Below are 71,570 nucleotides of genomic sequence, written 5' to 3'. Positions count from 1 at the left end.
GAATGAGCATGTACAAGTACATCAGAACACTCTGATGTTAGATGTCTACTCCGGGTTAGATGTCTACTCCAGAGTCGTAGAAATTCAAACTTCAACCGCTTTGGGCCAAAGTAGTTGTAACCGATACCATGTGTCAGATTGGGGATTTATGACAGCGTTGATTGACAGGTTGTCATATGTCAAATGTGTGCATGGTCCAATTTATGATCTGATTTATGGCTCTATGACCCCCTCTGTCACCCTGACTGTCACGTCACCGGGGTCCTGTCACCCCTGACTGACATGACAGTAGGGTGTTTAAATCAAAGATCAAAACAGATGTTAGATTTTACTTTTGATGGATTTATGACTGGATTTATAAAGTTTTTCCTCTCACCTGTGCCATGGGTTTTTTATGGAGTTCGTTCCTGACCCACTGCTAACTTCCAGTCTGGAGGTATTGGGTTCTTTCTGATTATGGAAAAATGGCTGAGCAAAGGGGTGCGTATTGACACCTTAAGAGGATCAATGTTTCTATTATCTGTATGGTATATGTTAATGCATAGTCACCAATTTGTCTCTACCGGCCCCGTCTGCAACCACCTCTGAATAAGGAGGTTTTCTGGATGTCTACCTTTCCAGGTGTGGATAAAGAAAGGTGTCATGTCTGAGGATGTTCCTTTCTAACAACTTAGAAACATCGGTGTTGTTTAATATGTAGACTATTGTTAAAACAAGACAAAGAGAGACATTTATTCAGACCAACAGCTAACCAAACTAACGTAGAAAGACGCTAGACTCCTACTTCAGAAACAAATAATTTCATGTAATCTGAAATGAATAAAATGAATAAAATGAATCATTAATGTTAAGAAGTACTATACACAATATGTGATTTATACCCCTTAGATTGTGTGTTGTGTAAAAAAAAGAGTTGAAATCTCATTAATTTTAAACTAGCTTTTTTAAATCATTTTTTTTTCTAAACACAAAAATAAAAATAATAAAACAGATGTGACTGTTGATATTTAAAATAGATGAAACTATCTAATATCTCTATATGAATACAGTGCCCTCCAAAGGTACTGGAACAGTAAAGATAAAATTGCTCTGTTGGCTGTGGAGTCAAGACATTTACAAATATGATTAAAAGATGAATATGAGACAAAACTACAGAATGTCACATTTTATTATTGGGTGATTCAGCACAGATGTTTTACCAGCTAAGAAGCTCAGCACTTTAAGAGTTTCATCCCTCTATCTGATGTGACCTCTACAGCCCTGAACGTCAGCGGAGACCAGGACAACTAAATGAGCCCCAGAGACAGATCCCTAGTGAAGACCCTGTCACCTAGACGGCCATCGGGACAAGACCACGGGAACCAGATGAGTCCTCTGCACAATCTGACTTTGCTGCAGTTGGAATTGAACTGCTGGTTCGTCTGGCCAGAGGAGAACTGGTCCCCCGACTGAGCCTGGTTTCTCCCAAGGTTTTTTTCTCCATTCTGTCACCGATGGAGTTTTGGTTCCTTGCTGCTGTTGCCTCTGGCTTGCTCAGTTGGGGACACTTCATTTCCAGCGATATTGTCGACTTGACTGCACAGACACTATTTAAAATGAACTGAGCTGGAAGATGACATACCTGAATTAAATAATGAAATGGCTTTAACTGAAAACTGAGTGTTTGCTATTGTCCTTTTGCATTATTACACATTATTTTCCTATTTTGATATTGTGAAGTTGCTTTGACACAATATTGTTATTGTATTAACTGTATTGTTAAAAGTGCTATATAAAGAAATGTCCAGTTAAACAGAGCTAACATAATGATCAAACCTTCACTGCATTTGCTTCCTTCTTCACTGCTGATTAATTCATTTACTGCAAATAACAGACAGACTTGCATGATGCTCAATAATAATATATTTAAAAAAAAGTATACCACTCTGTCTCTCACTCTTAACAGAATCAGTTTAAACAGAGAAATAACTGGAAGTTAATGAATTTTATTGTAGGGCAAGTTATTCTCAATCTTAAATGTGAAAACAGAGTGGAAAACAGACATGGTCAAGATATCATACTTCAGTCATTTATAATATACAGAATCGTTTCAGATACTATCAGAGTAAAATCAGATGCAATTCAACATTATTAGGTTTCACTGACACATTTGATTACAGCAATACCCTATTACTTGACCAGTAAGTGACTCCTGTAAATGTTTGTGGTTATTTTAATGGCAGTCTGTCAAGGTCTGTTATTTTAACACGCCAAAGCGTCACCAACTTACAAACTCACTTCCTGTATTATATCGAAAAACCTACTGAGAAACCTTGATTAGCTTTATCTGAACATTATCTGACCCAATGTTGGGAAGGATCGAATGAACGCTGGAGGAGGAGTTTGGCTATAAACCGACAGTTGTTACTAATTTAAGAGCTATTTCTTCTTGATCTTCCCTAAGCTGTTTGAGAATCTTCAACACAACAATTAGAAACCCATGACAGTAAAGGAAATAGAAAAATATTTCCTTCCAGAAATATAGCCTAAATAATGCCAGATTAAATTCTTCTGTGCATGGTTGAAACAACATTCAAACCAGTTTTGTAGCAATGCGTTTTAAAGGAATTGAAGTAGCTTCATGCCACTCACTGCCGCCAGTTTGGTAAGTGGCATTGCAGTGTGTCAAGGAGTCAAATTATTCATTTTAATACTCCAAAGTGTTATCAAGTTACAACATCACTTCCTGCCTGAAGTTTTTGTCATTACAAACTTGCAAGAGATATCTGTATATCCCAAGGAAAGGAGAGAAGAATCATGATTTTAAGCCAAGATTTTTCAAAATGGTAGGCTAAGACGAAATAAGATTTTTCTATTAATGACACTTGAAATGAAAAAATCTGTAAATATTAGTAAAGTAGAAGGCCATCATACCACAGTAGCTGAATGAAATATCAAGAATCTTATATCTAAATATGCTAAATTTAAAAGTAAATGCACATTGTTCTTAAGGGGGCATCTTCCCCCATCCTTCCTTATATAATTGTCCTGAAAATACTCAGGTAATCTTGAGTCATTGACAAATTACTGAATATTTTTTTATTATTATTATGTTTTCACTTCAATTCAGTTACACTGCTCTGGCAGTGGTTCATACCAAGTTTTGTTTCAGTAGGTCAAAACAAATAAAAATCCATGAACATTTTACATGGCTTGGTCTGAAGATCCAATATTGATTATGATTGGACACAATTTGATTATAGAGCTAAGCATTTGCACATTAAAAGCAGATGAAAAGGTCAAATTTGAGCACTTGGTGGCACTAGAGGGTTCGAGGGGGACACCCTAATGTTGGCTGCAGGACTTTTTAGACCCGTCCCACTCCAACATTTTACTTTGGCTGTTATTTGACTTTGGCTGTTATTGAACAATCATTGTTACACACTTTCAGTGCTTGTTAATTAATTGTTAATTAGGGTTAATGCTGTATCTATAATAAGCGTTCAGTCAATGGCTTTTTACCATTCTCTGCATGATTGTGAATGGATTTATTCAGTCAGGACTCCGTATTTATTACATTTTTAATATTTTATACAAGTCTACAGTATATTACAGATATAAAACAACATGTTGACAAATGAATAATGAATGTTACATTATAATATTTCATGAAATTAATAAATAAGTAGAAAAGGGTTTAAAATGACTAGTAAAATAATGATAACCACACTCATTCGGTAAAGAGCACGCAGAAATTAAACAACACATTAATATTGTCTATTTGCAATATTTAGGCCTATTACCATCTTTATTCATTCATATAATTGTAATTTCATTGTTTCCTGGCCCATTTGTCCAAAACATCTGATGTTAACACTAAAAGGCTGTACAATACATGTTGAACAACTAAAATGGCAGTGTCTATAAAGACTTGTCCTCCTCTTCCTGATGGTCATGTTGGCTGCGGTCCAGAGAGCTCTGTGAGTCAGCCGAGGAATTTCGACCAGAGTCTGTCTGAGTCTCTGACAAGTTTGTCTGAGAGACTGTGAGATGCCTGTGAGGATCTGCAACATCCGTCTCAAAAGCTGCATTCGTCTGACCATGCGTGTGCTTCTTCTGAATCTCCTCAAAGATCTGAAGAACCTTGAGAAAATCACAACAAAACAGATTTGCCATTAACTTCAGACAGCTGCATAAGTTTTCGAAATAACAGGACATGCGTGCTGGAATGATCACTAGTTACCTTAGATTTAGGAATAAGCCCGACACAGAAAAAGCCAACCTGGCCATTCTCAATTTTGGTGCAGTCTACCACTGTGGAGGCGATGTTCTCTGGCGACGGCCCATCACACAGCACCCCATCTACCTGCAGGATAATATGACATTTAAGTCACCCAATAGGCAATACCTATGCATTTTCAAACAAATAAACCACCTCCGTACCTTGTCACCAAGTTTTGCATAAACTTGGTTATGATGGGTAGTATCTGCTTCACCGGTGGGATTAGCAGAGGTGACCGCAATGGGACCCACCTAGTCAAACAGAAACGCATGGTTTATACAGTAAAGTTCAATGATAAAGAGCATTTCTACGAGCAAACATGACAACCCATACCGCATTAATGAGGTGTGTAGCAACAGTACAGTCTGGGTTTCTTATGGCAATGCTCTGTGGTGTGCCGATGTATTTGGATGAGTCGCCCAAACCAAAGAATTCCATCCATGGAGCTACAAATAAATGGAGAAGTCTGGGTTAAATTTGACAAAATTTGCTACACATGTCAAGTACAATGTGAATATCACATTACCCACCTCTAGCTATAACTAAGCTAATGGAAGACGGCCAAGCAGCTTCCATAAAGTCCCAAAGGAGAGGGCTGATCTGGTCCCTGACTGGCTCCAACTGCCTTATAGATGAAATCCATAAGGACATGGGTCGTTCTTTTGCCTGTTTCTTTACCCTATAGAGGTGTGATTGCATGGTTAGGAGACACTGGTGGAGCAGAAACCAAATACTTTTTGGTCACACTTTTGTTTGGGGACCAAACTAGCTATTCACAATGACTTTTTCCTCTATAAACTCTTAATTACTGCTTGTTAATAGTTCGTATAGTAGTTATTAAGTTTCGGTATTATGGAGGATTAAGGGATCTAAAATATGGTCACGCAGAACAAGACATTAATATGTGCTTTATAAGTATTAATAAACAGCCAATGTATGAGTAATATGCATGTTAATAAGCAACTAGTTAATAGTGAGACTTGGTCCCTAAACTAAAGTGTTACCGATTTACTTTAAATATAAGTGAGGAAGGTAACTGACCTATATGCCTTTTCAACAGCCTGAGGGCGATTGCAAGCTGCTACAAGCACATAGACGGTGTCTGTGGGCATTCCACATATGCCCCCATTCTTCATGATCTCTGCAATAAAAGAAAGGAATGTATATTGGTATAGACACATATGCACTCATGTATACACCACTACATAGCAAATTTTTCACTTTTGCTAAAGTGACTCACCTGCAATTTGCTGAACAGATGCGGACTTCCTGGCTGGAAGGTGAGGGCAGCTGTCTTTGCCTCCTCCAAAGCCACTCAACTTGATAAAAGGATCACCGAAAGGCATTTGTGGGCTTTTAAAGGTGCAGTTGAAAATGCTGGCCAGGAACATGTAGAAGCTGACCAGCCCGAGGATAATGGTCACGCCGATATCGTAGCCATAAGGCAGTGCGCCTACTGCATCCAGTAAGAAGCTAATGAGGATGAGTTGGAAGGTGAAGGTATAGATGAACCAGGCTTTGTTGAGAAACAAGGCCCCTGCTGTCACTAACACATTGACGAGCATGAAACCGATGATCCCCACAGCCAGGTGCAGGCCTCGCACATCTCCATAGAGGCCTCCGAAGCGCGTCAGTCCCCACACTGTCCACATGATACCATAAAGGACGAAAGTTGTACTCTCTAGGGTCTTTCCTCGAGCAAAGGCAACAGAGCCACATATCAGGTGCAGCACACCACCGGAAACCACCGCCCAAGGCAGGATCAGAATGGCCAAGGGGTTTCCGCTAGAAAGCGAGGCTGTAATCGAAAATGCGGCCAGGACACTGCAGCCGTGGCCAAGCACCTCGGCATCAGCATATTTAGAGTAGCCCAGATAGGGAGCATGTAGCTCTTTGCTATTGGCTTGCAAGACAAATCTATTACTGCGGGCCAACAGGTTCTTAAGGAAACCTGCACCTGTAGGTATCTTGTTCGAGGAAGCCATGTTATAAAGGGTTATAAAGAGCACAAAAGCAGAGGCAATGAATATGGCGGCCTGTACGCCTTGTGTTCCCCTCTGAAAAAAGCTTTGGGGTTCGGATGCAATTGCAATACAGTATGTCACAAAAAACAGCTGGTAGATGGTGCTCACAAACCCTCCCTGCAAGTTAAACAAGGCTAGGATGAAAAACAACACTGAGAATACAACTGGAAACGGCACTGGGGAATAGGGCACTTGGCTTGTGAAGTGCACCACTAGCGCCGTGTAGCCTTCAGTGAACCGCAGGATGGATGTGAAGCCATAGAAAGTGGCTGCCAGGGTGTCCATAGATCTGTAGCTCTTAACACACACACCCAGCTGGAAGACGCCAGCGGTCCACAGCCACGGCACATGGCCAGAGAAGAGCTTAGGGACAACACCAAGCAGAGGACAAGCTAGCACACTAGCTGACAACAAGTTCATGATTACTCCGACTGTCACAACATCATTAGCATCGTGACTTTGCCTTGGTTTCACGCTATCTTTGTTGAATGTTCCGGGGAGCTGAATCTTTTTCTGTGTGATGTACGATAACAACCGGCCGCTTCCAAAGTAAGCGCCCACAAAACACACCATGAGGTAGCAGACGGCGGTGGCCCCCTGTCCAAAGGCTGAATCTGCCAGACCTGCGATCTGGTGGGCGCACGCTAGACATATGCACAGGGCGATGAATGAGAGGACAACCTCATGGCATAAAATAGCCACGATGCAGATAACAAGCAGTGCCAGTGTGAAAGCTGCAAGGCCTGGCACCATGGCATCTCTCAGCCCTCTGCTGTCATTTATTATGTTTTCGCCTGCAAGTATGTGCACTAAACCTGAACCGCACCATAGGGCCGACACTGTCAGACACAGACTACCAAAGAGTACATTGTGGGACTGGCTGCGTCGAACACCTGGATAAAAGGACAGTGAGATAAAGAATGAAGAACTGAAGAGAAAGTTTTACATGGTATTGTTTTTAAAATAAAGTTTATTTATATATTCAAAGTTAGACGGGATAAAAAGAGTTCAAAGGTGAAATGTGTAATTTCTGAAAAACAAAACACAAACAAAAAAACTCTTTAACACTTTATTTTAGGGTCTCTTAACTAGTTGTTTATTAGCATGCATATTACTAGAATATTAGCCATTTATTAGTACTAACTAAGCACATATAAATGACTCATTTAACAAAACCTTATTCTACATCCCTAATCCGACCCAATACCTAAACTTAACAACTACCTTAAGCCGGGCTCACACTGTGCGATTTTTAATAATCTTTTGCGATTGCTGCTTGTCACACTGTACGAACATGATCCCCATGTCAGACTGTAGGATCTCAGTTGTCTTAATGTCAGACTGTACGACAGTCAAGACGCGATAAAAACGGACGTACTCAAGAAGACTTGTCCGGAGTTTAACGTCATCAATACGTGACCCGCGTTCTCTCGCTATAATGGTAGCTAGCAAACAACAGCAACGTGTAGCGTTAGTTTTATTAATTACATGCCTTGATGTTAAAAAAAACATCAAGGCATGTAATTAGTCAAGTCATGGCTGGGCAAAAGAGGACTTTATGGACGTCCAGTTCTACAGAGCGAACTTGAGGTAATTTTGTTATTCGAGTTTAAACATCCTGCCCCTTAATAAATAAACTTTAAGTAAACTTTACTTTGTACATATATTGTTTTTACAAATAATGAATGGTTTGAAGTTGTCGCGCTAATTGCGTCATCAAGTTCAGTGCTCCTATTGGTTCTTGGTTTGACGGTCGTCGTAGGAGATGTCACACTGCAGGAAAGTGTCTGAAATCTTCTGACACTGCCAGAATTTAATCGGAGGAAAAAAATGATCGCAACGGCCATTAATCGGCTGTCGGTGAACATGTCAAACCAGCGATCTAGACAACCGATTTTAGCCTAGGATTTTCAAAACTTGTCTCAGACGACCAAATCGTGGCCAAAATCGCACAGTGTGAGCCGGGCTTTACTAACTATTAATAAGCATTACCAAAAACTTCCTTGTCTCCAATTAGTCAGACAAACAAGTAGCTCCGCCCCAAACCCAAGACATTTAAAGAGCCAACTGCTGTCATGTCAGTGTGCTCAAAAACAGCAATGTTTTGATAGTGTCACAGTGCCACACTGTTGATGCTTTTCTTAAAAATCAATCTACAATTAGTTTACTTTGAGCTTCAAGTCTACATGTACTACATTTGTAATATTTAAAACTGTATATAGTGACATTAGTTAATGAATTATTAAATGAAAACCAAAAAAGTTACTTTTTTTCCATTTCTCCATTTGACACTCCATTTGACTTTTATTAAGACAATACGACTATAACACACACACAACCTTTTGATCAAATTGTAAGTAAAAAAAAAAAAAAAAACAGTGAATGTGATTTGCATTTCCGTGTGCAATATACTATGAGTGTTTTTTATAGTCTAATAATGTGTAACACATACCTGAATAGGCCAGCAGAGCAGCGAATATGAGCAGCAGAACACCTAGAGCTGTGTTTGTGATCAGAGCTTCGTCTGGGGAGCTCGCATAGTTGTTCACCAGAAGCAACAAACAACCTATTCACAAGCCATTATTATTATTATTATTAGCCTATGAGCATACTGTCTTCTTTTAGGAGGAAAAAGATTACCAGTGATGAACAGAATCAATCAAGATTTACATCTGAACTGTTTTCACATCAGCGGTGTATAGTACACACTGGCGTTAGGCAAATAATAAATAATCCGTAAATAAGTCAAATATTAAAAATGATTAAAATCACAGGTTTTAATATTACAATTCGCCTATTAATAAACATTTACAATACAATTCGTAATGCAAAGCCTTTTTAATTTAGACATTTCTTGCTAAAAGTTTTATTATTTAGAGTTAATCACTTAATTACTCGCCAGTAAATAATTTGTAAGATCTAAAATATATATATTTTTCTTCTGTTTTCTGCCACCTACCCCCAGAAATGCCCAGAACTCCGATGGATAAATGCAGTGATTCAGACTCCGCCATCCTCAGTCAGACGCGCTCTCCTCGCGCGCGCGCTCTGCTTTATACACACCGCCGCGTGACGTCATGCACCGTGACGTCATACACGCGCTCACAAAATCCCTTTATTTCCTTTTATCCTGGAGTTTCCTCATCCTTTATACCACTGCTGGAAAATTACTACAATTCTTCTAATACAAAACAATTCAATCATATAACTTTTATTTATTCAAACCTTTGCTCCTAAGTAATTCATATAGAACCTATTTTAGCCTATTTTTGTTTAAATAAATTTAAACGTAAATTGTATATACATAAAATGTAAATTTTGTATGAATGCAGATTTTTATAATTTTTTTAATAGCAGAAACACGTTTCAAAAACATTTCTTTTTTTTTTTTTTACATTTAGTTACATTAAATTAATCACTATATATTGATTTAAAATGAATTAATGAAACAATAAATATAGAACTCAAAATTAAGATAAGTATTATGGAACTTTGTGGTTGTCAGATGATAATGGAATATCTTCATAATTAATGTGAAAAACCACACCTGTGGTGGGAACTCTACAAGGACACCTGTGTGAATCTGAGGAGAACTGATGCAGCAAAAAAAAAAAAAACACTGAAAAACTTGTGCTGCGTTTATGCATTTGCTATGCTTATCAAATAAAGATATATAGGCCACTAAAGTTTATAACCTAATATAATCACTCTAGAGTTCGTCACACTGCTCTCTTTCATACATGCAGCTTTGTTACAGCACGGTTAATATGCCACCAATATAAACACAGGTGAACTCAGAAAGAAATAAACTGTAGGTATGACTAAGCACAGTCTATCCGGGAAAACAGAGAATAGATTCATTTTCCTTCCTGGAACACACCTTCATGGGAGGGACTGCTGCACCCGGCCCAATATAAGCAGCACCCAAGTGTGTGGTGACAGAAACACTCAGGAAGAAACACACTTCACTGCTCAGCTCAGCTCAGCTCTCTTAACAAGGTAGGCTGCTGCACTGCTTTAAACGACTGCAATTCTAGATTTAATAAAAACTTTAAGATTGTTGATAATATAAACATCTTATATTTTAACAGCAGGCTATTTTCTGTTTTACAGTTCTGCTATTTCTTAAGGTTGTTGTTTAATGCTACTTCAAAATATTAATCAACATTGTATAATAAAGAAGAATTCCCTGAATTCAGTTTCTGTTGAATGCGTGTTGACTCCGTGGAAACTGATCCTGTGTTACCTGGGCAAGATCTCTAGGGAGCGAGTGCTATGTAAATATTTAATTCAGCCTGTGTGTAAGTGATTGCCACCTGTTGCATACTTGCGATATCTTTTCTCAGTGCCAAGAAGGGCCACTGACCGTTCGAATGCATATGTGCATAAAGGCCGGGTTTAAGAGTTGATTTGTGTGTGTGTGTGTGTGTGTTGCGCCGCAGGCATGGCAAAGCGCGTGGCGGTGATTCTGTCCGGCTGCGGGGTGTATGACGGCACAGAGGTTCACGAGGCGTCTGCTGTGATGGTGCACCTCAGCCGAGCAGGTGCCAAGGTAAAGCTACACAGAGCTTAAACTAGTTTGGAAAATAACATTCTGAAAATCTGGGGTTTCTTTAAACCTTGAAATAAGCATGTAATAAGCGTGTAATGAAAATGAAAGCGAGACTGATCATATCACATCTTGCATATCATCGCGCTTTTGTTGATTTTGATTGTCCTCATTTGTAAGGGTCTTTGGATAAAAGCGTCTGGTAAATGTCTAAATGTAAATGTAACGTGCAGGCGTTGCAGCTCAGTCTTAAATGCAGCTGGCTTTGCTTTGCAGGTCCAGATGTTTGCGCCTGATGTTGAGATGATGCATGTGGTGAACCACTGTGAAGGAAAGCCCGGGACGGACACGAGGAACGTGCTACAGGAGAGCGCGCGCATCGCCCGCGGTGACGTCACAGACCTGGTCAAGCTGGATGTCGGCGCCTTTGATGCGCTCATCATTCCAGGTGATTAAAGACCCGTCCCGCCCACAGCATGACGGAGAACTAACTAGAGAATAGAACGATAACTGCAGACGATCAGGTTCTGTGCGTGCGTGCGTGCCGGCTGGAGTTCTGACTAATGATGATGAATGTAATGTAATAACGATTATATCATTATATCATTACAATTAGCGTCCTTGATATGAATGGGCCTCAAGTGTTAAAATTCAGATCCCTTGGGTAAGTGAAAACAACCTGCCATCCATAATGTAAGGTGCACGTGTTTTTACTATTTGTTTATTTATTTTTTTACCTAAAAAAACTGCCAGCATTTAGAAATAAAAGGCCATTCTCTACCCTCTGATTTAAAAATTGTTTAAATGGGGGAGTCTATTTTAAGACTTGTAAACACCTACTTCTGTGATTGGAAAGCATATGAAATAGGGAAAACTTTTTTTGACTAAATTTATATTATTACAGCTTCCAAGATTGCTTAGTCTTGAAAAGTGTTAATTATATCAATATATAGGGGTTCCGGTTCATGGTTTACATAGGCCTATTACTCACAGGAACAGTGTAAACTGTTTAGTCACTGGCTTGATTTACTGACGCATAAAGAGCAATAAACCATTTTGCGGCATGAACCTCTGACTGTACATCAGGTCTCACATATCAAAAACCACTGATCACACATTAGGCATTAGAACTGACACACTTACATGTTGCTGCGTTAATGTCCGTAAAAGTCTGTTTCCAAAGCTTGTGTAAACAGCCGCTTTCCTAACATTACGATCCGATGGAAGATAATGTTGTTGTTTTTTTAGTCCAGTGATCGCGTTCTTAGTTTTTCCTCTGTCTGTCACTTTAATAACACATCCAAAAAAGGATGACTAACTTGTAAGATAGTCTAAGCAACCGACCGTGTCAGTAAAAGCTGTTTTTGGACTAACAAGGAAGTTCTGAGTTCAGAAACTGACAATATTTTTTATTAATAGTATAATGACATCTTAAATGTTAAACAATCAAGGGAAATCTGATTTCTTACTTCATGATCTCTTTAATATTAAATTAGCTCTTAATGTGCCATACAGGTGGTTTTGGAGTGGCTAAAAACCTGAGCGACTGGGCCACCAAAGGCAAGGAGTACTCAGTCAAACCTGAGGTTGAGAAGGTCATTAAAGCTTTCCATCAGGCCAAGAAACCCATGGGCATGTGCTGCATCTCTCCTGTGCTGGCAGCCAAAGCTATTCCCGGCTGTGAGCTGACCGTGGGCCATGACTCGGAGTGTGAGAAGTGAGTCTGGGCAGGTTTATGCACTACAGTCATTAAAACTGGTGATGATGATGTTAAAGGTTGAGAGGTGCTTTGATTCTGAACTCAGTGTTGTCTTTCTTGTGCTCGCAGATGGCCGTACGCTCAAGTGGCTCAAGCCATGGCTGAACTGGGCTGCAAACACTTGAACAAGAACGTGGGCGAGGTGCACATCGACCGCAAGAACAAACTGGTGACCACGAGTGCGTTCATGTGCAACACTGCCATCCATGAGGTCTTTGATGGTCTGGGTGTCATGGTCAAGGAAGTTCTCAAACTAGCCTAACTTTGTCATTTCACTGTCTGAATATTTTTACATAAAATACCAATATTTATTTATAAACGAATAATGATGTTGTCCTTGAAACCCAGAAAAAGAATGAGACCAGTTCATTTTCAGTAAAACAGGGCAGACATACTGTCAGTGTTTGTGTTTTTGTGGTAGTCTATTATCAATAAAATTGAACTGATTTTAAACATTTCCTCATTCATTGATGTGTTAATGTGTGTTATTCATATCATTATAGACGAGCTCAAAAAGTAGTATTTTAACCTTTATTTTACACTTTTCATTAAGACTGGCAACTCACAACCCCAAACTCTGGCAACACTAAATTGGATTTGATTGGAATAAAAAATTAATTTAATGTAGAAAACACACTTTTTTTCACTTATATAAATCATATCAATGTACAATGTAAAAAAGTAAACAAAATACAAGGAGGCAAAAGTGCAATAGATTATTGGTTAAATCTGGAACACTAAAATGTAACGTCAAATAAGTGTAATCATGTTAGACAAGAACCTTTTGAGCACAAAATCAGTGGTTTCAAAACTGCACAGATTGCAGTTAATTGATAAAATACATGCACAAATAATAATAACAATAATTGTGGGAAGTGTAGAGGACCCTGCTTAGAATGACTTCAGCACATCTGCGACCGCAGGACATCACTAGTTTCTTACACTGCTCTGGTGTGATCTTGATTCATTCTTCTTCCACTCAGTTCGCTGACTGAGTTTCATAGCCGTAACTTTGTCACCAAGGATTTTCCAGAGATTTTAAATCAGACTTAGATCAGGGCTCGTATTCACGAAACGTTGTATCTTATCACTAAGAGTTCTCCTAAATAGCAGTAAAAGTTTTTAGCTAAGAGTTTTCTCTTAAAACCTATTCACAAAGCTGCTGAGACAAACTTGTACTTAGGAATAGAGAGAAGTCTTAGGGTGAATCCCAATTCTCTGTCTTACCCCTTCCCCTTAGTTTTGCGTGTTCACGTGAGAGTAAGGGCTATCCCAATTCTCGTTTTGATCGAGGGGGAGGGCTAAGGGGAAGTGCTAGATACCCCTTAAAACCAAGCATTTTCGCAAGCTTACTTGAAACCAAGAGGTTCCCAGAACACACTGCGCAACTGGCAACAATTGAGGCCAGATCATCCAGAGAGTCCCATAAATCCCTTGATTTCTGCAATTTGTTGCAGACAATCGCAAAAACATCACTAAAACCCACGCAATCAACATACAAACACTTGCAGACGGCATCTTGGAAGTTTGTGATCAACACTTGTAGCCTCTGGTGACGTAGCAGCCAGCTAGCGACGATGTATGATGACGTAACTGTAACCAAGTGGTGTCTCATTTCATAGGGGTATGTTTTCACCCCTAGCGCTTACCACTCAGTTTCAAGGGAAAAGGGCTAGGGGTAAGACGAAGGGGTAGGGGAAGGGGAAGGGGAAGGGGTAAGACAGAGAATTGGGATTCACCCTTAAGCTCAGAGTAAGGGGGCAGGGCTTACCTCGTTGCTATTGACACTCTGCGGCTCGGTTGGTCTATGACCGCCAAACGCTTTTGGATATTAAATATCATATGGAAGATCATCCTAATTTAGTTTAATTTTTAATTATTGGGGATTTTAACATTCAAATATGCTGCCCCCACTTTTAAATTTGAGTTAGGAGTTGTTCCTGACTATTTAAAACATGCCTCGGTTCAACCCAGACTTAAGAGGCATAAGATCCCTCTGATTTATCAAATTTCAGAATCCATTTCTTTTCTTTAATTTTTAGCAAACATTTAAGAGAAAGTAGTTCTTTGTTCTTTGTTGATTACAAAATTTTTGACATGTTCCAATCAGGCTTTAAGCCCAAAACAGACTGCACGATTTTAGCAATCCTGTAAGATCACTGCATGTCACACTGTGCGACATGGATCTAATAAACTTGGCTACGACATGTGTGTAGACTATACGATGATGACACTATTGACGTGTACGCTACGACGCACATTCCTAAAGAATATTAAAACGTCATCAGCATGTGCTAGTGATAAACAAAAAGAGCATGTTAAATCACACTTTAGCAGCTGCATTTGTTTTTTTGTGTGCTGATAAAAAAGTGGAAGCAGCAAAAGAGGAAGGGATAAGAGCTTGAGGTAAGCAGATTTATGTTTTAGCTGCATGTAGGGTTGATTTCATGTCGCATTTTTATTGGTTGGTCAGTAAACGTGGATATTACCAGTAAACACAGTTTGCGATGATCATGCTGTGTGCGACATGAAATCAACCCTACATGCAACGAAAACATAAATCATTGGTCGCAAGACCATGACAACGGCCATCTTTGAACCTCTCTCACTATACAACACAGGACCACCGATTAGGAGCCACGATCACAGAAATCACCACGATTGTTTGACGATGGCGATCTTTCGTCTGGGACAGCTGAAAATCATACAGTGTGTTTAGGGCATTAGAAAATTTCATTCCACTGAGACGGCTCTTTTAAAAGTGTTTAATGACATTCTTTTAGCTACCGACTCTGGAGATTCTGTTGCACTGGTACTTTTATACTTGAGCACTGCTTTTGACACTGCAGCCACAATGCTCTTCTTTCCTGCTTAGAACAGGTAGTGGGCATTAGAGGTTCAGCCTTAAATTGGTCTTATCTTACAAACAGGAGTTTCTCAGTAAATATAGGCAAATTCCTTTTCTTCTGTACCTTTGATCTGGTAGATCCCCTGAGGAACAATTCCACTCATTCTCTTCTATTGGAAATTAAGAATTGTATAAACTTGTTAAATCATCTAAACCAACAACCTGTATGTTAGACCCTGTTCCATCTAAGCTCCTAAAAGAGGTGCTTCCAGAAGTAATAGATCCTCTTCTGAATATTAACTCATCATTGTCATTAGGCTATGTATTGCATTTAAGCCTTATTATTTTAATTCAAGCTATTATTTCAGCTTTTAGGGAATCGATTATTAAGATTCAATATTGATTTGATTAATTGATATTAATCAAAACGTATGATTTCTACTTTATTAACGACTCGTCCAGCGACCATTAAACCAGTATATTTTAGCAATTCTGTTTATTTCGTGGCCACGATAATAACACAGAATTGGTTGGGTAAATTCTGGGCAAAGTTTGGACTGGAATATTACACAACAGAAGACAAAAGATTTCTTTATAAATGAATCAAATTTTATTTGCTAATCTACGATAAAATACTACACAAAACACACATACACACATATACAGGAATGTGATTTGAAGAAAGTTAAAGTAAGGTCTACCAGGGGCAGATCACGAGCAGAGAACCTTACTATCTTTCCTTTTAAAGATTAAGACCACCAGCTCAGTAAGGTATGAAGATAGTTGTTACTTGCTCTGAGTTGTTTCGGTCCTTTCCTGGCTGAGGGAACCCCGCGACTGCGGATTGGCTGCTGTAGCAGTAGCTGTAGCTGCGTGACACGTTACCAGGGATGCCCCTTCGGTGGTAGGTTGGCTTCTCTGTGACGTGACGACGCTCTTAGGAAGTCTGTTTAGAGTTCTTACGGCTTCAGGTGTTAAAGTTTCTTTGGTAGGAACTTTGACGGCATGTGTGGATTCTCGCCAGATGGTATATGGCTGAGGGCGATTCGCTGCACGATCAAATGATGAAGCCAAAGTTCTCTAAGTAACAAGTCAGCGAGCAAGCAAGCAATGAGTAAAGATTTTGTGTCCATTTTTAAATGGCCTGATTTGGGTCCACCCACGGTTGACTGTCCCAATCAGATTGTCCCTGTAGGGTGAAGCCCCGCCCCGCATGGCTTCTTATCCTTGCATACATTATCTGCTAATCGGTTTATCACATTTGGATTTCTATACGTGTTATAATCATGCTTTTTGCTAATGAAACAAGCTTTCATTCAACATCAAACAACAGGTATTTGGCATACACAAAGTACATACCTTAATTTTATAAACTACATGGTTAAGGCATAATTAAACTATCCTAAATTCTAAATAGTCACACCAAGCATATGAAACTAAACATTAGTGATCTGTTTACAGGGAAAAGTTATACGTCAATTAAAAAATACCATCAGTTCCAATCACACAGCAAGCTTATTAATGACAAAGTACAACCTTCATATATATATACAGGTCCTTTTCAAAAAATTAGCATATTGTGATAAAGTTCATTATTTTCTGTAATGTACTGATAAACATTAGACTTTCATATATTTTAGATTCATTACAACACAACTGAAGTAGTTCAAGCCTTTTATTGTTTTAATATTGATGATTTTGGCATACAGCTCATGAAAACCCAAAATTCCTATCTCAAAAAATTAGCATATCATGAAAAGGTTCTCTAAACGAGCTATTAACCTAATCATCTGAATCAACTAATTAACTCTAAACACCTGCAAAAGATTCCTGAGGCTTTTAAAAACTCCCAGCCTGGTTCATTACTCAAAACCGCAATCATGGGTAAGACTGCCGACCTGACTGCTGTCCAGAAGGCCATCATTGACACCCTCAAGCAAGAGGGTAAGACACAGAAATAAATTTCTGAACGAATAGGCTGTTCCCAGAGTGCTGTATCAAGGCACCTCAGTGGGAAGTCTGTGGGAAGGAAAAAGTGTGGCAGAAAACGCAGCACAATGAGAAGAGGTGACCGGACCCTGAGGAAGATTGTGGAGAAGGACCGATTCCAGACCTTGGGGGACCTGCGGAAGCAGTGGACTGAGTCTGGAGTAGAAACATCCAGAGCCACCGTGTGCAGGCGTGTGCAGGAAATGGGCTACAGGTGCCGCATTCCCCAGGTCAAGCCACTTTTGAACCAGAAACAGCGGCAGAAGCGCCTGACCTGGGCTACAGAGAAGCAGCACTGGACTGTTGCTCAGTGGTCCAAAGTACTTTTTTCGGATGAAAGCAAATTTTGCATGTCATTCGGAAATCAAGGTGCCAGAGTCTGGAGGAAGACTGGGGAGAGGGAAATGCCAAAATGCCTGAAGTCCAGTGTCAAGTACCCACAGTCAGTGATGCTGGTGTTGGTCCACTGTGTTTTATCAAGGGCAGGGTCAATGCAGCTAGCTATCAGGAGATTTTGGAGCACTTCATGCTTCCATCTGCTGAAAAGCTTTATGGAGATGAAGATTTCATTTTTCAGCACGACCTGGCACCTGCTCACAGTGCCAAAACCACTGGTAAATGGTTTACTGACCATGGTATTACTGGCCTGCCAACTCTCCTGACCTGAACCCCATAGAGAATCTGTGGGATATTGTGAAGAGAAAGTTGAGAGATGCAAGACCCAACACTCTGGATGAGCTTAAGGCCGCTATCGAAGCATCCTGGGCCTCCATAACACCTCAGCAGTGCCACAGGCTGATTGCCTCCATGCCACGCCGCATTGAAGCAGTCATTTCTGCAAAAGGATTCCCGACCAAGTATTGAGTGCATAACTGAACATAATTATTTGAAGGTTGACTTTTTTTGTATTAAAAACACTTTTCTTTTATTGGTCGGATGAAATATGCTAATTTTTTGAGATAGGAATTTTGGGTTTTCATGAGCTGTATGCCAAAATCATCAATATTAAAACAACAAAAGGCTTGAACTACTTCAGTTGTGTTGTAATGAATCTAAAATATATGAAAGTCTAATGTTTATCAGTACATTACAGAAAATAATGAACTTTATCACAATATGCTATTTTTTTGAAAAGGACCTGTATATATATATATTGTCTATATGTATTGTATATATTGCTTTTAATAGCAGCAGCAAATATTATTTGTCCTTTTGGAACACTTTATAAAAGTTTGAGTCTTTGTTCTGTCAAAGAGGGGAAAAGAAAAGCGTTTTTTTTGGAATGTGAGTCGAAACCGGAGCGTGCATCTGCAGAGCTTCAACACTCGGACTTCTTCTCGTAAAACAGTCTTCTCTTGTTGATAGCATCATTGAATTATGCATTAACGGTCAGGAAATTCCAGGAGAGTCTGACGCTGGAATATTTCCAGATACAACGTTTTTTGTACTGTTCTGGTTGAATTATGCTTAAGTGATAAAAAGCCACAGTGAAGTCCTGTTCTGGAATACATCCAGATGTTTCACTCAAATCTCTCCTGGTTTTTAGAGGTCTCCTGAGATAAAGAGATTTAGGGCAGGAAATCGGCCAGCCAGTTAAATGCAGATCGATCATGTATTAACTTTTTCTACGACTTGCAGATGCTGGGGTGAAAGGTTCCTTGGAATGTGCTGAGTTGAGATTATATGTGTGTGTCCTCTTTTCGACAAGGCTTTACAGATATGTCCCAAAAACCTTCAAACTGGCTGTAATTAAGCTTCTCATTAAAAAAACACAACTTGACCTCAAAGAATTAATCAATTACAGACCGATCTTGAATCTCCCTTTTCTGTCAAATATATTAGAAAATGTAGTATCATCACAACTATGTTCCTTCTTAGAGAAAAATGCTATATGTGAGGATTTCCAGTCAGGTTTTAGACCATATCATAGTACTGAGACTGCTCTCATTAGAATAAAAAAAGACCTGTTCTAATCATCTGATCATGGCTGTTTCTCTCTATTAGTGCTACTGTATCTTAGCGCCGCGTTTGACACTATCGACAACAACATTCTTTTAAATAGACTAGAAAATTTTGTTGGCATTAGAGGAAGTGCACCCGGCATGGTTCAAATCGTACTTATCTGACCGGCATAAATTCGTGGCAGTAAATGAAGAGGTATCATACCAATCACAAGTGCAGTATGGAGTCCCTCAAGGCTCAGTACTAGGCCCCTTACTTTTCACTCTTTACATGTTACCCTTGGGAGATATCATAATCGCGTTATGCAGCAGCTAGAGTTCTTACTAGAACCAGGAAGTATGACCACATTAGCCCGGTTTTGTCAACACTGCACTGGCTCCCTATTAAACATTGTGTACATTTTAAGATCTTGCTAATTACCTATAAGGCTCTGAATGGTTTGGCACCTCAGTATTTGAGTGATCTCTTATCACACTATAATCCTCCACATACAATACGTTCTCAAAACTCTGGCCATTTGATTATACCTAGAATATCAAAATCAACTGCGGGCGGGAGATCGTTTTCCTATTTAGCGCCCAAACTCTAGAAAAATACACCTAACACTGTTCGGGAAGCAGACACCCTCTGTCAGTTTAAATTTAGATTAAAGACCCATCTCTTCAACCTGGCTCACACATAATACACTATCGCATTTCTATAATTCAAATCTGTTAAAGGATTGTTAGGTATCCAGATCAGATGGTGGATCAGGACCTAGAGATGACCTCTACAGCCTCGAATGTCAGAGACCAGGACAACTAAATGAGCCCCAGAGACTGATCCCCAGTGAATACCCTGTCTCCAAGACGTCCATCGGGACAAGACCACAGGAACTAGATGAGTCCTTTGCACAATCTGACTCTGCTGCAGCCTAGATTTAAACTGCTGATTTTGTCTGGCCAGAGGAGAATGACACTATTTCGACACGCTATTTCCCCATCTAAATACTGTAAAGCTGATGTAAAGCCACCCAACTTTATATCAAGCTGAAGTAAAGCTGCTTTCACACAATTTGCATTGTTAAAAACGCTATACAAATAATAGTGACTTGACTTGGATTGTGGGCTCCCTGAAGGCTTTACTCTAGCACCCATTTTATTTTATTTGTATATGCCTCCCCTCGGATCTATCTTTGAGAAGCATGGTATAAGTTATCATTGTTATGCAGATGACACACAAATATATTTTCCTTTGAAACATAAGAATGGATTAGACCCGGTGGTCAACTGCCTCTTCGATGTTAAAGCATGGATGTCCCTAAATTTTTTAAGTCTGAATGAGAGTAAAACTGTGGATTGTGGAGATTACCCCTTCTGATACACACTGTATACCAATATACTGTATATGCATAACTAAATCTTGGTGTTCTGGCACCTTATGTAAAGCTGTACGTGAAAAATCTGGATGTGGTTTTGGACAGTGCTTTAAAGCTTGATAGAAAAGTCAACCAAGATGTGAAATCAAGCTTATATCAGTTGCGAACCCTGGTAAAAAAATGAAGTCCTTTCTTTTTTTTACTAATTTTGAAAGAGTAATCCATGCTTTTACCACCACAAGGCTTGATTATTGTGACTCTCTTTATTTGGTGATCAGTCAATTTTCCTGAAACCGCCTTCAGATGGTTCAAAATGCGACTGCCAGAGTCGTGACGGGAGCTCGAATGCGTGCGCATATTACCCCTGTCCTTCAGTCTTTACATTGGTTACCAGTGTGCTACAGGATTCATTTTAAAGTGCTCTTATTGGTTTTGTATGTCTTTAAATGGTTTGGCACCCTCATACCTCTCTGATCTGTTGCTAGACCACCAACCTGCAAGAGTGCTTAGGTCTGCCAATTTAAGGCTCAGTGGTTCCTAGAACCAGACTCAAGTCTAGGGGTGATCGAGCATTCGCCGTAGCGTCTCCGAGACTTTGGAATAGTCTACCTACATAAATCAGAACCGCCCCTACACTATCCATTTTTAAATCTAGGTTAAAATAATTTTTATTTGCTCTGGCTTATTATTTATGATTCGCATTTGCTTTGCCTTGTGTTTTGCAGTTTTATTTGTGACCTTGTCTTTGTCTTAATTCTGTTAATGGTTGTTTATTTTGTACAGAACATTGGTGAGTTGTGCTTAGTAGTGCCTTATAATTAAATTGACATTGAAATTGAATTTGTCCTGCATGAAAATTGCAGGCTGATTGGGTGATGAATGCAGGGAAGGAACCACATGTTGCTGAAGAAGTTTCTGATAAAGATTTGCATTCACTCTGCCATGTAGCTGTACAGTATAAGAGGCCCAACTCCTGCTGCACAAAACATCCTCTAAACCATGACACTTCCTCCTCCACCTTTCACTGACTTCTTTAGGCACTTGGGCTTCAGTCTTTCCCCAGTTTGAGGCCAAACAAAATGTTTCCCATCAGACCCAAACAAATTAAACTTGCTCTCATTACTAGAGAGAACTTTGGACCAGTTCTTCTCTCTTGATCAGTGCAGAGTGCTCTTTCAGCTGCAGTGTTGAACCGATTCCACATTGAAAGTCTCCACATTCTCCTGTCTTCTCTTGCATTTGTCTTACATGGACGACCAGCCTTTTTGGGGACTTGATCTCACAATATTCGAGAAATCACAGATCTGGAATGACCTGATGTCATATGATTAAGGAAATTAGCACCAGATGCCAGATTAACACCAATAACTTGGAGGTATCTGTAAGTGTTCTCTGATTTCGATCAGAGTTCTATTTCAAATACAGCATTTGAGTTTTTTTTTTATACTGTGCTTCAGAATAAAATTAATTTATGAAATATGCTTTAAAAGCTCCTGTTAGGATAACTTAAAATGTAGATGTACATGAAAAGTAGATGTTAGAATGAAGTTGTGTTTAGAGACAAGGGTTGAAAACATGTGTTATTCCTGGTTTTCATTTTTTTCTTATTAACTTTAAATAGGCTAAATATTTTGTAATTACAAACAAAATCAATTACATCATTACATTAAATATTATTGCCAAAGGGAAAATATTACTTATCCAGTAAAAAAATAAATAGTCTGCAATATTTATTTTCAGTGTGTGATGCTGGCCATTGTGTGCTTTTAAAATCTCTTTACAGTGCACAATCAGCCATTTTTCTCTGCATGAATCCAATAATCAACACCGCAGCTAAGGCTTCACCACTTTTTTCACTGTCATATCCCATCTCTCTCTACTTTTTACCTTCTTTGGACAGTTACAGAAATGTGATGATGAATTTTTCTTTTGCTGTTGGAGTGAAGGGGAACAAATTGTTGACTTCCATGTTCCACACCCTGAAATGTGAAAAGGGTCTCTGACACGTTATACATACATGATACTGTCCTGAAAGGAAAAAGTCTGAAGTCTTAACTGCATCAAATTCAGGAACTAGGAAAGAGACACCTGTACCCACAATCTATAGGACATCAGCATAGTTTGAATTTACCCTGATCGACTTCATCACACTGATGATGACTAAATAAACAAGCTGATATGTAGTTTCAAAGTCACTTATAGTCAAGTGAATGTCTGTTGAGAGCATCAAAATAAAGATATTAAACAGACAGTCTACTAATACTTGTCACACTCTGCCAGGGAGCACAGAACAAGGAAGCCAGGAGATAAGGAATTCACAAAAGAGTCTTTTAATCAGCAACTGGGAGCATGGGAGGAACAGGAAACAAGAGGAATGATGTTCAAGATCTGATAAACACTAACTGAAACTGGGGCTTATAAACACTGGGTAATAGGGGAAGACGATGAGACACACCTGGAGCAAATTAAATCAATCAGACTGGGGAGAAACTGGGTCACAGGGGAGCAAAACACACACAAGACAGTCCACAATGCTGACAATACTCTAATGACTGCTTGTTGACATGGAGTTGCAAAGTTACTTATAGTTAGTTAGAGAATGTATTACTAGAATGAATGAGCTGGATTCACTCCAGATACTCATACCCATGTAGTTTTCCCATCTTATTTTTTGTTTAAAATTTTCCCATATGTCGCCACCAAGAGCCTAACAAATGTTTTGAGTCTTCAGGAGAACTGAAGATGAAGATATTGTGTCGACTAGTGACTGAGGTTATTATCAGCTCGCTTGTTTGAGATAAATCTAGATCTAAGAGCAAGACCCAAATTAATGAGACCAAGACACAGACCAAGACCATGTCTATGTGTGATCTGTAGAGGTTTCAAGACCAAAGGCCAGATTTACTAACAGCTCATACCAGTGAAAACCCCCTTTTGACTTTAAAAAACCACTGCCAGGATTTACTGAAGGCATACAGTGAAAAAATAGAGCTGAAAAAGCATGGGCAGTTATTTTTGTGGTTGACCTTATTGCATATGCATTTGTAGGAGTTTCCCTTTCAACATTTATGGGAGGAGAGGATTTAAAGGTTTGCGGCAGAGTGTTTAGTAACATTTGCGACATTACTTAACACCCAGGAAAAGCATGTCTTAACCCATATTGCACTGGACGTGGTTGCAATAGTTGGTCATTTGTGCTGCTTTTGGTGGATTGCATTATGTGTTGTTGTTGTTGCTCTGTCTTTTCTCTATTTGTTGAATCATTTGCAAATGACTTAAACATCCAGAGGTAATATTTAACAATTTATTGAATATTTCAGATCAGTTCCATATTCAGAAAGTGACAAAGGACACATATAGTTCAAAATCCCATAACACATGATTTCCTGAAAAGCCTGAAAGATATATACCCAAATTGTAAATTAAATATGTATATATGACAAATATATATAAATATAAACTTTCAAATTGTCACAAGTACTGTTAACTAATAAGAAAAACAGGTAGAACAGCTGAAAACGCTGTTTCATTTGACACACACACACATTGTTAGAGTTTAAGTAGTTCATAAAGCCAAAGCACCCATGTCTTAAATAAAGAGGTCATTATAAAGCCGGTCACAGTTTGGAGGTTTTGTTGGAGAAATGGTTGTATTTGTCAACACCGCTGACCAGCACCGTGGCAGGAAAAGTCCTGGGACGCTCAGGGTCCTGTCAGCAAAAAACACATTTATATGCTTTTTCCAGCTAAATGTCTGCGGATATGTCTATGTGAAATGTAAACTGAGTGTGATGTTTACCTGGATTGGATAAGTGTATGTAGGGACATATCGGATCACATAGCCACAGCGCCTCCTATTAGATGTGTTGGGATCGCTGGCATGAACCAGAAGTCCATCATGGATCTGAATCCAAAAACAAACTTGAATTAAACTCAGATATAAGCTCGCTGTGATTGGTTCCATGGGTCTGACTGCATGGGAGTGTGTTATTTTTTCAGACAATGTAAAGAAATGTACTCACAGACATCTGACCAGCTTGAAGGGGGCATAAGATGGCCTTCTCCGTCTCCACCATCTCCTCTGGGATCTCTTGATTGACGCTCAGCATGTTGCCAGCTCGTTTGGACTGGCAATGGGGCAAAAGACCAGAGCAGTGGCTTCCTGTTGGGAAATAAATTTAGACATGTTACAAACCAGACAAAGTGACACGATCCGTCTTGCATGCAAACAGAGACAGTGTTTATACCTGGAATAACCTGCAGTGCTCCATTGTCCTCAAGTGAGTCATCCAGAGCGAGCCAGACTGACAGAACAGGACCTCCATCAAAGCCCCAGTACCTGGAAACCAACATAAGATGATTACGGAAAACTTGGAATGGATATCTAAGCCAACAGAAACCCAAAATACCGTATTTAATTTTCTTCTGTGGAATTGTGCTTACTTCATATCCTGGTGCCAGGCCACAAACGGCATCACTTCTGTCTTCACATTGCCGTTCTTTGCCTTATCACAGGTGTTGTTTGGTTGGATGACGACATTGCTTTCTTGCGTTTTATTTACTGGATATTTACAAATGAATCTGGAGTCCAGCATGATGACGTCCGGCCCCAGAACCGCTGTGACCGCCTCCAGAAGCTTAGGGTGCTTGGTGAGGCCCATCACCCAGTCACAATCCTTGTGGATGTTATGAAGGCTGTAAGCGGTGTAATCTTCACCTGTTGAGGAATATTGGATTAATCCAAGTCCAAACCTCAATTCTAAGGCTTATATAGTCAAATCAAAAATTATTCAGACACTAGATTTCTAGATATTTCTAGACACTAGAATTTTTTATGTCTATTTATTAGTGGGTGCAGCACACTATAGTTCATAAATGTTAGTGAGGAATGGATAGCAAAATACCAAATAACTGTGACATATTAATCCCAAAAATTGGACTACCAGTAAAACTGATACAAATTTGGGACCAAAAATGTGACCTTGGACCACAAAACAAGTCACATGGATATATTTGTAGCAATAGCCAACAATACATTGTATGGGTCTAAATTATATTTTTTTCTTTTATGCCAAAAATCATTAGGATATTAATTAAAGATCATGTTTCATGAAGATATTTTGTAAATTTCCTACCATAAATATATACAAATTAAATTTTTGATTAATAATAAGCATTGCTAAGGCCTTCATTTGGACAACTTTAAAGGCGATTTTCTCAATATTTAGATTTTTTTTGTTAGCACCCTCAGATTCCAGATTTTCTGTTGTCCTATCCTAACAAACCATACATCAATGGAAAGCTTATTTATTCAGCTTTCAGATGATGCATATATATATATATATATGCATATAATAAAATATATATTTATACAATAATATATAATAAAATATATATAATAATTTGTCAGTCATAAGGGTCCCATATATATATATAGGACCCTTATGACTGACAAATTATTCAGACACTTTGACCTTAGCATGTTTTGCTTAAGTGTTTTTATTTTTTTTATTGCTAATGCAGTTTTTTGTACACCAAAGACTGAACAAAATGAAGCTATGCTTGGTAACTGGTTGAGCTAAATTGGTATTATCTAATTGTGTGCTTACATTTAACAGCTGACAGCTATTCAACCGAATTCATTACATACCTTTCTATCAAAGTTATCTGACATTATCAAGATTAATTCTGACACAGTTTTACTCTGAGTTCTTGTCATATTTTATTACCATTTTCTAAACTATAGCGAGCAAACAGTGATAATGTGAGAAATGTTGAAGGTGCTGAAGCTCACCATGTTTTCTCTCCAGCTCAGCGAAGGCATCCCGGGCCTGCTGAAGCTCTTCAGGACTCAGGATGGGGATAGCTGACATGTACCCCTGCTTCTCGTACAAGGCCTTAACCTCAGCCGCGTCTCTCTTCATGTCTGAAAATGTAGTGAAATTTCCGCTTGTCTACTGGAGATGTTATGAGAACGCCGTCTCTTGCTTCGTTTGCTTCTCAAGGGCTAAAGCTCAGCTGTGCAAACTACACAGGGAAAGAAAACCTGTTTTTATAACCTGGACAAAAAGATGGGAAACAAAACTTTGCATCCACGTTCAGTCATTTCCCTTCCTGACCTCTGAAAACCTCCTTGTTTTGGCTCTACTCCTCCCCACTTATTCATGGCACATTTATTCTGGGTTGTTTATGCAGGAACAGAGAGTGCTATAGTGACTGGAGGCAATGGTCCATGAGCAATTAAACATGCTACTCTTAAGCGCATGAGGGTGGAGGTGAGCCTCAGTTTGCAGATCTGTTAAACGCTGGCAGCTAGAATGCATACTCAGGCTTTACCATCTGTTTAGTAGACTCATTTTCATTGCTAAAGTTCACAGAGTGTGTGTAGACAACAACAAGAACAAAAAAAAAAAACACGCACCTGAGTCAGAAAGATGCTGATTTCCTATAGTGCTGAGTCTTGGTTCAAGCTGTAGACAAAGTTAAAAAAACAGTATGAAACAATTATAAATCTATCGAGGAAAGTATGGAAACTGAATCATACTGAATTCAGCCAATACCTGGTCTTTGCTCTTCAGGCTGTTTCTTCCTGAGATGTCTTGCTCTTCACTGTCAAACTGTGTTTATATACAATACGTTGTGATTAGGCTCCTCCTCCAAAATTACCTTATGACACTCTTTACTATTTTAGACTCCAGGGGAAAAATAAATAAATATTTTAACCACCCAATCATAAATGTTTGGGTGTGTAGGTATGCCAAATATGTTACAACATGCTGAGCTAGTCATCTGATGATGCTGGAAATTCTAGGACGACTTGAAAGAGCATTTCCTTTTGTGAGTAAGATTCTTTGTGTTTATCTGTAACCGGATAATAATCAAGAACACAATGCCTTTGTTGACTCTCCCAGTATGTGATGAATGTGACACATTGTCAGCTGCTGGAGACAACATTATAGTAAAGCAAAGTCATTTATTCATATATTAACATTTACCCAAACCATAGGTACTTGCTATATATTGCACTATTTATTTATCTATTCAAATCTGTGAAAAGTGTCTAAAGTTCAACAAAATAAAGGCTTAATTATTCAAATAAAATATTTAAAATAGTTTCTATTTCCAGTTCATATTTTTTTGTTATATTTTAAATACTATTCTATGTATGTGTTGACTTTTATAGCATTATTGATTTTTTTTCTGCTAAAACTATGTGCAACTTTAGTCATATATTATTATTATTATTCATAGTCCGAAAATTATTAGGATATTACGAAAATATCATGTTCCATGAAGATATTTAGTAAATTTCCTACCATAAATATATCAAAACTTCATTTTTGATTAGTAATATGCATTGCTAAGAACTTCATTTGAACAACTTTAAAGGAGATTTTCTCAATATTTAGATTTTTTTGCTCCCTCAGATTCCAGATTTTCAAATAGTTGTATCTCAGACAAATATTGTCCTATCCTAACAAACCATACATCAATGGAAAGATTACTTATTCAGCTATATGAAAATATAATACTGGATATTAAATATGCGTTATCAACATATATTCTGTTGTATCTGAAGAGCCGAAATACAGCTATTAGCAATTTCTTTCTTTAATATAACATGTCAGTGTTTATTTAATATATATGAGTAAAAGTTTAATCAAAGATTTTGGATGGTTAAAAATTTTGGGGACAAACATCTACATTAGTAATGCAGTTTTATCAAAACAATATTGCTAAAAAAACAATTCTAATGCATTTTAATAACACATAAAAACATGACCTATTTAGCATGGGCTATGTGCAGTAAAAGCACAAATTCAGAGATGAACTTTATTGAATGAGATTACAACTGAGCAAATATCCTGGAAAACAACAAACAGTTATGCATTAGGAATGAGCTCAATGTAGGGAAATGCATTGGCCACGGACTTCCTTATCGTCAAAGGTGCGCAGATTCTTCTTAAATCATTTCCTTCTTAAAGTGTATTGTGTTTCTGTAATAAGTCAGTTAATATTTTGCCACAAAGTCAGTTAACATATTAACAAGACCAAATAAATTTGCTTATAAAGATTAGGGTAGTTTGAGTTTCATGTTTTCAGTCAGTGAAGTGGTTCAGATTTATTTACACAAGTGCAGTTTCCACACAGTCATTGTACAAACACAGTCCTTTCAACAAAGAATAATACAATAAAAAAATAAGAACTTCATATAAATAAAGCAGTTACAAAGGAACTTTTGATTTTTTAAAGATACAAAGTAGCTTGTGTAGATTTGTTTAATGTGATGGATGGCTCTGTGGGTGCTCAGGGGAAGTCCAGCTGGCCGTGATGTTCACAGTGTTTGGGACAGACGTATCCGCCGCGCTGCTCGTCTCTGGGCTTTCTCCTGTCTGATCTGGGCCGGTCCTGCTCGTTGTTGCAGCGATGCACCAGAACCGGGTCCTTCTCGGCTGGAGACTTCTTCATCAGCAGTCTCTGGAGAATGCGTTTGTCTGAGCGCTCCTTCTGGAAATCATCCTCGTACACCTTCAGCTGAGAAAACAAACAAGATGACATTTAAAACATATGAAATATAATAAATTACTTACTAGATATTACGTCTTCAACGGTGTAATTGGATTATTGTACTAATTACTCTCGCTAAAAAGCACTGCATTACTTATTACTAATTACTTTTAAATGCACAGATCAACCTTGACCAGTTGAACATGAAACTGATCTTTTATTTAAATAATATAAATTATTCTTGAACTGACCAAATAATTTAAAAGGAGAAGGTTACATAAAAAAATTAACATTAGCTAAATTTTGGTGTTAAATCCACTATTTTTATATTAAAATCTCCTATACAATATTCAATGCAATTACATCAGAAGAAATTAATTACATTACAGAAAAAATCCCCTACTTTACTCTTTCAGGGAAACATAATTAAATTACAGGGATTGATTATTTAGTGATGAATTGCACCCAACACCGATCATCTCTTATGACATACTCAACATCACATCTGCATTTATCACAATTAGTTTTACTTGGAAGCACCAAACCTCATTTCATTTTGCTATAAGATTTTTAAATACAATGGAATGGAAATCTTTGACATGGAAATCAGATACGCGTGACCTGAAGTGACATACACAGGTGACAACATTATGATAAAAAAGAGATTCATTTCCTCATAGAAACAAATACTGTACCATAGAAACCTAGAAACATAGAAAATATTCATTGAACTTTTTCATCAACTGTCTGATATTCTGCTTGTGTTCCATAATCTTTGCATTAGTTCAATGGGTGGTTGTTAAAAGTGATGTGCTTTCCTCAGGCAAGGTCAGTCAAATACTAAGTCAGTAGTTGACATGTCAGACCGTTGAAGCAAACATTTAACAGTGTCACAGGGCTTACCTTTTTTTACACTTTATTTCAATAGCCTACTTTATACATTCTACGAAAAGTACATTTGCAACTAAATGGCAACTTACTCTCATTAGAGTACTAGACTGTAAGGTTAGGGTTAGTGGCATTAGTATTACAAGTATAACAAAGTTACTTATAGTTCAACCAAAAATGAAAATTTCCTCAGGTTATTCCAAACCAGTATGAGTTTCTTTTTCTGAAGATATTTTGAAGAATATGGGTAACCAAACAGTTGATTGTTATCCATAGTATGGAGAAAAAAAACACTATGGAAGTCAGTGGGGACAATCAGCTTTTTTCTTTTCTTTTTTTTCTTCTTTTTGTGACCCTATATCATAGTACTGTGACTGCTCTCATTAGAGTTACAAACGACCTGCTTTTATCATCTGATCGTGGTTGTATCTCTCTATCAGTGCTACTGGATCTTAGCACCACAACATTCTTTTAAATAGACTAGAAAATTATGTTGGCATTAGAGGAAGTGCACTGGCATGGTTCAAATCGTACTTATCTGACCGCCATCAATTTGTGGCAGTAAATGAAGAGGTATCATACCAATCACAAGTGCAGTATGGAGTACCTCAAGGCTCAGTAGTTGGCCCCTTACTTTTCATGCTTTACATGTTACCCTTGGGAGATATCATTAGGAAACATGGTGTTAGCTTTCACTGTTATGCTGATGATAGCCAGCTCTTTATTTCTTCGCGACCTGATAAAACTTACCAATTTGCAAAACTAACGGAATGTATAGTTGATATCAAAAACTGGATGACTAGCAATTTCTTACTGCTAAATTCTAAAAAAACAGAGTTGTTAATTATTGGACCAAAAACTTTTGCATGTAATAACCTGGATCACTGTCTAATACTTGACGGCTGCTCCGTAAATTCTTCATCATCAGCTAGGAACCTAGGCGTACTTTTTGATAGCAATCTTTCTTCGAAAAACATTCTAGCATTTGTAAAACTGCATTTTTCCATCTTAAAATTATGCTCTATGCTCTCAATGTCAAATGCAGAAACATTAATTCATGCATTCATGACCTCGAGGCTAGATTATTGTAATGCTTTATTGGGTGGTTGCTCTGCACGTTTAATAAACAAAATGCAGTTGGTTCAAAATGCAGCAGCTAGAGTTCTTACTAGAACCAGGAAGTATGACCACATTAGCCCTGTTCTGTCAACAATGCACTGGCTCCCTATTAAACATCGTATACATTTTAAGATATTGCTAATTACCTACAAAGCCCTGAATGGTTTGGCACCTCAGTATTTGAGTGAGCTCTTATCGCATTATAGTCCTTCACGTCTGCTGGATCTCAAAACTCTGGCCATTTGATAATACCTAGAATATAAAAATCAACTGTGGGCGGGAGATCGTTTTCCTATTTAGCGCCCAAACTCTGGAACAATCTACCTAATACTGTTCGGGAAACAGACACACACTGTCAGTTTAAATCTAGATTAAAGACCCATCTCTTTAACCTGGTTTACACATAACACACTATCGCATTTCTATTATTCAAATCCGTTAAAGGATTGTTAGGCTGCATTAATTAGGTCAACCGGAACCGGGAACACTTCCCAAAACTCCTGATGTACTTGTTATATTGTTAGAAGAATGGCATCTACGCTAATATTAGTCTGTTTCTTTCTTATTCCGAGGTCACCGTAGCCACCCAGATCCAGACTGTATCCAGATCAGTCTCCAAACAGAGGGAGATGAGTGTGTTTGATAGGAAGCAGTGATTAGGCAGTACCATGTGCCACCCGGTGGTGTAAGCCTGTAACAGCTGGTTTGTGTTGAGTGTGTTGAGTATGTTTGAGTGTTTGAGTGCTCTCTGGTGCTCACCTGTTCCTGCAGCAGCACCATCTGTTGACGCATATCTGCCTCTCTGCGCCGCATACGCTTATTCTCCTGCAGCATGCGCTCATGGTCCTTATGCTCAGTTTTATAATCAGCCTCGTAGATTTTAGTCTGTGGATGGATAAAGTCTATGCAATTACAACATTGTAAAAACATCTATGTTTTTATATAAAATGGCAAAGAAATGCAACTTACACTCTTAAAAATAAAGGTGCTTCACAGCGATGCATAGAAAAACCATTTTTGGTTCCACAAAGAACCATTCAGTCAAAGGTTCTTTAAAGAACCATCTCTTTCTTACCTTTTTATAATCTAAAGAACCTTCTTTCGCCACAAAGAAGATTTTGTGAAACAGAAAGGTTCTTCAGATGTTAAAGGTTCTTTATGCAACCATTTAGATAAAAAGGTTCTTCTGTGGCATCATGAAGCACCTTTATTTTTAAGAATGTACATTACTTAAACTATTACTTATATTAATCTTAAATTATACCCCCAAATTAACCTTTGTCCTCATTTCTAAGTCACTTTGGATAAAAGCATCTGATAAATGATTAAATGCAAATGTAAATATTTTTACCTTCTGTTTGCCTACTGTACTAATGTTTAATGTTTAACTCTATAAAGCCTACTATGTCATATTTTAAATGCCTCTGAATTATCACCATGACAAAACCTGTTGCACACAACTTTTGTCATCTGTTTGAGGAAAAATAAACTAAAAACATCCACCTTGAGTTCACGATTCACATGTCTTTTTGCTGTGAAATCTTTACTGATTTTTAAACAGAAGAATTTATTTGATATTGTCAGTAATATTTCCAAATGAACACTTACTGGACTGAAGCAGCTTGAATTTACTTGATTTTCCATAAATCATTTTTTTAGAAAAATCAGTGAGTCTCAAATCTGATCATCAGGTATTTGAGGAGCATTGATTTGTTCATCTCTCAATCATCATTGGATTGCATTACATTATATGTTTTGATCATATAAATATCATCTCACAAAGACATATTATTGGAGATATAGGCTAGTGATGATGACTGATATTTATGTTATGTTTACATGCAATTATATTTTATTTTACTTTTTTGCTATAAAAATATCAGCAACTGCATCGAATTGTATATTTTTGCTCAGTTTGTGTCTCTGAATTTGTAGGAAAATATATATATATATAAAGGATGAGCATCATATTCTCTATTTTATACTGTATTAGCCATAAAAACCTGATGTATCAAATATATCACATATGCATTTTTTCCCCCACTATTTTGTCTAAAGTTCAGGGTTTGCAGGGTATATTTAAAAGCCTCTTTTCAAAATGACATTGAATGTTCTGATCACATGATAGCTCACCTGACACCGCAGCGCCTCCAGCTGTTCTTTAAGATCCTGAACTTCTCTTACAGGGTCAGATTGTGTCTCAATTCCCATGCCAGCCAGTCTGAGACTGGACTTTGTGCCCAGAGACGCAGGAAGCCCTGGAGTCGACCGCACATCTAGGGATGGCTTAGATGAGCCCTGGACCAGCTGAGAGTCTGAGGAGCCACTGGTATCTGGGGTCTTCCAAAGGAGAAAAAGTCAATAAACATGTTAAAGGATAGTCACATAAAACACTATAAGTAGCTGATATGATGCTGTACACAGCAAAAATATGTTGGGAGATTTGTCACCATGGGTGTTAAAATTATCACTTTCCGGGTGAACATACAGGTCCATCTTTGCTAGTGTTAAAACAACACTGATGAAAGTGTTTATTATTCAAACACTGCATTAGTGTATCATTTAACACTCAAGGTGTTGAGAAATTATCACTCTTAAGTGTACACATTTAACACTTTATGGTGATTAATCACACAACCCCAGTGTATTTGTATTATGTTGATTTAATGTAAATAATGTAAATACTTATTTTAAAATGGTAATGCAGATGAAATTTAAAAAATAAACCTGTAGATATTTTTCCAAAAACCAAGTGACTATGAATTTATTTGAACATAAACTTTTAATATATCAAACATACAATTGAATAAAACAGCTCTGTTAATGCAATAGCAACTTAATGGTATGAAAATACACGTTCATTATGAGAAATATTTCTTAAATATAAATCTCTACTGAGTTTCAATTCAAACAAATTCATTTTTTTTGTAAAAATGTAGAAAAATGAGTCAGCACCATAGGACATCTGTACATGTTGATATACTATGTCAAATAATCTGCAAGGACATTTTCAATAGAAATTGACTCAAAAGTTTTTTAACAAGTAAACATACACTGCAATAACATCTTTAAATTGAAAATACAACAACAATTTAACATGTCATCTTTAACTCATCAATGTTAACCATGTCTGGTTTAAAAATATACATTCATTCTGATAAAATATACTATTCCTTTATAGGCTAAATAATCACATAAATCACTGTGTTTCAAACAAGTTCATTTTTTGCAATTATGTAGAAAAATGAGTCAGCACCATAGGAGATCTGTGCATCAAACAAAGAAATATTCCTTAAGTTGTCTTTGTTCACTATCCAAACATGTTGAGATGCTTTGTCAAATAATCTGTAGGCATGGACCTGTTCAATAAACGTAGACTCATAGTCTTTTAACAACAAGAAAACTTGTTCTCTGAACAATAATATATTTAGTATTTTGCTGAAAACAGGCATTTCGTCAACAATATCAGAACACACGAAAAGGCCAACTCTGTACTCTGCTCCAGAGCATTTTACCCACTTTGTATGTCGAATTTCAGTTTGAGAATCAATGCAAAAATGTTCAGAAATCTCTTCAGAATTATCCAAACACAGAAGTTTATGTACCTTCACTGGTCCTGATTGCAGAGAATTGTAATTCATACACTCCCAGTGATAGGCTACAGCAAATTGGTGTTTTTTTGCCAAAGAAACAGTCAAATTCTTAAAGTTCTTTATGCAGTTCTTAAAGAACTTATGTTTGGCCTCGAACCTCATTGACCAAACATGCAACAATGGACCAATTCTCCGAATACAGCGAGGATAATGCAACATAAAATGATGCTTAGGAATTAAGTTTTTGGATGGGTAGAGCTCCTTAAACAGCTGATGATGGTCTTTAATGAGGTGTTTCAAAAACACAGTCATACCCTCTGTGACTGAGGGGGAGAACACAATGTTGATGACCTGCAAAAGCAACAGTAACAAATACCAATGCAGGTTTCCCTGAGGAATAACGTCACCAAAAATCAACGGTATGTTTGTTATTAAACAAAGAGTTTGTGCAGCATTTAATCCAATGCCATTACCTTCACAGTCCAAGTTTATTTTAGTAGGCCGATTTGCTCTTTCCATGTGACCATAGTTAAAGGCATAGACTCTGTTCAGCAGGCTTTCTTTTGAAATGAATTTGTTCTTAACCATATAATCAAAAAGAAGTCTCATCTCATACTGACCCACACCCTCTAAAATATCGTGCATTATATCAAAAGCAAAGTTTTCAGATACATTGAAGTATGAAAGTGTATTGAGTATGCTGTTGCGCTTAATTCCATGTGAAGATGTAAGAGTTGGTTCCTTTGAAAGATCAGCATAGTGTTCCTCATTAAGAATCTTTGTTCTCAATATCAGCCGTGGATCATCCTCTGAAAAAACTTCTTGAGACAAAACTTTGTCAATCAAGCATAAGCGGCAGAAATAGTTTGCACTGAACGACTCCATAAAACCGAGAATTGAGTGAATGCCCAAGTTATCACCGGTGATTTGTGCAAGTGTACCCCTTACAGGCATCTCGCAGAAAGGGACCTTTATTCCTTCCGTCTCTAAAACTTTCATATCATCCACAAAAGGCTTCAATATTGAATCTATTCCATACTTTTTGGCATCTTGTGAATGGAACAATGACACCAGATGAATGTTCATTAGAGTTGAATTTACTTTTGGTGGAAGGTTACGGAGAATGAAGTACAGACAACCAAGTTTATGAATGCCTTTTTTTGATCCTAAGGGGTTAGCGGCTTCAAAATCGTCGTAATAGAGTTGAATTTGTAGAGCAAATCTGTGACTTGAAAACAAGGGGTGATTTTTAAAGTAAGTTCCATCACAGAAATCTTCAAAAATGTCACTTTGAGTGCAGTCCTGCATGAAATCACACACATCAGAGTTCTTAAAAATAAATTCTAATGTTTTTAGTATTGGTATATAAATAAATTTATTGTTAACCGGGAGTTGCTCATATGCGCCTGTTTGTCTATTTCTCTTGGTGTCATACCTAATGCCTAAAGGCACCTCAACTGGCTGCACTATACCCCACTTTTTATAGAAATACCTTTTCAATTTGTTGTCTGTATTTAGAGCACTGAATGGATTATCAAAACTTTCAAAAACATTCTCTAAACTTTCTCGGCTTGGATTATTTTGTGGAACGATGTTTAGGACTTTTTCCTTGAGGTTACACTTTAAATCATCGATGAAGTCTTCTAGGCTTTCTATTGTTGAAGAAACAACAGTATTTGGTACATTACTTGCCATCAATTTTGAAATAATTGATGCACACATATCCAGGCTTTGAAACGAGGTTGTAGGTTGCTGTGGGCTATCAGGTGTCTCATATATATGGTCAACATGCGTCTCTTCAATAGAAGGTAACTCTGGAGCCTGTGTTTGATGGCTGGGAGCTGCATCCGTTTCTGCATTATCCTCATCTTCACAATGGATATAATGTAAATGCTTCCGAAAACCAGAATAGGTGGTAAACTGTAAGTTGCATCCCTCTTGTGCACAAATCAGTCTCAGCTTCTTTCCTGGGTACATGCCATGAGCTAACTTCAGGTGTCGAAACAATTTAATGCTTGTACCCAGCAAAGACTTGCAAATGAAACATCTTCTCATCATGTACTTTCCATTAAACTGTTTAACAGTTTTGCTCTCAACTCTCGAGTGCGTGATGATTGGCTGGACGTGCTAGGATGGATTTTGTAGACTGTTGTCTGGATAAAGGTGAACATGTTGCTGAGAGATGGGTCATATTGTGCACCAAAGACAAAATGAGCTTTAAAAAGCTCATCAAAAGCTCCAAGTGAAGTACTTGCTTGACAGGGTATGAGATTCTTGTCGACCACAATGTAGAACTTAAGCACATCTGCTTTGGTTTGTCCAGTGGCCAGAAGATAGGGCTGTCTGTCCTCCACCTCTGAGAGATGGTCCTCCAAACTTCTGCAGGACTGATTAATAACAATATAAAAATTACTTAAATGCCATAAATTCTAGCATACATTTAAAATCAGAACATAGTATATTTACCACAAATTTAGACTCTTAAGAGAAAATTACATCTTTGAAACAAAGAAAAACCCTACATGCTTTAGTTATAACAGTTCACTATTCTTATGGTTTGGTTTAGAGTTATGATATTTGCTACGTTTAAGAAAAAATCCAGAACATAAGCTAACCTTTTCAAATTTCAGGAGGCGACCAACAGCATCTCTTACACTGATCTTGGCTGCTCTCTTTCTTCCAGAGGGTTGGGGTGCAAGGAGGTGTAACAGCAAAAGCAGGGAGGCTATGTCACTATCCCATTCTATAATTACATGACACAGAGAGCACATTTCGTTAGCTTTCATAAATACAATTTGTAGCATTTTCTAGAGAACTGTTAAGTACTTTTACCTTCATTACTGTTGTCTCCATTGTTTTTTTCAGCAGATTTCAGTAGCTGTAGCAGGAATGCAGATGGATTTAGAGTTTTTGCCTCCTTAATCACATTTTCCTTGAAGGAGGTATTCCACTTCTCTAAAAATCTGGATGCTGTTTCCAGGCCAAACATCAAAGCAAAGTCTTGATGAATCTGAAGAAAAAACAGTGTGCTTACAGTACCAAATAATGACATCGGAAATTAGCACTGGTAACATTTTAGCACAAAAAAAGTGTAGAGAAAAAAAAAAAAAAATTCCGATGTTTATAAATCATGTACTGATCTACACTGATATGGCACTTAAAGATATGCCCCATTCATAACTGAACAGTGAGTCAATGCTCACTGTAGTTGTGTTAAATATGGTAGTTTAAAGTTGCAGTGAAGTCGTCAACAGATTAAGTCCTGATAAAGGGAAGCCAATCATCAACATGGGCTCGTATTCAGGCTATACTGAAGATTAGAGCAGTACAATACATTGACATTTTCAGAAATGTGAATCAGTGGTTTGCAACCTAAAATCACAGGTTTGCAGTGATTTTAATCATCGATTAATTGTTAACATCCATAATTATAAGCAGTCCATATTAAGTGAAGGTTGCAGCAGAGAAGCTAAAATCTAATACTTTGGATTGTTAAGTCAGCTAGCATGAATACTCACCAGACCCTTGGTGTCCCGGAATCGAGGAAAAATGTGAAAGATGGAAGTGGACTTCTTTGGGTCCTTTACAATCTCCTGACGGTACTGAAAAGTTTCTTTCATCTTCCAGAAGATGATATCACGATCAGTGCTGTGTTTAAGCAGTGAGATTGCTTCTTGGCAATCATCACCTGTTAGCTGATCTGTAAGGCAGATATTTTCCTCCATTCCAGGGCCACAAGTTATCTCATTTGATCGAGAGGGCATTTTACAACTAGTGTTTCTCTGAACCGTCTTTAGGCGATTCATAATAAAACCTGTGCCTCTCTGTGCGTCATAGTATTGTTCCTGTTAAAGAGACAAATTTGGGTAAAACAAACACATAAAAAAAGCTAAGATTTTAAGTTTCAAACATCTTGAACAAGCAGAGATACTTACATAGCCTGTCTTCCCTGCAGGATCTTTTAGGTTTGGAAAGAGAGTAATAATCCCAAGGGCATACATCTCTCTTGTGGCCTTAAGTGGTATCCTTCTGCAATAATAAACAATATACCATGAAACCAAAACCTAGTCTATTCTGTTCTGTTTACTTGGGGTAAAAACAATAGCATCTATAAAAACTGTTCTTGGTACACTTGGCATAAAAACAATAGTAATGTTACAAATATTCCAAAATTGATGTCTGTTTCTCAGCACAAACGGATTGGATCACTTTAGAAAACATGGGTTAAGCAACTAGATTTTGTATTTATTTAAAAATAAATATTAAATATTTAATAGTGTTTCACAGGCAGGGTCACATTTGAATAAGTTGGAAGTACAGTGATCTGTACACATTAAATGAACAAAGCTTACCCTTCTTGTTCAGTCATGTGTGCAACCAATATATTAATCATCTCCTTTCTTTTGGATGTTGACATATTACCAGTGTCTTTATAGTGCTGCATCACTTCTACACCACCAGGTTTGCACTTAAGGATGTCTTCAATGGTCTAAACAGACAACACCAAAATGTACACATTGTCTATAGAACAGCATTTTTTGATAAACTGGAGAACATTTTCTTTAAGCTGGGTTAGATCCCTTGTCTTACCAACCTCTTTTGCAAGCTTGGAATCATCCAACATGGGTCTTTTGGAAGGGAATGCAGATGTTTTGTTGCCTTCATTGCATTCAGTAAAGGTTGAAGACTTGCTGACAGAGTTCCCATCAGTCAGAAGAGGGGACAACTCATGTGCAGAAGTGGAATCTGTATACAGTATACAAATATTACTAGCAAAAATGTAAACATCACCACAATTTTAAAATAAGACCAAAAAAGTATAAACATAATTACCATCATTAGTATGTAAACTAAAGCACATGCCCCTTTCAGCAACAAGTTCAGGAAATACATCCACGTCCACTTCTGTAGAGGTGTCATCCGTTACCTTAACAGGTGTCTGTTCTCGAATGGCAAATGCTTTTTTTGCTGTAAAACAATAACTTCATTACTAACCAAAAAAAATGATTTATCATTAAGACATCAAAGTACTTTGTGCATTTACTGTATAATATAGCTTCATTTACAGACTTACCTTCAGTGACAAACTCCAAAAAGCATGGCTCTTTGAGTTTTACATATTTTCTAGTGTCCATGTATTGGGTTCTTGCCTTTACTGTCCAACCTGTAAAAGTTAAGCAAACTTGAAATGACATTTTATACAAACAAAAATGACACGGAAAGATAAAAATACATAAGATACAAATTCAAACAGAAAACTAATAAGAATTTAATTAGTCACCAAATGCATATGACAACATTACAGTGTGGGCACAGGCGTTGGTTTATGCATTTGCCAGTGGGTGCTTGTCCTCCATAGGAAAAAGCTAACTAACAGACTCAATATATTCACTATAGGTCACTTTGTTTTAATACAGATTCTGTTTAATACCCACACACAAGAACTACCACTTGCCTATGCCAATTGTCAAAAGAATTAAAACTTTATATTCACACATAAGCACTAAATAAAACTTTAAAGCTAGAACTAAGTTGTACAGAAATACTCTCTAACTTCAGGTCACTCACTAATGCACATCTGCTCAACTAATAATACAAAATAAGACAAAAAAAATGCCTCGTCGGCGTCGGGAGAAACAAAACCTGTTTACCCGGGCTTGAGTTGCTATCTGTCGGATGATGCAGCGTTTCCCTCCCGTATCGAGCACGTTTTTGCGTGTCTCACAAAGAGACGTTTTGGGGCACTTTGTACATACGCGTATGTTATCAAAGTACGTTACCACGAGAACGATGCTAGATAGAACATACAGAGCGTTCCGCTCTTAAGATGTCATAGGCCTAACACATGCGCACATTGCGCAGCGCCGCCGTTTCCTCCGGTGCTCAGCCAAATCCGTTAGTGCTCGAGCTATTATAAACTTAGTTTAATTATAATAGTTATTTCAAAACACCAGAACTAACCCGTAGTTACTGGATGAAAGATATATTCGGTCTTATAAAGGTTGGGAACCCTATTAACGATACTTTCGCCACATTATAAAAACATATATGAAGTTAAGTTTCACCATCTAAATCACGCATAATGTCGGTATCACACAGAAAATACTAAAGCTGCAGCATTTATTTAACAAAACGATTAAAATTAGCACAAATAAAATTAAGTCACTTACGTCTATCTCCATCGTCCTCCATTAACGAATTTAGTACGTTAGTCTCACCGCTTCACTTTCAGTCATGGTGCTGTCCTACGAATGGGGGGGGGGATAAAATTACAGTATCTTATCATTTAAGTTACTAAGTTATACGTTAAAATGCCCTTTAAAATGGACCAACAATTCTTTATATCTTAGTTTAGGCCTAACGTAACGTTACCGTGAAATGGTAAACTCAAGATGAACGGCGGATCAAAAGAGCGCGAAATTAAACTGAGGCAGAAAAAATTAAACTGAGGCAGAAAATGCTGACAGAGTTAAGTCAACCACATACCTTACTAATTATCAATATTATGATATTTCAATACTTATTTTAATACTTAATTAAAGACGAATATGCAGTGTCGACTTTGTGTAACGGTTAACGTTATTTGTGATAAATTAGAAATAACGTTAGGCCTAATCATACCTTTGACTGCCAATATTTGGATAAAATGAGGCAAATAATTAAGTTATTTTTCACACAAACAGTATACAATTAATTCAGTTTGTTTTAGTGATGATAAGTTCATAAATCACACGTTGATAAGTTAATAATACTATAGGCCTAACTTACCTTGCTTGGAACCGTTGTTTGCAGGCAAATCCTTAAAGACGATGTGTGTAGTCATGGAGACCGAAGAGCACATGATGGGCGGGGAGACTGAAAACGCTCTGCACATGCGCAGATGTTGATTATGTGTGAACACCCAAAGGAAACACTGTGCATTATCACTAAACAAGTGATAAAGCATATAATATTTGTAATTTAACACCAGATTTTATCACTAGCTGCCCAACACTAGGTTTTTTATCACTTAGAAATTTGCTGTGTAAGCTCACCTGAGTTCCTCTAGTCCACTGCTGAAGGTCTGTTTGGTGCAGTCGGCTCTCCAGCAGTCTGATATACTCCTGCAGATGCTGGTTTTTCTTCAGTTCCTGCATCAGTGTTTGTTCATAATATTCCCTCTTGTTCTACAGACACAAATACGAACATGCAAAAGTCTCAGTGTCTGTTCATGGATCTGCTTCTGAATCAGAGCGATTCACAGCAAAACACCTGTTATACCATGGTGTACAAAAAACAACATTGGTGTGCCGCATTTAAAAATAAATGAATTAATATAAATACATAAATAAATAAAAGTTCCATTAAGAAACAAAATACTGTCGAACTGGAAGCTTTTTAAGTTGCACAAAGAAAATTATTTCTGTCACCATCAGGTTATTCTTGCGCCATGTGACTTTTTTTATCACGCACACACACACACACGCGCACACACACACATGTTGGTTTTTGTGGTTTATGGGGACTCTCCATAGGCGTAATGGTTTTTATACTGAACAAACTGTGTGTGCTATTGCCCTACACCAACCCTACACCTAAACTTAGCCCTCACAGGAGACTTTGTGCATTTTTAGATTTTCAAAAAAAACACCATTTAGTATGTTTTTTAAGCCTTTTGAATTACGGGGACATAGGCAGTGTCCTCATAAACCACCTTCATATTGTAATACCTCTGTCATACCCATGTCATTATACAAATTTGTGTCCTCATAAACCACATAAACATGCACACACACACACACACACACACACACACACACAAAGCTGTTTAGGAGAACATTCATGCTGATTTCTTTCCTATACAACAAATGCATATCAACAACAGACAAAAGTAATCAGAAAAGTATCATGAAAGTAGTGAAAAAAAACACTTCTTTTTTTTTATGTGAAAAGTGTGATTATCAGAAGATTTTCAGAAATGTCGAAGTCACTTATTCCTTAAATTTTGGAGGCTTTAGAAGATTTATATAGTTTATATAGTGAAATAATGTGTATGACTTGTATGGACTACTTTGATTATACTATAAAGATGCCTTTTGTCCATATTAGAGCCTGTCAGCTTGTAACTTTATGCATTCGCTATATGAAAAAGACCAACAAGAACGCTGTGCTAAATAGCTCATTTTTTATTCTACAGACAAATCAAATGAGTTTGGAATGAAATGATAGCGACTAAATGGCAAATTCAATTTTGAGGGAACCTAACCTTTAAAAGATGTAATAGTTTGATGTAGAACTTCTGAGGATCTTACAGTATAATGTGATAAATATGACATCAGATGCTTTTTTAAATCCCTAAATAGCCACCTAAAGAATACATGAAACCTTTACAGCAAAAATGGTAAGAAGATGATTCTTTACTGAACCTGAGGTTCAGAGTATGTGATATGTATGTAACCACAACCTCTAGCATTTAGTTACTTGTAATTGACCAACCGCCTTCCTAACCTAGTTTAGAATGACAAACACTTGGCTAACCACCAGTGCAACCAAACAACCCTCTGCAGAGGAGATCTGTCCACTGGCAGACCACAAGGGCCTGGACCTCATCCAGCTGTTCATAAATCCACCCTCGACTGTCTTTAGCGCTGTGTTATAGGGCTTTAGTGTCCTGGAGCGTGTGAGCTTCATCAGGGATCAGGGTTATCCTGCAAAACAGCCTCATAGTCCCGCCTCTCGACCATGCAGAGCAATCATCTGAACTAATTACTCCACTATCCTCTGGCTTTCTTCAAATATAAAGCGCTCCAGATGTAATAAATCAGGTGAGAGGTGATTCATCACACATATTGCTTTTCCCATCTCACAGAACCAGGGCACCTATCATCCCAGCTAATAAAATTATGCTTTCAGAATGTTTTGCTAATGTTAAAGTTAAGTTATGGAAATGCTATTTCTGAATGTTCTCTGAATATTCAAAACGTTCAGTTTCTCGTTTATGCAAATGTTAATAATTCAGGCATAATTCAGTTTTATGAATGTGCAAACATTAAGGGAATGTTACATTTGAATGTTCTCAGTAATATAAGAAGTAGTAAAAAAGAAGTAAGATGTTAGTTTCAGAAAAAAAAAAAAAAACGTGCCATGTTTTCGTGCTGCTAATGTTTTACAAACATGAATGCTCCAATAATATTACTGGAAGAACATTTGGTCTTGTATGGTCTTTAATAATGCTCAGTAAAACATTAGCACAGAAACATTATTTATGCATTGCTCATGATTTTTTCTTCTGAAACATGCGTTTTTTAAAAATGTTGCTACATTCAAAAGTATGTTCCCATAATCTTTACAAAACTATAAAATGGAATGTTCCCTTAACATTCACATAACCAAGAAAAAACACCTTATTTGGAATAATTTCTAAACCATAATTCCATAATCGACCAAACTTACAACCAAAAATCTGATTGGCTAATAGGACTGTTGCTGCAGGACCAACACGCATGCATTGTGGCACTCTCGTGAACGCATGTCGAAGACTGACACGGAAGAGAAGAAATTGTTGAGTAAAGTCATCATATTTGTTTTCTTTACACACAAAAAGTGTTCTCGTAGCTTCATAACATTACGGTTGAACCACTGATGTCACATGGACTGTTTTAACGATGTCCTCCTTACTATCGTTTTGTGCCTTGATCGTGGAAGTTTCCCTTGCTGTCTATGAAGGGTCAGAAAACTCTCAGATTTCATCAGAAATATCTTAATCTGTTTTCTGCACATGAAGGTCTTACGGGTTTGGAACGACATCAGGGTGAGTAATTAATGACAGAATTTTCATTTTTGGGTGAACTATCCCTTTAAGATTCAGATCAGGTGGAAACAGCTTCACAAAATACCAAAAAACAAAACAAAAACAACCAAAAAAACATGTCCAACTAGTGGAACCGGACTGTTGGCTCAACCGATGGCAGACTGTGTTGCTAGGTAAACTAACAATATTTGCAATTCTGTTTAGAGACAGTAGAGACACTAAAAATACACACTTGGCTTTTGAAGCAGAAGAGATTGAGAGCGTGTTTCTGCCCACATACCTGTTCATGTTCTACTTTGAGCAGCAGTCGGCTGTTGAGCTGTTTGAGGGCCCTGCTCTCCTCCTCGAGGGCCGCTACACGCTGCTGGAGGCCCACACTCGTGCTGTGATAGATGTGATCCCACTCTTCGTTCAGCTTCATCAGCTTGACACACACACACAGTTGCATTTTTACATCAGTGTGGGGACTTTCCATTGACTTTGTCGAATTTTTTTTTTACATATTCATTACATAATTTTTTAGTCCCTTTACTAATCCAGTGTCCATATAACCTACTGTACTATGATTGTAGGGACATTTGATCGCCACAAAAATCCCCACAGCCAAATCTGACTTTTTAACATGCAAATAGAGCGAAAAACACTATTCCCTTATTTGGTCTAAGTGTGACACCTTCTGGAGAAACTGTGTAACAGAAAGCATGTTTGTTTATTTCGAATTTCAATTAAATTAAATTTGAATTCAATGTTCTGAGCTTTTTTTTTTTTCTTTGTAAGGTGAATTTCAGAATATACAGCACTAATTAGAACTAACAAAAAGGTACGTTGGACTATAATATAAACAGCGTGGTTCATGGATATGGAAACAGAAAGCATGTTTGTTTTCCAGTTGATCTAAATTTATCTATTTTTTCCAACTGATGTTTTAGTTTGTAGTCCAGCTATGTAGCTGATTCTGAAAATTGAGATGTAAGGGTGAAGTCACAGCTGGTGGTTTATTCTACCTCTTTGTTGAGTCTACGGAGTTCAGTGTTTTTGTTGAGGAGCTGAAGCTTCTCCTCATCAGAGGAGGTGATTGACATGCTCTCTGTGATGAGGGTTAACTGCTCCTCGCCAGAGAGAAGAGACTCCCCCTGTGCCGCCTCCTCCACTGGCCTACAACACACACACACACATTAGTTTTTATGGTTTATGGGGAGTATCCATAGATGTAATGCCTTTTATACGGTACAAACTGCATTTTCTATCGCCCTACACCAACCCTCACAGAAAACTTTGTGCATTTTTAATTATTTATAGTTCATTAATTTTCAAATAACAACAACAACAAACCTCCTTCTGAACAATTTATAAGCCTTTTGAATTACGGGGACACCAAAAGTGTCCTAATAAATCACCTTTACATTGTAATGCCTCTGTCATACCCATGTCATTATACAAATTTGTGTCCTCATAAACATTCCTCTTTTTAACATTTTAGGATCTCACATTATTATTCTTATTATTAGAACCACCATTTACACATTTACCATTTAGACAAATGCTGGCATGTTTACAATATTTCACCCTATTTTTAACCTTGTTTTCTCACAGGCTTCCTGTTCTGTAGGTTCCTTTCACTTTTGAATATCCCTAACCTTCAAATATAGCTGCAGGCATGTTTAGAATTTAAATAAAACATCATGAAGACCCTTATGATGTTGTTTTCCTCATGGGGACATTTGCATATCCAATGCTTTTTGTCAGGTTTTGTTATTCTTGTGAAGATCCTCTTGAGAACAGCTTACATGAGACGGGCCAAACCACACATATTACATGTTAATACAAAGTCATTATGGTAGTAATTACAATTAGTGTGTGAAGCTGCTCCACAAAATAATTACAAATTAAATACATCAGTACTATATACCTGTAATTACACTGTAACATGAGAATTTGTGAACAGATAACGAGAAGCTAAATCAGACAAATCGCTAAAGCTAAAACCTCTTTTTCTTGAGAGCCTTGTTCTTTTTTTCTTTTTTTTTTAGCCATAGGGAACAGCGCTGTGCTGTCATTGCTGTTGTGCTAATACAGTAATGGGCAGATGGAGAATCTGAAGCAGCACAAATAAAGTCATGGATGTTATGCAAATGTTCCCGTAATTCATTACAGCCTCATGATGAATGTCTCATGCTAAGCTGTGACAAAGTATGAAGTAATAAAAGTTACACAAACACATCACCAGGCCCTATAAAAAAGAAAATGAAAATGACTCTAAAAGCTCTATTACTATTGTCCCTTCCTGTGAGACTTTGTGTTTCTTTCCCCTCAGGATGTCACACAAATAGATCAAAATATGATTGCACTTTACACAATTCTCACGCTTACATGCATATTACTAGTGCATTGGTTGTTTATTAGTATTAATAATGCACATATTAATGCCTTATTCTGCATGACCATATTTTAGATCCCTTTTTAGTCACTAGTCAAGTCAGTATTATTTGTATAGCGCTTTTAACAATGCAAATTGTGTCAAAGCAGCTTTACATCAGCTTGGATGGCTTTATATCAGCTTTACAGTATTTAGACGGGAAATAGTTTGTCGAAATAGTGTCATTCTCCTCTGGCCAAACAAAAGATCCATTTTAGATCCCTACACTACTAACTAGCAGCAAACTAGTAGTTTTCTGAGGCAAAAATCTTAGTTAATAGTTAGTTAATGATGAGAAATGATCCCCAAACTAAAGTGTGCCCCAAAATACATGATTAAGTCAATAGTCAGTGTAACTCTGTATTAATTCATTGGTGAAACTGTCACTAAGGAGTCATATACACTCTTAAAAATAAAGGTGCTTAGTAGGTTCTTCACAGCAATGCCATAGAAGAACCATTTTTGGTTCCACAAAGAACCATTCAGTCAAAGGTTCTTTAAAGAACCATTTCTTTCTAACATTTGTATAATCTGAAGAACCTTCTTTTGCCACAAAGAAGCTTTTGTGAAACAGAACGGTTCTTCAGATGTTAAAGGTTCTTTATAGAACCATTTAGATAAAAAGGTTCTTCTATGGCATCGTGAAGCACCTTTATTTTTTTAAGAGTGTATGTGATATTACAGAGTAAAAAATATGATCTCTACTAAGAAATCACAGTACTTTTGGGTTACACTTTATCTTGATAGCCTATAGTTAGTGGAATGTCTAAAGTGGACTAAGTACCTTTGTAACTACACGTCAACTAATTCTCATTAATTTGCAACTACATGTCTACTAACTCTCAGTAGGGTAGGTTTAGGGTTAGTAGAATAAGTTGACATATACTTGCAAAAATTCTCATAGTCAGTATATTGTGGACCCATTAAAATAAAATGTGAGAAGATATTAAGCAGACGGTCTACTAATACTCTAATCACTGCTAGTTGACATGTAGTTGCAAAGTTACTTACTGTTAGTAGAATGTCTAAAGTTGACTACCAAAATAAAGTGCTACCTACTTTTGAGTATCATTAATATATATATATATATATATATATATATATATATATATATATATATATATCATGGTTTGCAAATATAGTAATTACAGAACCATTGTATATGTCATTTATCTACCAAACATGTGACTCTTTGGAATACTATTGTACGAAAATAAAACATTTCACTGGCAAATTATTACAAAAATAGTCCCTACTTCCTGTTTAAAGTTTTCTGCTATAACAAAGTGAGTGTACTGTCATATAACACAATGACAGCTGCTGCTTACGTCTGCTTAAACTAAAGAGAAGACGGTGTAATAATACGCACTCAGACTGCAGTTCATTCTCCTCCTCAGGTAAAGAGCGCTCTTTGCTGGAAGAGTCCTCTTCTGACAGTGACGACTGTGAAATTCCTTCCATCACTCTTTCAAATCTGATTAATAGCTGCAGTTTAATCCTCTTGTAGTCTTTCACTCCTAAATCCACAGCGCGTGTAACATGCACAGCAGCTTGCTAATGTGATGTTATTCACTGGAGGGGAAGTTCAAATATAAACCCCTTCGTTGACATGCAAGACATCACGGAGCAGGAAGTGATGCTCAGTCTGTCACAATAATAAACATATCCTAGCTCTATGACCTTTATAAACTAATTACAGTATAATGGGAATAATTCATTCAGCCAAATGCCTAGCTCAAGAGTGTGATTTATGATTTAAAAGTGTGATTTTATACGTTTTAAGGGTTACTAGACTGAGACAGAAAATAAGGAAGTGATTTGATGGTGAGCTGCAGGGAATTTCCGCTTCAGCATCATCTGCTCTCTGTGGGCTTTCTGAAATGCTGCTACTATTAAAAACCAAACCATGACGTCTCGCTGTTAACACATGAGCGAAAGGACACTGGGGGGTTGGGTTTCACTTCCAGAATGTCTGTTTACGCGCACTGTTAACTAATGTACTATGGTAACTATACTTTCCACCAAAATAGTTACAGCAGTTACTGTTACTACAGTAATAGTGTTACAAATTCATATGAGATGCAATATTCTTTCAGTTTTGTACTGTATGACTTGTATGACTGGAAAATACCAAGTTCCCTAGATGAACAGTTCTGTTTTTGCACCAAAATGCCTAGATAATACAATCTTCCCTGTGACAATTTACAGTTTTCAACAAACTAACAGATATTTTAGTGGAAACTGTGATTATAAAATGTATATGTACTAAAAAACAGGAAATAATAATTCAGCACACAAATAAAGTGAAATCTAAAGGTGTGTGTAAATACATCTTCTTGCAGCTTTTACACAGACACCATCCCAGACAGCAACATAGTTTTGGCCCAGATCCATCCTACCAGTGTTGGGGAGAGTTAAAAGTAATGCATTACAATATTGCGTTACTCCCTAAAAAAGTACCTAATTACGTTACTTAGCTTTTTATGGAAAGTAATGCGTTACATTATTTTTGCGTTACTTTTTAAATATGAGCAGGGCTTGATTGTTTTAATGCAATAAGTTATATTTATAGCAAATGTAAAAGCCCTTTCACACCAAAAAGTATAATGAATACACCTCAGGATGAAGGAAAAGTAAATTCACGTCTGTACAGTAGAATGCAGGAGAAGAGGGTTCAACACTCTTCAGCAATAAACAAAAAACAATGAAGCACAATTGTTAGTTTATCTAAAGTCATTTTTGCTTATTAGTTTGGTTGAACTGGATCATCAAAGGTCAGCAGCAAAGACATTGGTTAATAAAATGGGATTAGATACATTTGTGTTGTTTAACATTTAAGTATTGCAGGTTTGCATCATATTCTGAGTTTGCATTTCACTGTTTTAATTCATTTTGATGAATACTAAATCAGTTTTTTTGCGAGTGGGATGAATTAATGCATATTCACATTTAGTCTAGAACTACAGTAACAGCACGACAGCGCACTGTCAGTCAATAAAATGGGAAAAAAGTAACTGGGTTTCTGTCTGGGATGTTTATGCTGCCATGTGAATGGTGCCATGATGTGACAGAGCTACATTTGTTTATTGTAATAAATAAAACTGTGTAAACTGCAAGTATTCAAAGGGTTCACACAATGACCATGTATTTTCATACTACTGTAATATAATACTCTTTATTATTTATGAATTGTACAGATTGCTGTGCACAGTATGCATGAGATACCAGGATTGCTTACAACACTTGTGCAGTAGTACAGACATGGCTAAAAGGAAACTGTGGAAATAATTTCAGGAAATTATGATTTTTTTCATGGCCCCAAAATACTGTATATAAGGAAAGAAACACTATTTCTAATATTAAGTGGCAGATTTGCTGTTTTGTTGATTAAAAGTCATGTAAAAGAAGCAAGAGGGGTATCTTACTCCCTGCCTGCATAACATCTAAGAAATAGTAATAGAATTTGATTAAACCTAAAGTATTTGTTTTCATTTTTTTTTTATTTTTATAACTGGACACTGATGAATAAACATAATAAGATCATGTAACAATGTAGCATACTACTGTCTGAAAATGTAAAATGTGTACTTTTCATGTTTTTGGCAGCAGCAATTTGTACTAAATGAAAATAGCATATAGTGATAGATAGCACTATGTATAAGTAGCAATATTTTTTATACTACTTATTGCAAATAGTGGGAAAAATATGCACCTCAGTACTGTAGTAAATTATAAAACAGTATGCAAATAATAACATATTGAGTGTAAATGATCATTTTTATTAGAATTATTATATTGATTCTGCCTTATTGGGGCAATATAAGCCCTCCCCACACCTACCCTAACCCGATACGATACTTTATTTTCAACTTTTTAATTATTACCTACATTTTAATTGAACATAAATGCCTTTCTGATAAGATGAGAGATGTGAAAAGGGAGAATTACGAGTTCGGCAAAACTAGGGTCGATCGTGTCATAAAGATTGCATTAAAGGGCTTTATCATCTAAGCTACTGAAGCCGTCGCTTGTCGACCGTATTTTGTAGTGTTATCCAGCCCAAACACATGTTGGTGGGTGGAGTTAGTGAAAATATCTTCTGCCAACAAGGCTGGCTATAGGCACTTAGTGTAAATAGACACACGGCTTATTTTTACAGACTGTAGACACAGTATGCAGTAAGAAGTATGCTAGTGATTCATTGTGAAAACTGCAGATGAGATGTGGGAGATGGATTAACACACTGGCCACATTACCGCCCCACTGGCCACGCTTCCTCTATTCATTATGACTGCACGCCATCAGTGTATTGCTGAGTCCAGCATTAGTTAGAGCATTAGCTCTAGTCAGCTGAGGGTGAAGGAAGTGCTTTAGCAACGGCTTTATTGACCCAGTGTGCTATCAGGACCAAGGACAAAATGTGCTCTGAAATGGAACATCCTCCCTTTGCTCTGAAACAGAACAAAACTGAAGGACAAGGGTGATGACTTACAACTGCGCTGTAAGGTTTGCTTGTTAACTATGACCTTGTGCTTCATCAGCGTCAAAAATCAAAGTCAATCAGATATAATCTATAAATCTTAAATATATGATAAATATATACTATAGACTTATAAATTAAATATATTTTTGAAATGGAAATAGTTAGTAATATATTTATATTCATTTAGTTATATTTAGTCACATATTTATTTTTACCCTTCATATACCAAAATAATATTTCATAATCAAAATATATTTAAAAATGCATTTCAGGGGCAAGAAAATACTCCAGTCTTAGAGTATAGGCTTAATTTAGTATTTAATTTTTATTCAAATGTGTTATATGTTCACTTGCTTTGTGGGGGACTAAACTAATTATGGGGACTAAACAGTCCATCCTTGGTAAGACCACAGTATTTCTACTGGATGGAGGGAGACTGTTGATGAAATCCAGAGCAATGTGTGCCCAGGGTCAGGACAGAACAGGGGGAGAGGGTTCAGCAGACCAACAGTATGTAAACTGGAGGCATAGACCGAGTATGTGCCCATAAACCCAGTGGATATCCTCCACCATGACCATAGTGCTAACAGTCGGCAGGCAATGGCCTCCTCACTTCTTGGATGAATGATCCCACTAAAGCACTGCAGAGCAATTCGCCAACAGACCTGCCAGACAGCCCCTAGGCACCTCAACTCCATCCCAGGCCCACTTTACACGGTCCTCGCTACACCAAGCAGCTCCCCCCACCATGCAGGCCAAAGGAGAGAAGGTACAGGGGTGAGGAACACTGTCCAAAGCAGCGATGCACCATAATAAGGCCTTGGGCTTATACCATTCCTGGAACTTGGCTGTTAAAGGGGTCCTGAACTGCCTTTGTTTTTTATTTTGTACTGTTTTCTGAGGTCCACTTATTTAACCCAGGAATTGTTGCAGGTACTGGCCAGTCAGTGACAGCTCTTAGATTTGCTGGATCCATGCGTATGCACTCCACTGAAATGATGAACCCAAGAACAGTATCTGTTCTAGAGCTCCTGAAGACAGATCATGATACGCCGCCTTGACCCGCGTCACCAGACCCATAATCCTGACCGAACCAGAGCTGACGTAGCTGGCCTGAGAGTTCAGAGACTCAGAGAGCAACCAGCAGAGCATCCGCTGTAAAGTCTGCAGAAGCAGCAGGGGAGTAAAATACTCATTTTTACTCAATACTCAATAGTCATTTTACTTGAGTACTGTACTTATGTATTATTTTAGGGGAATTTGTACTCTATTCAAGAACAATTTAAACTAACTACTAATGCACCAGACGTAGTGCAAATAAAATCAGTGGGAATTCGGTGAGAATGATTGCTTTTTTAAATTAAATTCAATTACATTATTTAATAAAAAAATTGTTTAAATGATCATTGCATGTTAAATTAATTGTAAATCATGTTTGGTGATGCTCTTACCAGGGAGTGGATCAGTTTTATTATAATGTATTATAATAACATATTATTATAATGACATACTGAGTAACAATTAGGACTAATTAGTCAACTAATTATTTTTTTCATCTAAATAATTTCATGATTTGCTCATTAATTAATCTAATTAATTAGTCACAAATAAATATATATCAATTTCTGTTATGAAAAAAAAAAATCTAAATGTCTCAAAAAACTAAAAAAATATATATATATATTTTTTCTCATTATAGATATTGAATAAGCAACACAAAAAGTGTCCTTTCAAAAAGTAAATGTTTTAATTGTATTTCCTAATCAACAACAAATTATTTTCTGTCTGGAATATGTCTCTGGCCTCTGCATCACATCAGGCTAAAGGGATAGTTCACCCAAAAATGAAAATTATTTAATCATTTTCTCATCCTCCATCCTAGATGTATATGACTTTATTTCTTCAGACAAACACAAATAATTTTTTTTTAGTCCATATAATGCAAGTGTACAGAAGCACTACAAAAAACACACAAAGAGAACACAACGGTCAAGTTATTATTTCACTTAATTAGACTTTGTTTCATCCACTGGTAGTTTGTGTATTTTTTGAAGCATCATTTTTGAACGTCCTGTAAACTTGAATATGCAGAGAAGTTAAAAAAAATATATATATATATTTTTTTTTTTTTTGCTAGATTACTTCTACTTTTTTAGCCCTTAAGTATAATTTAAAGTTATACATTTGTACTGTTACTCAAATATAAAAAGTACAGGTACTTTAAACTGAGTAAAACTTTCACTGAGTATCTATACTTTCAGTTGAGTATAATTTTTGAGAACTTTTCACACCTGTGAGAAGCAGTCTTCAGCGAGCTGTGCAGAGAGATGGCATGAGCTCTGGACAAACAGGTAATCAGATGATTTTAACACACTGAGAGACAGAGCCGGTGAGAACAGGCAAAACACCCTGACACTGAAGAGGTGAAGAGCAAGCCTAGATACAGAGACTAATAATGAGAGAAGAGAGAACAAGCGCAAAGCCGATGAGTGACTGTGCTGATCGCCGAAGGCAGTCAATTGTGTGCAGCCACCAAGTGGGGAAATGAAAACAAAAACAAAATGAGAACAGAGCGAAAAGGACAAATAACAAACCCCAGTCCTGACACCATACATGCTAAGATATTTACTGCATATATCTTTTATTATTTTAGCGCTATATAAATGCATCATTCATTATTATTAACTTTTTTTTATCACAAAAAATTGCATCTAGACAAAAAAGTCTGTCCACTTAGTAAAGTAATATCACCTCTGTTCAACAAGCAGCATTATTTCATGTCCACCACCACCTTTAATAATAATAACAATAATAATAATAATAATAATAATAACAACACTTGGTCACATTTCATTTTAAGGTCCAGTTATCACCGTTAACAAACCATTAAATATGACTTTTGCCTCAATAAACTACTAATTTGTGTTTTATTAATATTTAGTAAGGTAGTTGTTACATTTTTGGGTATTGGCTAGGATTAGGGATGTAGAATATGCTCATATAGAATATGTGCTTTATAAGCACTATTAAACGGTCAATATGTTAATAATAGGCATGCTTATAAGCGAGTATAGTTAATAGTGAGAACTGGTCCCTATACTGAAGTTTTACCATAATAATCCCCTAAAATGTAACTATAGTATAGTCTTACTTTGTAGAGTCCAAACCTACACTTGACCTCTTCTGAATCACATGAGCCACATGCCCACACAAGCGTTTCAGTGTTCAGAGTGTAATCTGTTTTGGGTAATCCTACACAGCGCTCATCACTTAACCAAGCACTTACCTAAGCTAAGCCCTCTCAAACAGATATCATCAGCCTAACAGATAACGGTATTGAGTAAAATAAACTTGTTTTCAGCTTCTAGGATTGAACTTTGCAACAGCAGATTCCGAGGAACTGTATAGAACACTACTGTCATGCAGATCAAGATAAACTGTGTAAAAATAGACTAATGCACTTGTGCCTCAGAGAAATTCAGACAGATAATAAACCAACACATACAAGGAAACTCAAAACAAAATGTCTCAAAATAGAGAAACACACATACATACAGTAAGTCTGTATAGGCCTACTCACTTACAGACAGAGGCTGTGCAGATGAACATAATGAATAATACAAGCTATAAACCGAATAAAGGTAAGATGCACCGACCTTATAACGTACACCACGGTCTGAATTGATTTGTTTTTTAAATTTTAGTTTACATTTTTTTTTTGAACTTCTTAAATAATTATAATACATTTACATTTAGTCATTTAGCTTTTATCCAAAGCAGCTTACAAATGAGGACAACAGAAGCAATCAAAATCAATAAAAGAGCAATGATATGCAAGTGTTATAACAAGTCTCAGTTAGCCTAACACAGTACATGTAGCAAAGGTTTTTTTTTTATTATATAATAAATAAAAAGAAAACATATAGAATAGAAAAAGAATAGAGCAAGCTAGTGTTAGTTTTTTTTTTTTTTTTGAAGTCCCCCTGTAGCCATAAATTTTGTCCCATAAAAACTCATCTTTGATAATCAAAATGATATTGTCACAAATCCTGGCCATGAACCTCCATTTGTTCACCACCAGAGGTCACCACATGGACTTTCACACTACACAGCACATTGGACTCCATTTCCCATCATCCATTGCACTGACGACACACACACAGCTGATTACACTAATCACACTCACAGCTGAGAACTATCACCCAATCACACACACTTTATAAGCCTTGGACTTCCTCTCTGTCACTGCTGAGTATTGTTTAGCATTTGTCACAGTCTCTGTCGATAGCTACTCTACCAAGCCATTCCAAGTCTTGTCTAGCCTGGTTTCCTGTGTTTTGATTCCTGTCTATGTCTCCTGGATTAACCCCTTTGCCTTGCCGTTTGGACTCTGTTTACCCCTCGTTTGGATCTTTGCTTGTGCACCTGGATTATTTCTCTGCCTCGCCCTATTGGATATTGTTCACCGATCGTCGACCCACGCTTGCCCTAGGATTACTCTGTGTCTTGCCCATGCCATACCTGTCTGCCGTCGTTTGACCCTGCCTGTGAATTGACTGTTTATAAAAGTTTGCATATGGATCCGCACGTCTCACGTCTTGTTCGCCCTGTAACAGATATGTTTGAATGTTTTCTTGTGAAAAGAAAAAAAAAAGGTTCTAAATACAAATAAATAAGCGCTAACAGCACATGGCATGAAAATAGTGAAAAATATCAACAGCTAGCAAAAAACATCTACAGAAAAATATCTGTTAACATTTACCAGAGCGACGGCGCACTGAAGCGTTTTTTCCCCCCACTAGTTTAATGTTTATGAATGAATTTAACATGAAAGTATATCATTAATCTTGACAAACTATATATCATAATGAAGGTCTAAGCCTCAAGAATCGACGACAGATCGCTGTTTTTCGATGGAAAGCTTATAAGGAATGTATTTGCTACATTTGTGTAAGCAGTACACATCAAAACAAGCAGATTAAAAAAGCAGTACGTACCAGATTCATTGCAATAACGAGCCACAAACGCGTCCACTGCTGAAATCCCCCATCCCAATGGGGGGCGAAGGTTAACAGGTTAATGATATGCTAATGACAGGATCCCTTGACGTGATTGTTTTTTTTATTTTTGTGACGTAGCAAAAAAAGCGCTGCTTCAGACTGCGTTTCTGGGAATGCCTTTGGGAAAGTACAGTTTTAAGGACAAAATACCCAGCAATGGTGTTGATTAATGGATTGGCGCATGGTTTGTCTAAAAGCATATTAAAAACACCACATAGACAAATAAACAACATAAAAAACAAAAAAACTACAGGGGGTCTTTAAGAAAAGAATTAGAATAGAGTTATAGAGTGCTAGAGTTAGATGGTCAAATAAAGATGGAAGAGATATGTTTTTAGCCAATTCTTGAAGATGGCTAAGGACTCAGCAGCTCTGATTGAGTTGGGCAGGTTATTCCAGGAGGGAACATTTAATTTAAAAGTCTGTGAAAGTGATTTTGTGTCTCTTAGGGATGAACAATAAAGCGACGCTCACTTGAAGAAGGCAAGCTTCTAGAGGCACATAAGTCTGAAGTAGTGAATTTAGGTAAAGGGGTGCAGAGCCAGTGGTGGTTTTGTAGGCAAACATTAATGCCTTGAATTTTATGCGAGCAGCTATTGGTAGCCAGTGCAAATTGATGAACAGAGGTGTGACGTGCATTCTTTTCAGCTCATTAAAGACTAATCTTGCTTCCGCGTTCTGGATTAATTGTAAAGGTTTGATAGAACTGGCTGGAAGACCTGCGAAGAGAGCATTGCAATAATAGATAATAATAGATAATAGATCACCATTAAAATGCATTTCATTGATAGCTATTCAGAACACTGTACATATCAAAAAATAGCATGGGATTACCATCTGATATGATTGCAGCACCTTTATACTATCATGTTACTTTATTTTGAACATGATCTATTTCAGGAAATCTTCTACATTTTACAAATGTTGACACGTTGTATGTAGCTTGTTCAACATTAATGTTTTTTTTTTTGGTACATTAAACAGTAGCTAGTACAGTAGAGTTACAGATCTTTGCATTTCATCAAGAAGGGCAGAAATGCAATGATGCACAGACGAAATGACATTCAGTGTGATTTTAGCTGAACACAGAGCAGTCATCTCATCTCGTCTCTGCTCTTTGAGGTTCATTTATCTCAATAGCTCAGTTTGGCTCAGGCCTAATGCTCCTCTGTTAGGAGGACTCTAATGGGGTCAGCCTAGTTTTAATGTGACAGTGCCTTTATTAATTCTTGGAGTTAATCACAAAGTACTTACAATTCCCCATTAATTGGGCTTTTTAATGCCTCTATGAAGAATTAATATGGCTGCGTGTTATTATTCAACATGAAAAGATTCATTAGAAGAAATGTGATTGTTGCAAACATCCTGTAATGACATAGAAACCCAAATGTAAGAGCTTACATGTTCTCAAGAAGATGTGACTGAAGAAAATGTGAATGCACAGATAAACAACACGTCCACAAAGCTGAAGTGTTCTGGGTAGTTGCTCAACAGGTACTTAAGTCAAAAGAGTTGCTGATTTTCTTTTTCCTAGTAATGCTTCATGAAATAAAAGCATAAACAAAAACTGGTATTTAAAATGAGATTAAATTAGATACAGAAAGCAATCAAAAAATGCTCTCTTTTATAATCCCTGAAGTTCTCAATACCGTCAGTTCAGCATGAGTTCTGCTATCTCGCCAAAACTCCTGATGAAACGGTTATGAATCTCACTGAATAATGAATCTACTTTGTTGCTAATGATGAAAGCATTTGAGAGAGTATGAAACTGAACAAAACTCTGGTCATTGCATTCTTGCATTTAACACTGTCTACAATGGTCAGTGCTTAAAACAAACATGCAGTTAAAAATAAATCTTTGATGGAGTAATGTAAACATAGCACTGTAAATAACACTTTCTGCGATTGCTTCAACAGTTCCACATGTATAACACTTTATATGCAAAGACGTTACCCAATTATAGCAGAAGGTGTTTACACTGAAGTCTTAAAGGAGACACGTCCCTTTGAATGAATTGTTAATTCAGAGAGCTAAAATCAGGGTTAAAAAATGGCCATACATTTCTAAATTATGACTGATTTTGATATAAAAGTCTAACAAGTGGACCTCAGGGAACATTATAAAATAATTTTAATAAATGCGGTTCATGACCTCTTTAAAGAAAGGCACACTCATCATATCTTTGGTAAGCTCGGTTATTACCAGGAGGGGAGACAAGCTATCCTAAAAATGAAAGCCATGAGCCTAAAATCAATTTTTTATGAAAAATTCAGCATATGAAGCTTAATGAAACATTTAGTATGGCAATATGGGGCATATAAATTAGATTTCAGTGACAATTGTTTCACCTGCCCACAGGCTACTTCTTAGTCTCTTTATTTATTGTATTCATAAACATTGTAATGTGTGACAGAAGAAGAGGACACAGTTGGAAAGGTTTGATTTCAGACTTCCAGAGCGGGTTCTGGACTGCAGTGAGGCACGGCGTCTGCCCCAGGCTACAGACAGCTCTCATAGATCAAGCCTTTCAAATGAGCGCTGCCGCAGATTTCATTCATGGCCTTTAATTGGAAAAGTGGTTCTCCGTTCTCTCTTTTCCAAAGGAGCAGTTTTCCTCTGAGGGCTTGTAATATTAGAGTGCACTGCTTTTGCAAAAAAAGTTTAATTTGCTTTATTCCCCTGCTCTTGATTAGTAAGCAAACTGCTTTGAAAACATGCAGTAGTCAGGTACAAGGCCAGCTGTCAGAAATGAGGTTTGTAGAGGTATTTCAGGCTGGTTACCTCGTCTCCCAGTCTGAACAGTTAAGATCAGTCTGACCAGCTAAAAAAAAAAAGCAGATAAAACCTACCTGCTAAACCAGCTATGACTAGGCCAGATGGCCATCCATGACCAACATTTTATTTATTTTCAGCAGGGCGTTAGTATAAATCTGGTACATTTTACAACTTAGTCTTCACTCAAATCTTCCTGAGACTTTTCTATGTACATGTTCAGAATCACAATTATGTTGTGAAGTGTGTTCACATGATTACTCTTGCGAAAAAAAATAAATAAAAAAAAAGATTTGTTTGGCAAATTCAGACTGAACATGCGTTACCTTTGCTTGGAAAAAAATATGTTCAAAACCCAGTCATTTCAATAGGGTCACAATTTATTAATGTATTCCTAATTTGCTGCTAATTAATACTTAGTAAGGTAGTTAAATTTAGGTATTGGGCAGGATTAAGGATGTAGAATATGGTCATGCAAAATCAATACTGTATATGTACTTATAAACAGCCAATATGTTCATAATAGACATGCTGATAAGCAACTAGTTAATAGTGAGAGTTGGTCCATACTACAATGTTACCGAACTGGCCTGAAGTGGAATTTCGCTTGAGGTTGGAAAATTTCCCCAAACAGATTGCACCAGGTTCAAGTTGGTCATGCAAACTTGCCATGTTGACAAACAGAAAGCTTGTTGGTTGGAAAGTGACTTCTGTGAGAACAGTAGCTCCATTATTTATAGACTTTTTTGCACTAATGTAATCAGACCTTTATTTGTCCGTTTTCAATTACTGACAAAAACAAGAAGCTTTTAAGAATGCTATGGTCAGCAACACTGAGTAGAACACTGAAAATACAAGACAGGGAATTTGCAAACAGGACTTAATACAAACGTGTGCACCTTGACTGCAATACATTCTCACTAAAAATATATGGATGCTTGGTCATGACCCCTTGGAGTTACTTTATAATACACTGTGTGCTTTTTCCTTTTTTTGTGCAGGGTACTCTGTTACTTTCAATTGTTTGCCATATATATATATATATATATATATATAGTTATACTTTTACAAATGCATGCAAAATATTTGATGTATCTGACGCATAAGGTAAACAATTATTTCATAGATATTTTGGAGCACCTAAACTCACCCTACCCTAAACACAACCACTTCTCAACTAAATAAAATACTTAACAGGCAGATACATGTACAGTCACAGTTATCTATTGCAAAAACTGACCGGGAAACAGTATAAACGTATTACAACCCGAATTCTGGAAACTTCCTTTTTTAAATTTGAATAAAATGAAAACTAAAAGACTTTCAAATCACATGAGCCAATATTTTATTCGCAATAGAACATAGATAACAACAAATGTTTAAACAGATAAATTTTACACTTTTATCCACTAAATGAGCTCATTTCAAATTTGTTGCCAGCTACAATTCTCAAACAAGTTGGCACGAGGGCAACAAAGGGCTGAAAAAGCAAGACATTTTGAAAAGATTCAGCTGGGAGAATATCTAGCAACTTATTAAGTTAATTGACATCAGGTCTGTAACATGATTAGCTATAAAAGGGATGTCTTAGAGAGGCAGGGTCTCTCAGAAGTAAAGATGGGCAGAGGCTCTCCAATCTGTGAAAGAGTGCGTAAAAGGATTGTGGAATACTTCAAAAACAACATTCCTCAATGTCAAATAGCAAAGGCTTTGCAAATTTCATCATCTACAGTGCATAACATCATCAAAATTTCAGAGAAACTGGAGAAATCTCTGTGCATAAGGGACAAGGCCGAAGACCTTTGTTGGATGCCCGTGGTCTTCGGGCCCTCAGACGACACTGCATCACTCATTGGCATGATTCTATCATTGGCATTACTAAATGGGCCCAGGAATACTTCCAGAAACCACTGTCGGTACACACAATCCGCCGTGCCATCTCTAGATGCCAACTAAAGCTCTATCATGCAAAAAGGAAGACATGAACATGGTCCAGAAGCACCGTCGTGTCCTGTGGGCCAAGGCTCATTTAAAATGGACTGTTTCAAAGTGATCTATGGTCAGACGAGTCCAAATTTGACATTCTTGTTGGAAATCATGGATGCTGTGTCCTCCGGGCTAAAGAGGAGGGAGACCTTCCAGCGTGTTATCATCGTTCAGTTCAAAAGCCAGCATCTCTGATGGTATGGGGGTGCATAAGTACATATGGTATGGGCAGCTTGCATGTTTTGGAAGGCGCTATGAATGCTGAAAGGTATATTAAGGTTTTAGAGCAACATATGCTCCCCTCCAGACGACATCTATTTCAGGGAAGGCCTTGTATATTTCAGCAGGACAATGCAAAACCACATACTGCAGCTATCACAACAGCATGGGTTCATAGTAGAAGAGTCTGGGTGCTGAATTGGCCTGCCTGCAGTCCAGATCTTTCACCTATAGAGAACATTTGTATAGCACACATACAACAGCCAACAGGCTGACCAAAGTGCTTCACAGATGATACCACATACACAGAAAAACAAATCAGACAAAATTTTATATAACCCAATAAAAAAAAAAAAAAAAATAATAATAATAATAATAATAAAAAAACCTGACAGTGAAGGGGCCATTCTAATCTCCAGAGGCAGGGCATTCCAAAGTCGGGGCCCTGTCACTGCAAATGCACGCTCACCTCTGCGCTTAAGCCTAACGTGAGGGACTACCAACAAAGCCTGGTCACAGGATCGTAGGCTTCTGGACGGAGTGTAGAGATGAAGAAGCTCAGAGAGGTAGACAGGGGCTAAGTTGTGAAGGGATTTATATACAAAGAGTAAAATTTTAAAATCTATTCTCTGACAAACCAGCAACCAGTGTAAGGATTTAAGAACCGGGGTGATGTGTTCATGTTTACGACACTTTAAAAGAAGTCTGGCCGCAGCATTCTGAACAAGCTGAAGACGTGCAATCTGACCCTTAGATATACCGCAGTATAAAGAATTGCAGTAATCTAGACAAGATGTAACAAAAGCGTGAACAGCCATTTCTAAAGTTTTAGGAGTGAGAAAATGTTTAATTTTAGACAGTAAGCGAAGCTGATAGAAACTGGATCCGATAACAGAGGAGATATGCTTATCAAATTTTAAATGCTGGTCAACAAGAACTCCTAGGTTCCGAACCCGTGAGGATCTAAAAACGGATAAACTTTCTAACTCGGGGCTTATACACTGAGAGTTCTCATTTGGACCGAAAACAATTACCTCAGTCTTGTCTTCATTTAGGAAGAGGAAATTTTGGGCTAGCCATAATTAAACCTCCTCTAGACATTGCAGAAGAGAAGTAATCGCAGTGGAATTGTTTCTTTTGATAGGTAAATAGATCTGAGTATCATCTGCGTAGAAATGAAAAGACACGCCATGTTTATGCAGAATAGAGCCCAGAGGAAGCATGTAGAGTGAAAATAGAGAGGGAGCTAAAATAGAACCTTGTGGAAGGCCACAGGTCAGAGGTGCGGGGGAAGAGGTAAAATTGCCCAGCTTCACTAAAAACTTGTCAGACAGGTAAGACTGAAACCATTTCAGGACGTTAGCTTTTAGACCTACCCAAGACTCCAGTCTAGATAATAGAGAGGAGTGGTCTACGGTATCAAAAGCGGCCGACAGATCTAGAAGAATAAGAACCACAGAGTCTCCGGAATAGAGAGGTAAATATCATTTAACACTCTCAACAGGGAGGACTCAGTGCTGTGAGCAGACTTAAAACCCGATTGAAAAACTATCTTGAATTAACTATCATAAATACAGTTACTTGACAGAAAAAATTGAAGTTCTCCAAAGCTTTTGAAATGAAAGGTAAGACAGAAATTGGCCGAAAATCTTTTAGGACAGAGGAGTCCAGTGAAGGCTTCTTGAGCAGAGGAGTGACCATAACCACTTTAAGACTGGCAGGAACAGAGCCAGTTTGGAGACACTTATTGATAAGAGACACCAAACCTGGCCCAACCGAATTGATAATTAATTTTAAAAACCTCGGGTGAATGATATCGCTAGAACAGAATGAAGGTTTAAGCTTGCCAATCACCTCCTTCAATTCCTGGAGATTGATAGGTACACATCTCCACACTGAATGTTTTTTTATATCATATACAAATACATGAAATAAGTCCTGGAGCAATCCAGAAAAGTAATGGATTGAAAGCCACGTGTCTCATGAGTTTATATTTCGAATTTGAAGAAGATACCATGAAAAATGAGATTCCTGCAATATTTTTTCTGAAAATATTTATAGTCCCCCCAGCCCCTCTGTTTGAGGAAAAATAACCACCAGTATTGCAGAATTATACAAACTATTTTAGTCATTATACATATTCATGACATGGTCATACAGTCAGTAATCGCACACTGATGTGCTTCCATACAGATGATAATCATACAGATGGGCCATATAATCAATAATAGCTGATCATTGAATCACAATGATAGCCACCATAGAGTCGGTAATAAACACGCTGATGTCCGTCCAAACAGATGATAATCATGCAGATACGGCCACATTCCCCACACAATACATATAAAAAATGTAGAAGAAAAAAACAACAACAGTTTTTTATGGAAAAGGCAGATTGCTAAATTACGCCCCGCTCAGATGACAGCTGCGTCAAAGCGTGCGTCACGCTTTCAGGAGAGAGCGCCAAATTCAAATAAACTATATTCCGCTTTTCTGAGACTTTTTTTTCCGTGGACGGTCTCATTCTGTTTGTAAAACTGTATGCTACAACACAGTGTTGTTTTATTACCACCAAGACGCTGTTTTTGAGCGTAATTTATTCCATAACGGACACGAACAATAACCCTCCCGAAGAAATGAAATGTAAACAAAGGAATATTCATCCTTATTACAACGTTATTGTTTCGCTGGACTAAAAGTGCTCGCTGGGATGTTGTTCTGTGGACCCTTGTCTAACTGGGATTTCAGCAGTGGACGCGTTTGTAGCTCGTTATTACAATGAATCTGGTACGTACTGCTTTTTTATTCTGCATGTTTTGATGTGTACTGCTTACACAAATGTAGCAAATACATTCCTTATAAGCTTTCCATCGGAAAACAGCGATCTGTCGTCGATGCTTGAGGCTTAGACCTTCAGAATGATATATAGTTTGCCAAGATTAATGATATTCTTTCACGTTAAATTCATTCATAAAGATTAAACTAGTGGGGAAAAAAACGCTTCAGTGCGCCGTCACTCTGGTAAACGTTAACAGGTTAAAAGACCCGAAGGTCCAGGCATTGCAGTGCTGGAGACCTGATGACCAAGGAGGCTCCCACAGAAACCTACGACTGGGCCACACGATCCAGGGGTATGAGGCCGGAAACAGGGCTCACATCCTAGCCTGGATCTAGTATCGATGAGTGAGGTCATGACTGCACTGAGTCGAAGGCAAGAGGTGAAAACACACAAAACGACAGGTCCCAGAAACTGTTAAGAATGGCTAACAATACCAGTGATACTGTAAAACTGGATCGTACTCACCCATCCATGGTTCCTGCACATGAGATCAGTCCCGGAGGCGAAGTCCGAAGAGTCGGGTCCGGACCATCAGTAAGGTAGTTTCTATGAAACATAGAACTTAACCAAAACATCATAAGTCCAGCATAGAGGCTGCAATGTTTTTAAACGCAGGTTCCTAGGTTCCCACCTAACCTCGGTCAGGTGGAATTAATGGCGGTTGCAGGGGAATTAGAGAGAGGAAGATGAGGGCAGATGTTTACAGGCCCTCCGAGGGAAGGGAGTAGATGTTCAAGTGTTACTCTGGTATGGACGAGACCATTGAGAATGCCTCGTCTGGATCACCTCGTCTCGACGGAGGTACTGAAAAGCTCGGAAGGCGAGACTGGAGCATCGAGAAGAAAGCCCTTCTCTTTCTTCCCAATATCTGCCAGATTCACCCACAGATGTCTCTCCATTACCACCATGGCCGCCATAGACCTGCCCATAGCAGTGGCGGCCTGCTTAGTGGCACGGAGAGCCACATCCGTGGTGCGGCGCAGCTCAGCTACTTCGTCAGGCGACAAGCCCTGACCCTTATCCAGGCCTTTCAGCAGATTAGCCTGGTATGCCTGAAGCACCACCATCATGAGCAACGAAGCAATAGCCTGACCTGCTGCTGCGTATGCCCTGACATTTAAGTGAGATGTTTCCTGAAGGGGCCTAGATGGCAAGGAGGGAGCCTTGAGAGAGGATATCTCACCCTCAGAGAGATAGCTGGCTAGCGTCTCTTGCACAGGGGACATCCTCTCATAGCCGTTTTCACGCATCCCCTCAATGTTAGCATAACTGGTATGCTGAAACCTATGAATGCAAGAGGAAAATGGCTTCCTCCATTCCGTCTCAACCTCCGTAAGGAGTTCAGGAAGAAATGGGAGGCTCATTCGAGCTGGGGGGCCATGGCCAGAAAGATAACGCTCATCGAGACGACCCCGCGGCGCCACCATCTTGGCCCACTTCCACGGCAAGTCAAGTCTTGCCATGGCGCGTTCCATAACCGTCAACAGTTCGTCATATGCAGGGCAGGAGGATTGAGAGGGCTCAGTCTCAACTTCTTCACCCTCAGACATCTCCTGCTCTTCCTGGGCATAACCCACCAGAGCACTAGCCGTTGGATCAGATGATGTCAGCGAGATCGCGTCATCATCATCCCGCGGCTCGCCGTCGCTCTTGGCCAACGAGCGCGAGAAGGAAAGCTCCCTCTCTAACTCATCCCAGATCTGCCTGCGAACCCCACGAGTTCATTCTCCTCCATGCCTCGGCATCAGTGGGTCTTGAACCGCTGGAAGCAGATGGCTGTCCCTCCTTCCTCGAAAAGAGAGACAGACGAGAGCGGAGCTTTGTCATAGAAAAAAGCTCACAGTACACGCAGATTGCCCCCTCGAGGACATTGCGTGCGTGCTCCTTGCCCAAACAAAAGACGCAAAGATAGTGTGTGTCATCAGGTTTCAAATAACGAGGACACGGATGCACACATTTCTTAAACGGCTTGCTAGTGCTCGCCACAACAGTGACTGAAGACGAAGAAGAGAATGATGTATTTTCCCGGCGCCCCTTTATACTGTGGTCACGCCGATAGTGACGTCATAGGCTGTCGCCGGCCAACATGTGGTGTTTTTGTATGTATACTTCAGACACGGGTCACGCTGACGCCATTCCCCATAGCGACCCCTAGAGGAGGCAGTTCGAAGTCGCCTCGAAAGGGAACCAGAGTTTTTGGCTTGTGACGCCGGAGCCTGCGCTGTTATCTCCGCCTACTGGAAACTTTTTCAGGCTTCTGATTGGCCAACATGGCCTAAAACACAAAGTTACGTATTTACATAAATAGTACATAAAAGTCACTTAAAATGTCCTGAAACTTCATCATGTATTGTTTAAGTGGCTAGTGGCTTTACATCAAACTGTAAATTGAATGAGAATATGAAAGTAGTGAATGCAAAATATTGTTTGAAGTTAGTTGTATTTACAACAGAATATACTATTCTATAAAATAAGATATAATATTATGAGGCATGAATATAATTTCACATGTAAACAAACATAATTAAACACACAATATGAGCTTTATGTTATGCATTTTAAAAATATATTTTCAAAATGTATTTCAATATATTTAACAGTGTTTCACATATATGTGAATATATTAACTTTCTGTATGGGAAAACATTGGGATTTTAGTCAAAAATATTTGAAATGGATTTTAAATGTGGGTCAAGATCGGCAATACTTATGTGGCCCACATATCTACATTTGACATCTAGCTCATGTCTTGTGTGCCATCTTAAACCCGGTACCACCTCTGCCAAACCCGGGTCATGTTTGGCCCACATGCTGTATGCCAGTGCCGGATGAATGCCAGCTGTGTCAGATGCATGCCAAATTTGTTTGGTGACTGGGTCCCTGCTTCAGGAAGTGTTTTTAGGTCTGAACTGTGTGGTTGAGTGGATGCTTTCTGTTCTCCAAATTTTCAAATATCAGCATCTGCCGATCGTGTAATATCATAAATTTTTTTCAGTATAACAGTAATGTTCAATAAAATAAAAAAAGTCTAGAATAATCTAGACTCTTCTTGAAAATGGCCAATATATTCACACAGCACATAAGATGAGTTCTGTAGTGGTTGTGGTGAGTTTTAGCAACTGTAAACTTTGCATCATGCCTGCCATGGCTAAAAGCTTTATTATATGTTATTACATGTGTGTTGATTACTATTTAGTTTATTAAGTGTTAATAAAAAAAAAAAACACATTTGTTTGGAAAACAATCACATTCTAAAAACATTTTTCCTCTGTAGTTAATTCTGTGGTGAGCATACTAATAGTAAAATGAAAACGGTGCGGTCAGTTCCACTTCAGCTTTTTTTGACTGAATGTGCTGTCAAGCGAGAATCTGGGCTTAACCTTCTAGTTAAACATTGAGAGGGTGTTTGCCCATAATGATGTCACAGAACAACCCCTCTTAGTCATCTCATTGAGAATGTTTGTTTTGTCATTGCTAGACATTCATTACGTAGATATCGTTTTCATGTGATCTCCTCAGGATGACTATTGTTTAGTGTGTATGGGTTTTTCTGAATTTGAGGAACTAAAATGACAAATATTGAGAATCAACTACTATCTTTATTTATCACTTCACAGGGTGCTCATGTCTACACTTAAATGACATCTTCTGGGACCAACAGCATGTTGGTCATTGTTGAATAACATTGCTATCCGTCAATGGTCATAGCTTATGGCTAATTTCGTCCTGTGATCCAACCAGCAACTTTGAGCCTTAAACTATAAAACCCACCAGCACCAGGAAAGATGAACGACTTTTAATCATTTGCTCAATTTAAATTCTTGATTGTTTAGATTAAGAATCCATATTCGGCTCTGTAAATTTGCTGCCGGTTTTATCCTGGCCTTCTTCAAAGGCATGGACATGCATCTCCAGACATATGGCAGATGTCTGCTATCTCTCTCTGCGTGCCTGACAGCCCAGTCGATGCATTTAATCAGCTGATTGGATGCCAAAGCAAATCCCATTCCACACAGAGGCAGGTGAAGGGAATTGATTTACCAACAAATGGCCTTGGGAGGCTCATTGCAGATGTTTACTCAGTGTTTGCCCAGCAATACTAGATATTTTTCTGATCCCTGTAATGTTATAGCTCTATAGTGATGAAGATAACCCAGGCTCAGTGGAAAGACATGCATTTATCTACATTTTTGCAAAACTCCAAAAACTTCCCTATGCATATAACTCACTGCAGTTTCCAGCTGAAGTTAAAACTAGTGACTTAATGGTAACACTTTAGTATAAGGACCAATTCTCACTATTAACTAGTTGCTTATTAGCATAACTATTATTAACATATGCCTGTTTATTACTACTTATAAAGCACATATTCTGCGTGAAAATGTTCTGCATCCCTAATCCTACCTAATACCCAAACATATTAACTTCCTTACTAAATATTAATAAGCAGCAAATTAGAAGTTTATTGAGGCAAAAGTCGTAGTGTAATGGTTTGCTATTGGCAAGAATCGACTGTTCGTAAAGAGCTTGATCAGCCATCTTTTCCAACAGCTAAGGCCGGAAACTAACAATACAATTCATTTTCTACCTATTAGATTGTGTTTTATTAACATCTACCCTAACCCTAAACAATAATTTAAAAACAGTAATTATTGTAGAGTGTGACAAAAATGACTCTATAATGATGTGCGCATGCACAAGAGCCGCAGCTGTATCCCAACCACAAATCAGACTAGTAGATTAACTTCGGTGGACTTAAACTTCAAAAACTGTGTTCCATGGTTGAAATAAAATACGTTCTGATGTTCATTCATGATCATTTCGTGCTTTAAGTAAATATACTTAAATATGTAAATAAGTAAATATGCTTGAGCACCTGCCTCTTTTCCCCTTGATACCCAAAGTGCCCTTTTGTCAAGGCAATATTTTTATTTATTTTTTGTTATTAAATGCCCTTTTGTGAAGGCCTGCCCAATCTAACTATTAGTAAAATTTATTAATAATAGTTTAGCTGTAAATTAAATTATCCACATGATGACTTTTCACCTGACGATCTCATCCCTCACGTTTAAACATGCCTTTAGCATGCCCTTCAATAACGTCCACGGCTGCTAGTAAGTGGAGTTCTCAGCGGAGCGGTGTGCTTGTAAACTTATATTATTGAATTATTATTATTTTACGAGAAAGGCGTGAGGAGATCATGCACAGCTGTTGTTTATATTGTTGTGTGTAGCCTGTGGAAGCACGATTGGCTGCAGCAAGGGGCTACAATATTTTTGTTCAATGTTTTCCTAATGACAATTTTATGATTGGTTTATAAAGGCTACTACGAATACCCTTTTCCCATTTTTATCACAGAATAATTCAGGAAATATATTTTATAGTTTCTATACTAAATTATATGTCAATCAGTACTGCATTTTTCATGTAGTTGATTTATTTATTACCTGAAGATAACTTGAAAAACACACATAAACCATATATTTTCACAATCGTGTGTTTATTGTCTTCATGTCTCATCAGTAAAAACGTTTCGGTCCCACTTTATATTAGGTGGCCTTAACTACTATGTACTTACATTTAAATTAATAATTTGATACAATGCACTTATTGTGTACATACATGTTTTTACATTGTACTTATATTTTTAAAAATACCTCTATGTAATTACATCTGTAATTAATTTCTGTAATTAAATTTATAATTACACTGTTGACCCATCCTTTACACCTTAACCCACCCTTAAACCTACCCTTACCACCAAACCTGTCCCTAACCTTACCCGTATCCCACCTTAATAGCAGCAAAAGTGTTTTGCAATACAATATAACTACAATAAGTACATTGTACTTACTTTTTGATGTAAGTAAATAGTAGTTAAGGCCACCTAATATAAAGTGGGACCAACGTTTCTGCTTTTTATTCAGGACTGGATACCAATGAAACATCAGGTCATGTCTCTTTTAATTTAAATCTAGAAACCTCTATGTGAAAACACCTGCTCGAGCTTGATTAAAGTGCGGGTGACGAATTTAAATTTGATTTAAATTCGCATCGAGGTGTCTTGTCTTTTTTTTATGTTATCTGACTAAACACTATTAATACTTTGAACTATTATAATTACAGTATGTATTTAAAATATGTAGAGTGCCTTAAAAATAATTATCACAACACTGGTAAAACAGGCTTATACTGATTTTCTCGTCCTTCGAATTATACTTATCAATCATGGTTTTATAATCCTTATCATTCAAAAAATGAATACATTCAGAACAGGATTAGAATAGAATTCTATTTGAAATAAGTCAGGATAATTTTTTTCTACAACAACAACAGTAGTGTTTACAACAGAAAAACCACCATACCCTGTAAACTCAATAACAACAAGAACAAAAATAACAATAATATAATTCCAGAGTAATTAAGAGGTGCAAAAAAGTCTTTAACATTTAAATTTAAAATTGTCACGGTACGCCGTGAAAAGACGAAGTCTGGGTCCAAGTGCAGGTGAGGGTATTTAATGGAAACAAAAAGGCCAACACGGCACAAAAAAACGAAACAGAAAAGGTCTGGGATACCAGACGGCAGCACAGTGCATGCATCCCAGACCACAGCAGACACTAGAAACAAAACACTGTAACACATTTACACACGCCAAATAATGCAACCAGACAGAGTGGTAGGAGAGGGGAGATTAAATAGTCCGTGGCAATTGGGAACAGCTGTGGGTGTAATGAGTGGGACAGGTGTGTGTAATGTGACAGGTGTACGTGATGTGGCAGGTGTACGTGATTACGTGAGGTGAGTTCGGGTGGAAGGGAGATGGTGACCTCTGGTGGCGACAGGGAGAAGCGCAGGGCCCGGACTCGTGACAAAAATGGTCTTTTGTGTTCTGTGTTTCTTTTTCAAACCTGCATCATGGTATTTTCTGCTGTATCAATACAGAAGCATCCATTTCGATACATATATCAGCAAGGAGCACAGCCCTATTAAAAGCCGTGTTCCATGTGGCCCTTTTATACTTTGAGCACCTGCCCCTCCAAAGGTCTCTGCACGACCCTGGTTGTCAGTGTCCTCTTTGCTCTACAATGTATTTTCACTGCGTGAGAACCAGAGGTGGAAAGAGTGCGAAAAAAATTCTGCTCAA

At 37.7% G+C, this 71,570-nt stretch overlaps 5 protein-coding genes across 8 annotated transcripts; 1 reads left to right on the top strand and 4 right to left on the bottom strand.

The window, feature by feature from the left end:
* Positions 1–3,532: 3,532 nt before the first annotated feature.
* LOC306883108 (uncharacterized protein) lies at positions 3,533–9,313 on the bottom strand. Its single transcript, XM_079438206.1, has 9 exons — positions 9,245–9,313; positions 8,738–8,851; positions 5,502–7,178; positions 5,303–5,402; positions 4,792–4,940; positions 4,595–4,707; positions 4,423–4,512; positions 4,223–4,345; positions 3,533–4,122 (listed from the first exon to the last, which is right to left on the bottom strand). Exons 1-9 carry the CDS (start codon positions 9,297–9,299, stop codon positions 3,901–3,903), a joined length of 2,643 nt encoding a protein of 880 aa, XP_079294332.1. The 5' UTR covers positions 9,300–9,313; the 3' UTR covers positions 3,533–3,900.
* Positions 9,314–10,211: 898 nt separating this feature from the next.
* LOC306883221 (glutamine amidotransferase-like class 1 domain-containing protein 3, mitochondrial) lies at positions 10,212–13,059 on the top strand. 2 transcript variants are annotated; one of them, XM_079438339.1, is made up of 5 exons: positions 10,226–10,284; positions 10,728–10,837; positions 11,111–11,282; positions 12,350–12,551; positions 12,663–13,059. In XM_079438339.1, the coding sequence occupies exons 2-5, from the start codon at positions 10,730–10,732 to the stop codon at positions 12,853–12,855; spliced, it is 675 nt and encodes a 224-aa protein (XP_079294465.1). In that variant the 5' UTR covers positions 10,226–10,284; positions 10,728–10,729; the 3' UTR covers positions 12,856–13,059. The 2 variants fall into 2 exon arrangements, with proteins under 2 accessions (XP_079294466.1, XP_079294465.1); XM_079438340.1 differs by having other exon boundaries at positions 10,212–10,837.
* Positions 13,060–24,040: 10,981 nt separating this feature from the next.
* LOC306883290 (L-threonyl-[L-threonyl-carrier protein] 4-chlorinase-like) lies at positions 24,041–27,350 on the bottom strand. The gene is made up of 8 exons (XM_079438450.1): positions 27,310–27,350; positions 27,171–27,219; positions 26,544–26,776; positions 25,193–25,466; positions 24,997–25,088; positions 24,772–24,911; positions 24,549–24,653; positions 24,041–24,459 (listed from the first exon to the last, which is right to left on the bottom strand). The coding sequence occupies exons 3-8, from the start codon at positions 26,671–26,673 to the stop codon at positions 24,367–24,369; spliced, it is 834 nt and encodes a 277-aa protein (XP_079294576.1). The 5' UTR covers positions 26,674–26,776; positions 27,171–27,219; positions 27,310–27,350; the 3' UTR covers positions 24,041–24,366.
* A 1,013-nt stretch (positions 27,351–28,363) lies between these two features.
* LOC306883775 (uncharacterized protein) lies at positions 28,364–48,896 on the bottom strand. Its single transcript, XM_079439254.1, has 7 exons — positions 48,433–48,896; positions 45,652–45,802; positions 44,928–45,071; positions 41,892–42,023; positions 33,398–33,604; positions 32,024–32,149; positions 28,364–29,284 (listed from the first exon to the last, which is right to left on the bottom strand). Exons 1-7 carry the CDS (start codon positions 48,522–48,524, stop codon positions 29,057–29,059), a joined length of 1,080 nt encoding a protein of 359 aa, XP_079295380.1. The 5' UTR covers positions 48,525–48,896; the 3' UTR covers positions 28,364–29,056.
* Positions 34,031–41,884, bottom strand: LOC306883774 (uncharacterized protein). Of its 3 annotated transcripts, XM_079439252.1 has the most exons (11): positions 41,626–41,884; positions 41,028–41,102; positions 39,932–40,021; positions 39,691–39,825; positions 39,452–39,603; positions 39,210–39,346; positions 38,793–38,886; positions 38,376–38,702; positions 37,690–37,867; positions 37,473–37,600; positions 34,035–37,244 (listed from the first exon to the last, which is right to left on the bottom strand). In XM_079439252.1, the coding sequence occupies exons 2-11, from the start codon at positions 41,047–41,049 to the stop codon at positions 36,912–36,914; spliced, it is 1,596 nt and encodes a 531-aa protein (XP_079295378.1). In that variant the 5' UTR covers positions 41,050–41,102; positions 41,626–41,884; the 3' UTR covers positions 34,035–36,911. The 3 variants fall into 3 exon arrangements, with proteins under 3 accessions (XP_079295379.1, XP_079295378.1, XP_079295377.1); XM_079439253.1 differs by lacking the exons at positions 41,028–41,102; positions 41,626–41,884 and adding an exon at positions 40,509–40,742 and having other exon boundaries at positions 34,031–37,244; XM_079439251.1 differs by lacking the exon at positions 41,028–41,102 and having other exon boundaries at positions 41,626–41,871.
* Positions 48,897–71,570: the final 22,674 nt, after the last annotated feature.

This window comes from Barbus barbus (assembly GCF_936440315.1).
Source record: "Barbus barbus genome assembly, chromosome: 17".
NCBI classification, from domain to species: Eukaryota; Metazoa; Chordata; class Actinopteri; order Cypriniformes; family Cyprinidae; genus Barbus; species Barbus barbus.
This window is presented reverse-complemented; position numbering and strand designations above follow the sequence as displayed.

Excerpts from the sequence above, each read along its gene's own strand:
- LOC306883108 (XM_079438206.1), bottom strand. The coding sequence starts at position 9,299 with ATGGCGGAGTCTGAATCACTGCATTTATCCATCGGAGTTCTGGGCATT. Across the intron at positions 5,403-5,501 it reads ATCTGTTCAGCAAATTGCAG|AGATCATGAAGAATGGGGGC; the intron begins GTGAGTCACTTT and ends CTTTTATTGCAG. Across the intron at positions 4,346-4,422 it reads ATGCAAAACTTGGTGACAAG|GTAGATGGGGTGCTGTGTGA; the intron begins GTACGGAGGTGG and ends ATTATCCTGCAG.
- LOC306883221 (XM_079438340.1), top strand. The coding sequence starts at position 10,730 with ATGGCAAAGCGCGTGGCGGTGATTCTGTCCGGCTGCGGGGTGTATGAC. Across the intron at positions 10,838-11,110 it reads TCAGCCGAGCAGGTGCCAAG|GTCCAGATGTTTGCGCCTGA; the intron begins GTAAAGCTACAC and ends TTTGCTTTGCAG. Across the intron at positions 12,552-12,662 it reads CATGACTCGGAGTGTGAGAA|ATGGCCGTACGCTCAAGTGG; the intron begins GTGAGTCTGGGC and ends TTGTGCTCGCAG.
- LOC306883290 (XM_079438450.1), bottom strand. The coding sequence starts at position 26,673 with ATGAAGAGAGACGCGGCTGAGGTTAAGGCCTTGTACGAGAAGCAGGGG. Across the intron at positions 25,467-26,543 it reads TGAGCTGGAGAGAAAACATG|GTGAAGATTACACCGCTTAC; the intron begins GTGAGCTTCAGC and ends ATTCCTCAACAG. Across the intron at positions 24,460-24,548 it reads CATACACTTATCCAATCCAG|GACCCTGAGCGTCCCAGGAC; the intron begins GTAAACATCACA and ends TTTTGCTGACAG.
- LOC306883774 (XM_079439251.1), bottom strand. The coding sequence starts at position 41,803 with ATGCTTTATCACTTGTTTAGTGATAATGCACAGTGTTTCCTTTGGGTG. Across the intron at positions 38,703-38,792 it reads CTGCAGGGAAGACAGGCTAT|GAACAATACTATGACGCACA; the intron begins GTAAGTATCTCT and ends TCTCTTTAACAG. Across the intron at positions 37,868-38,375 it reads TCCGGGACACCAAGGGTCTG|ATTCATCAAGACTTTGCTTT; the intron begins GTGAGTATTCAT and ends TTTTTTCTTCAG.
- LOC306883775 (XM_079439254.1), bottom strand. The coding sequence starts at position 48,524 with ATGGAAGGAATTTCACAGTCGTCACTGTCAGAAGAGGACTCTTCCAGC. Across the intron at positions 45,803-48,432 it reads GAGAATGAACTGCAGTCTGA|GCCAGTGGAGGAGGCGGCAC; the intron begins GTGCGTATTATT and ends TGTGTGTTGTAG. Across the intron at positions 33,605-41,891 it reads AGTGGACTAGAGGAACTCAG|ACCCCAGATACCAGTGGCTC; the intron begins GTGAGCTTACAC and ends CTCCTTTGGAAG.